Below are 72,089 nucleotides of genomic sequence, written 5' to 3'. Positions count from 1 at the left end.
AGAGGACCATGCAGAGATAATCACAGGCAGGAGAAGAAGGTTCATAAGGAGGTTTATTAGTGGGGCCATGGTTCCCACGAGAGAGGGAGGTACATGGCATCTGCACCTTATCCAGGTGGCAGCTTCTCTCTCTGGGGGTAAAGGGGAAGTAGTTAGGTAGTGAGTAGGGGTGGCTCATTAGGTATGGGTGGATCTGGGGGCTAGTGGGAGGAGCTGAGGACCTGAGGCTAGGGAAATGCTAACATTCCTCCATTTGTTGTTTATTAATAACAGAGGAGGGGTACCAGGCCGGAAGTATGGGCAGAAGTTGTTTCTTCTGGAGCTACTTCCTGCTGTAAAGGGGCAAAGTAGTCCCTGATTCGTCATTTGGCCTGGTAACATCCAGTTTGGTTGGTAAAAGTCCTCACATTTCCACGAGAATGGTTAATAGGGCCAATGGGTGTCATGGTCTCCTCTGGCTACCTCCTGCAGCTTGGGCACATCAAGGAGTCCCTGGGCCTGGGGGTCTTCAGGTTCCAGATCTGTGCTGGGCACAGCAGTGTAGTAAGCCTTGAACTGCAAGTTCCCAGGTGGTGACCTAAGTGAGGGATGTTGTCCTGTTAAAAGAGACTTTGGAAAAGGTCAGGCAAAAGGCTGACAAGTTCACAGGACCAGTTAACATGAACAACATGGGAGAACACACTGGGCACAAGCCAGAAAAGTTCCGTTTGGAACATAAACCCAATTGTGGCCCATTACAAGGAAGGAGGAATAACTGGACTGAGGGCAGGAAGGAAGTATTTAGGGATAGTGGATTGGTTGGGAGTAACCAGTCAGAGGCTCATATATATATATATATATATATGTACAAATAGCAAGTAACAGAGGCAAGAATGCAAGTTTCTGTCCAGATTGAAAAGGACAGGTATGGACATTAGGTGGGTAAACAACTATTCCTCTTGATCTCCCAGCTCTGATTAATTTTGAAAGGGCAAGTTTAAATTGACTCCATTTAAGATGAGACTTCATCTCCTCTTACTCCTCTCCATGGTTCCTCGTTGTCAGGATTGACCTCGTCCTGGAGGGCTAGGTGCTCATTGCTCAGATAGCTGGTCCCAGTTGGCATTCACAGAGTTTGAGCTCAAGGCCTGGGCACTGTGTCTGAGCATTTCTGCTCAAGGCCTAGTGCTCTACCACTTGAGCCACAGTGCCAGTTTCAATATTTGGTTCTCTTGAGCCAAGCTTCCAGTCTGGCGCTTTGCTGGTTAGTTGGGAGATGGAGTTTTAGAGGGATTTTTTTTTTCTCTGCCCGGGCTGGCTTCGAACTGCAATCCAAGGAGTCTTAGCCATAAAAGCCCTTTATAGTTCCAATTAAAGCAACAGGAGAACAATTGGAGTAGAGCTTACCTGTAACTTGTTGAGAATTGACCAATACTTGCCAGAGTTCTGCTGTAACACTTAGAGAACAGCAGACTGAATGAGATCCATGTGCCAGCAAATCAAATCATCATTTAACCTTACTGGCAGGTGGAAGAGAGCACACATGAATAATAATTAAGAAGGCAAAGGGTCGGGACAATGTAAAAGTCTCAGCTTCAGCAGATCCGAAGTGGCTGTGTCTTCCATCCTGGATCAGCAGGCTTCATTAGTCATGTGTGATGGAGTCAGGCAGGAGAGATGGGTTGGATCTGGGCAAGGCTGCAGTGGCATCTCTCTGAATCTGGATAGATTGTCACACCTCCTGCTGGATTGCCTGCAAAATTTCTACACAGACTGGTTAAAGACATTTGAAATCTCCCAGTATTCCCTGGTTGCTTACTCTGAGTACTATGGCTTTTGTAGGCTGGTACTGGTTTTAGCAGGGGGACAACTTTAGAAGGCTTGGGCCTTTAACCATCTTCCTAGTCACAAAATCCACACAGACCAAAGGCCAACCAAGTCAGCAGTCTGCAGCAGCCATGACAGTGTCTGAGACATGGAGGGGGAAGACACCAATGCTACCCCAATGCAATTCTGTGGCCACCAAACACAACTCTGATGTTTTTAACCTTGGAGTCAGAAAAGTTGAGGTTAGCAGCCACGCTCATTCCAAAATGACTCTGGTCCCTTGATCTTAAAGAGTTTATGAGAGCATAGGAGAGAAAAAATGGAGAAGCAAAATCTTAGTCTATACCAAAGAATTGTACTTGACTCAGTATAGATGGACTTAAGGAGTAACACACTGGTTTTACATCATTGTACTTATATCACATGCTGTATATTCGAACATTTTGGAATTTTTCTTACACCCAAACATGATCAGTTTGGGTTTAAAACCTGGTGTGTTTTGTTTTTTTTCTTTTGGCTTGGAGTCTGGTGATAAGAGTCAGGATTGCCTCCAGGATGTTCACTGTGACTCCACCCACAGGCTGCAAAGACCAGTTTAACACAAGAATTAAAGTAAGTTAAAATAGTAGTCAAAAGCAAGTAATTTTGAAACCATGATGCCAGATTTTACATGTTTTACCAACACAGACAGACAGACAGACAGACACTTGTGCACAAGCTTTGAGGAGCACTTAGAATTTTTTTTTTAAATTGGCCATGTAGTTTTCTGGAATTCCAGTGGCAAAATTATATTATTTTGCCCATATTTTAGAACCATGTGGTCAGTTAGAAAACAAACTTTTCCTAGGAAACAAAAATTTTCAGATTATCTGGTGAGGAAATGAAGAAGACACATTTTGAGAAACCAGTTTAGCATTTGAATTGCAAGGCACATTTGAATTGCAAGGCCACAGTTACCAAATTTAGGGTGGGGGGGCAGGGTTACCAGGAGCTTGAGTTTCCCAAATCCCCACCCTGCCTGGAGTAATACGAGGAATTTTGCATGCCCATTACCTGGGGGATGGGTGGGACTCCACCTCCACAAGTTTTTGGAACTTTGGTGGAACCAAGATGGCGCTTGCTAAAATTAATTCTGTAGTCCACGTGGTCAATGATAGAGAAAACAGGATTTAGCCCACAAGCAGAACTTAACCGAATCTCCAAGCTTAACAAACATCAATCAAAGCAGATGTTAAACAGTTATTGGTATCTTTGGAAGCTGGTACCAGTCCATCACAGGCAGGCAGGCAGAGCTTAGAGAGAGAGAGAAAGAGAGAGAGAGAGAGAGAGAACTCCATCTGCCCGAGCGCTCACTGAAGTTATGTAAGTCTAAATTTGTAAGATTGTGAGCAACTTTCCACTGTTCCCCACTTGATGAGTAGTGACCAGCAGAGCTGAACTAGAGAACATCCAAGCTCCCAGCTAATGGTCTCTCACCCTTGAGTTTCAAATCTGTTGTGGTGGATGATTGTGCCCCTCCCATGGTAAGTGATTAACGGAGCTGAGGAGTTAATACCAAGCGTCCTCGGCATTACTCTGGTCAGCTGAAATGTGAGAGACAATCAGCGATGGAATCGTCACCCCAATCACTGTGTCTCAGACTGAGGGCAGAGTGTGGCCCTGTGGTCCTATGCTATGGTCATTGAGTGGGGCTTGGAACTTGGCGCCAAGATTTTTGGTGTGGCCCAGAAGCCACAGCCCTGTGGCCCTACAGTAAATCGGAAAATCGAATCCGAGCCCTCTGTTAGATTATCACTTACCCTGGGTGTGAGGGCAAATTTGTAGATTGTCGTGGTGGATGAAAGTAGAGTGCTCAGTCAGGAGAAGTTACCTCGGTGGTCATCTGGGTGGGCTTAGGACAGCAGAATAGGTCCCGGAGGCAGCTTGGACCCCCCCAGAAATGGGGGAGCAAATCCACCGGGGAACCTATCCCGGGTTTCGGCACCAATGAAAGCATAGGTATCAGCCATCTCAGAGGACCATGTGGAGATAATCACAGGCAGGAGAAGAAGGTTCATAGGAGGTTTATTAGTGGGGCCATAGTTCCTACGGGAGAGGGAGCTACATGGCGTCTGCACCTTATCCAGGTGGCAGCTTCTCTCTCTGGGGGTAAAGGGGAAGTAGTTAGGTAGTGAGTAGGAGTGGCTCATTAGGTATGGGTGGATCTGGGGCAGGTGGGAGGAGCTGAGGACCTGAGGCTAGGGAAATGCTAACATATATGTCAGGAGCCAAACTTGCAGCTAAATTCTTCCTGACCTCTGGCTGTGTTTTCAAGGACATGCAAGGACATGGCTTAATGGAAAATCAGAAATGCTTTACTATGTCTGCCATGAGTCCATTCTTAGCTAACTTCAAGCATTTTGTGTCTGGAATTTTAAGCCTATGCTTTTACCTGGTTTTCAAACTGCATTTATCCTGGAAGTTAAGAATAAACCTGGTTACAGTCTTGAGTTACAATCTAGAGATGAAGACCTCCCATACCCCATCTTTGCCTCTTGTCTTTTTTCTCTTGTCTTGTATTTTTCCTTATCTTTAATCCTCATACCCCTCATTCAGGATTTCCTTTTCGCTGTCGGCTGGCTCCGCAGATTTCTATACTTATATATTGTCATTTTTAACTCAAATTCATCTGCATATTATTATTTTAAGTCTCACCAAGTGAGACATGCAAGACAGAGACTTATTGTTTATGTACTATGACTAAGAAAATTTTGGGAACATGTCCTCCATTTTCATATACTATAATTGTCCTAACATAATGAAATTGAAAAAAAGAAAAATAGTGTCTGGAAAAAAAATTCAATCGAAATCAAAGGAAATGAAATCATTTCATTATGTCAGAAGAAGACAGCCTTTCAATCAGGCTTTAAATGGCAGCAAAAGCTGTGCACGGTGTGAAGTGGGCACAATGTGAAGTACTGAGAAGGGTATTAAGACAGGGAGGAGGGAATCCGCATGCTGTGTTCCAGGAATGTCGGGTACATCAGATTGCTGGCGTCATTTTACATAAATTGAGAAACAGTGTGAAAAAAGTCTAGAATATACAGTTCAAGAAGAATCTCTGAGTAATTGGATCAAAATTTGAACGTAATAGGCTATAATATAGTTGTCAAGAGTTTCTCAATACAAAGTTCGATGATCATGTCTTTGAGGTAGGACTGTGAATTAACAGTTCTGGATGCAAGAAATTGGATGAAGAGTTTAATCTAAGTCAAAGAGTTTACAAAAAGTACAATGTGAGAGGTATGATGACCTAATTCAAAGTTTTGAAATAAAAAAATTTTAACTTTAAACTGAAATGACATTGGAATGGAAACTTGTTCTCTACAATAACAACAAAAAATATTAAGTTAGTTTCCACAGCTTTAATATTCTCTCGGAGGCAGCAAAAAAGACAGAAGGTGCATTTTAACAATGACAAATATCTTAGAGGTTGAAGAAAGCCATAAGTAAGTAAGCAAAAGTGGATGTACAAATCGCAGGAGAAATTGGTAAGAAGCAAATTTATTTCTCCACATGTTTCCTTTTCTACTGAGAGTATAAGAGACTTCTATTCCAGAAGTGGTAGAGATTAACGATGGGGGAGTCTTGCTTCCTAAATTACCACAAGGAGGGTTACCGCCTAAAACCTTGAACATGAAGGAACAATTTATATTATTGTGCCTCTAAAATTTGAGGTTTTTTTCCACTTAGCCTTATCTAATCCCTTATAATTGTATCTACATACAAATGATAGTATTATTTTTCATTATCCAATAAAAGTATTCAGAGGACCTGCAGACAAATGTCAACTATTGTGCTGGCATCTTGTTTACAAGAAATAAAGGAAGTACTGAACTCAGTTGCTTTCTCTAACATACATAAAATATAGCAAAGAAACACAAGAGACAATTAAAAGAGCTTCCAAGAGCCCAAGTAATGGTATGAGCAATAAAGTCTGAATCATAAATTAAATATAAATGTTCATGAGCTTAAGTGAATATAAACCAATGATTGAATAAATAGAAAACCCACTAAAAATGAGACAGGGTATAACAACCAAGAGATGATATGCCCTATGTAACAATTGTATTCAGTGTCTGCATTATCTGTAATCTTAGAAGATCTGGAATCTTAGAAGCGAACAGCCTTAAGTAAAAACCAATTAAAACTTTTTAAAAGGCATCTCATGTAATAATAGTGTATGATATTTATGTAATACTGTTGACACCTATTAAACTAGGTATAAACAATAAGAAAAATTGACGTTAATGTATGGAACCCCCTCTACTGAATTCATAAATTTTCTGTAAACTTAAAATTGTTCAAAATAATTATAGAAATAATGATTATGGAACCACCACCTTGAAAGATATCAAAGATTATAAAGACACAAGTGAGTTTTTTCCCATTTCTGAATAAACAACTGATTAATATGTTCACTCTATCACCATGACAAAGATATTTTAAGAGACAACACTCTAGGGGTGCATCATGTTTCCATACATCTTGTGCATGAGACAATAACTTCTTGCTCTAAAATATCTTTACAAGTCTGAACAGCACATACTGAATGTCACATATTTTAAACAACCGTTGTGAAAGATAAAATTTCAAGTAGGTTCTTTTACTCTTTGCTACAAAAGTTAAAGATTTTGCCAGCATGTGTGTTCTCTAAGTAAGACCTTTCATTGTGAAGATAAACTGAGTGTTCATACAGACAACTTTGACTCAGAGAAAACATTCAAAATTCTGATACTCCAACTGTTGCTATTCCTCTAAATATTAACCTTATATGTGAACTTGCACACTATAGTGCCCAATGCCATATATAATATGGAGTTAGTTTTATCATGTAAGTCTTCAAGGAATATGTACATTGAGATCTCACATATGGTATATGCTCCAAGCTTTTCTCCTCTTAGTAACAATAGCAACACTGAAAATAAATATATTTTCTTACCTATAGTCAGACTTTCTTTACGTGCACTACAATAGATTTTTTAGTTTCTTTCTTTCTTTTTTTTTATTTTTGCCAGTCCTGGGGCTTGGACTTAAGACCTGAGCATGATCCCTGGTTTATTTTTGCTCAAGGCTAGCACTCTGCCACTTGAGCCACAGTGCCACTTCTGGCCATTTTCTGTATATGTGGTGCTGGGGAATTGAACCCAGGGCTTCAAGTGTAAGAGACAAGCACTCTTGCCACTAGGCCATATACCCAGCCCAGTTTTTTGAATTTCTGATGTAGTTGTGAGACCAAAAATTTGTTTCTAACCTCTTTGGATACAGGCATAACTATGGAAAAAAATAGATATGATGTCATCAATATTTTTCTACATAATGAATGAATAAAAATGGTACACAAGACTTCTTTGCTCTTCCTAGTCTATTATTGAAATATAATATTGAAAAGAATAGACCTGTCTGTTGCAGCTTTGAAGATGACTCTAATGAAGTAATGCTAACGTTAAATTTCCATTACTTTAAAAGTGATTGATCCTTGGGTAAGCAATTTCCCAATTCTGGCCAATAAGATAATGTAATGTAGAAAATTAGGGTTACATACAATAAATGTTTTCAAAATTTAAACATATTGTAATATTTTTGTCATCATGACAACAATTTCTTGTTCAAGAAGAAACTAGGAATTGAAGTTAAAATTAGGAAGAGCTTGTAATTGCTTAGTGATGTTACATATTGTTATTTTAGGAGAATCCAATTATGGTTATTTAAATTAAATTAAGTAAAATTATATTAGGTTACTGATATTATTAATTGAGAGGTTTGGATCAGGTCTCATATAAAATCTAGTTCTAAATTTGTTAAACACCCACAAATATTCCTTGATCATTTAGTAAAGGGAAATATAATACATTTGGAAATAGACAAAAGAAAAACCCATATGGTTATTGTAAAATAGAAAAATGAATCAGACCAAACCTTAAGCTCAATGATTTTGCTTACTGTAGTAAACTAGGCAGATCTTTATATTTTATCCAGAAATAAGTACTATGCTTTCAAACTCATCATAAACCATAACGAAGTTCACAGGATAAAAACATAAGTAACCTTTTCTATGACATGGAAAATTGATGACTGTGATATCCTATATTTATAATGCCTTATTCCTCTACAAGCAGGAGCAGAAAAATGTAAAATTATCAGGTTCATGTTTTAGAAAATTACAAATTCACTTGTTCACAAAATTCCATCTTTTCTCTCATTTTGACTAATCCTAAGCTGTTGATACAAAACCTATAACTTTTATTTTTGAAAAAGGAGGGTAATTCTACTCATTAGAAGAATTCATGAACTTACGTGGATCAAATAATATTGATACACAAGTATTGATACACAATGAATATAGAAATATAGGATATAGAGAATATATAAACTATAAGACAATGAGAACTAACTAGAACCATTGGTTAGATATTGAATTCCTAATATTCACTGTTGATATTTCATATTTGTTTGACCTTATTGTTGTTTCCTTTGTGCTTATGTTGGCTCTACCTGTGTATTTCAGGAATATCTTCCCCTTTCAGCATCTTAATCCCATCAGCAAATACCCTATTTGCATGTGAGAACAATAATCACAACTTCTGGAAATCATGTGACATACATTATGGGATTAATTAATCCCTTAAAAATAATATGAAATAGAAGAAAGGAAACTTTATATAAATTATTTTTGCCCAGTTTCATAGGGTTCAGTCCACAGTTGCTTCTCTTCATACACAACACATATTGGTGTGCATGCTTAGATAACTGTGTATCTGATGAAGGACAGGAAGTAGAAAAGTAGAAAGAAGAGACTGGGATAAAATATAGCCTCTGAAACTGAAGAATATATCTTTAGGTCTTACTTTGTCCAGTGTGAGCCTACATCCTTGAGTTGGAGTACTTAACTCTCACATAAATAGTGATAACTACTAGGGACCAAGTCTTCAGCACATGAGCTGAGGAAGGAATTTCATATAAAACGATAACAATTTGCGTTGTGCAACTTATGAAATAAATGTCACCATGGGTATATACAAACAGACAAATGATACACAGTATACTAAGACTGGGTATTATCTATGAATGCAACCATTTACTGCAGTTCTTGAAACACATTCCCTGTCTATAAGGGGAGGTACAAAACTATATTCATAAGCACTTAGAAATATGAAATCCTCACATTTTATATTCCAGGATTTGTTTCAAAACCCTTCCTGTAAATATCCATATGTATATATGGATATGGATATATTATAATTTATTATACATATATACATATGTAATATATATGATACATATATTAAAAGTACATAATAAATTTACATATATGCTATATAATATATGTGTATATTTGTATGTGTATATATAATATAATATAATAATATATAATATAATATAATATAATAATAACACATATATAATTATATGTGTATATATAATATTTTGAAAAGAAAACATGCTGGAAAAAATATTTTCTTTCATAAGTACCTGTAATTACTTTTAATTTCTTTGATTTTTGTAGGAATGTTAGAAATTGTGGCTTTTATTTTACCAAAGATTAAACTTTTGAATAGAGCTTTGTAATACATATTAGATACTATTTTGAGTTTGAACTTCACTTTGTAAAACACTGAGCTGGAGGAAAATCCTGTGCCTTCTAAATAATGTGAATATAATTTATTGACATTTTTTACTTGCACTCACACTCTAGGAAAGGAATTTGATAAAGGGAGTGTCCTTTGTTTGTTTGGTTTTGTTTTTGTTGCCAGACCTGGGGCTTGAACTCAGGGCCTTAGCACTGTCCCTGGCTTCTTTTTGCTCAAGGCTAGCACTCTGCCACTTGAGCCACAGTGCCTTTTCCAGCTTTTTCTACATATATGTGGTGCTGAGGAATCGAATCCAGGGCTTCATGTATTTGAGGCAAGCACTTTACCACTAGGCCATATTCCCAGCCCCAAGGGAGTGTCCTTTGATCTACTGATATGCAAAGGGTATAATAATCTAAGAAAGAATGTAATCAAATTTAAAAAATACATATTCTCTGTGATTTTTTTTACCTGTGTTCTCACAAGTGAACAGCATAAGAAATCATTTGCTATGCTTACTAGGTAATGCTGAAGGGCATAGTGTCAAATATATTATGAACTCTTACATAGATTTCTCAGATAAATAATAAAGGTACTTTGCTTATTTTCCTTCATTCTTATAAAAATTTCATTATATTTAAATACACCCAGAAGAGTGGGTGCAGAAGCTTACAAGAGCATGTCCTTGTTACATGTATAGCTTAATAGTGAGCAGGATTGAATATAAACATGGAAAATAAACACTTTTAATTATGAAAAGAACTGAGTTATGGATTTTTAGTTTTAAAATTATGATGAACTAAATCACATATTTCTTTTGAGAAAAATTACCTATACATGTATATATATCTAAGCCACTACTGGTCCAACTAATTATCATATTTTGTTCTACAGTATTTACCATATTTATTGGATTTTCAAAGAAAGATAAATTAAGCTGTTCTCTTTTTCTAAATACCTTCAGGACTCAAAAAAAATCTCTATTCTATGAGATTACAAAATAAACTAGTATGTTTTCTCTCACCGAGTAACAAATGAATCAGTAAGCATTTCTGTAGCCATGGATTTTTAAAATATTTTATTTTACTTAAGTATACAAAGGAATTGCCCTTCACCAAAGCAGTTATGGATACATTGTATCTTGTTAAATGTGATGCCTCTCAACATTCTCATGCACATCTCCCCACCCACCCCACTCAGTCCTCTCCTCACATTCCTTAATTTACTAGGATAATTACTGGTTTCTTTTTGGCCACTTGAGGAAGCAATTTTATATATGCAATGCATATTGATGGTGTCATCCCTTCAATCAAACTTTGATCCACCTTTTCTCATTTTTCTTAATTCTGTGGTACATGCAATAAATTCTTGATGAAATTCTCACCCTTTACACTATTTGTTCCCTGTGAAACTGCCATTTCGTGGCAATTCCTTGGTTGAGCTTTGACTTGGTCTTTCTAAAGAATTCATTTGTAACCATCTGCATACCACCCAGTTTGCTTACTTGTAGATTTATAGGCACATTCTATCTCTCCCAAATGGGAAAAACCATGCAATCTGTTTCCTTGGGTCTGGCTAACTTCACTTAATTTTATTTCCCCCGTATTTTCATTTCTTTATGAATGGTACAATATCATTCTTTCTAATGGATGAGTAGAATTCTATTTGGTATATTGACCACATTTTCTTGAGAAGCATCTGGTTGATTCCATTTCTTAACTATGATAAATAATGCTCCCAGGAATATGAATATGCTGGTGATTTTACTTAGCCTTGTTTGTGATCTATTGGATAAATGCTCAGGAATGGAATTGCTGGGTTATACAGTAATTCTATAACAGAAATGCAAATCAAAACAACTTTGAGATTCTACTTCATTCCAGTTAAAATACTTCCAAGAAAACTAACAATAACAAATGCTGATGAGGATTTGGCCAAAAGAGAGCCCTAATACATTGTTGTTGCAAAACATCGGGAATGCCTTGTCCAGCTGCAGCCCGGAGAAAGGCTGGGAGCAAAGCAACAATGGAGACCGGACCATGGAATTGGTTTCCGGGGTACCAGGGGACCTGCTGCCTCTCTCCTGCAACAGATGCTCATGGTCCCATGGACAGGGCTTTTATTTATTATTAGACAAGAGAGTACATGCAGGAAGGTTGCTACATGAAAGAGACTACTTCAATAAGGGCAGAAAGGTGGCTACATCAAAGAGACTACATCAAAGAGATAAGGGTGTCAGTTGAGGGTGGGGGGAGGAACAATACTAGGATTGGCAACTCCCAGTAAACAAGAAAACAACCGATTTGCATAGGCCACATACCAGCTCCAAGGTCCTGTGATGTTAGGGATTAACAGGAGGGTGGAAAATGTGGCCTTTGTAATGCTAAGCACAGCAGGTCCTGACAGGGCCACTCTCACCACTCTGAGGGACAGAGAAGGCTTTCCAATTCTCTAAGACATACCTTATGGCTCTGCGTTTATCGTTTCCCACACACTATTGGTAGGAATGTAAATTCGTTCAACCACCTGGAAAGCAGTATGTAGGTTTCTTAAAAAGTTACAGGTTTCAAAGTCACACAAAAGATATGCGTGGGAATAGAGATGGAGAACAAATGAATTTAAACAACCCCACACAGACAAAACTCTTGGGTAAAACTCTTAAGACAGTGTGTGCCAACTTGAGGAAAAGCACATAGAAAGATAATTCGAAGTGAAAGGACATGTTTGGATGTCCACTGAGATAGAATCACTGATATAAAAACATGACATGTGGTAAAGGTAAAAAGCATTGCATCACATATAGAGAACAAAAAAACACAGTAAATCATTGACAGATATATATATATATATATATATATATATATATATATATATATATATATATATATATATATATATATATCCCTGGAGAATGGCCCAAATCCATCAATGCTGAGACAGGGTCGTGGATGAAATAACCATTTTAAATGCCTAAGTGAGGGCTGGGAATATGGCTCGGTGGCAAGAGTTCTTGTCTCGTATACATGAAGCCCTGGGTTCGATTCCGCAGCCCCACGTATGTAGAAAAGGCCAGAAGTGGTGCACTGTGGCTCAAGAGGTAGAGTGTTAGCCTTGAGCAAAAAGAAGCCAGGGTCAGTGCTCAGGCCCTGACTCCAAGGCTCAGGACTGGCAAAAAAAAAAAAAGACTGAAATGCCTAAGTGAGTTAATTTAATAAAATACTTATTAATTGTTAAATAATTTAGTTGTTCTTAAAAATCAAAATATCAATGTATTTATTTGCTACTGAAATAATGCTAGATTTTGTATATTATATATAATAATACAACACCAATTTTCATAATTTTTATAACTACATTGGATAAATTTATATAACTCTCTGGAATCTAACTGAGAAAACTTCACTATTAAAGAAGAGGTTATTTTAAACTGAAAAGAAGATAGTTATCTTTTCCTGCCCATCTCCCCTCTAAAAAAGGAGCTGCATAGAGAAACTAACTCTATTTTTTTTTTCTTTTGGCTTTTCTAAGTTAAGCTTTATGTTTGATAATTATATCATCCTACATATGAAATGCAGTGACAGAAGATATCACATCAAAACATTTTACTCTTAATCCTGAACACCACAAAGAGAACTGTAAGGAAGGAAATAAGCTTTGACATCTTTGTCAAGTCAAAATTGTAGGTAATTATTTTAAAGTGGGTCTTCTTTTTCATTTTAAAATTGAACTAAGAAAGTGGCCATAATTATTCTGTAATATAAATGCAAAAAATAGCACCATCCATAATTTGTGAAGTTACAAAATTTGTTCTTTGATGCAGCAGAAAACAAGTAAATATAAATGTAGGTGAAAAATGTACTTTAATAGAATGAGGTAACTCCAATTCAAGTTATACATAATATTCAAACAATAGTTGCTACTTTAAAAACTTTGCATTATTTAATGTCCTGTCAGAAATATTAAAATTTAAAGAAATGTATGAATAAAATTGGCAGCTAATATACTTAGAGTTTCATAGTTTTCAAACCTAGGAGCTGGAGGTGTGACAGTAGTAAATGAATTCAGTAGTTGGTGAAGGGCCCAAAGTTTAAAGTCCAGTATAGCTAAAAAAAAAATAAAGTAAACTAAACTAATATAATCCTGTACTTAATAAAATCCTAATATAGTTCTGAAGGTGTCAAATCACTATTAAGCCATCTGTGTATATCTACCCTACCACACAATAACATACTTTTTACTTTGTTGCTAATTAGTGGCTATTGCAGAAAATAAGAAAACTTTCCTAATCAGCTACATGTTTGTTTGTTTTTTCCATCTCATGTTACATGATGTAAGAAAAACTATCTGAAGTATTTTGAAAGATGTTAGAAAAGTCTCTGAGGATGTCTGAAAAAAATGTCAGTGAAGATACATACAGAAATTGGTTGTTTAAATCTTAAGGGAAAAAGTTCTTAGAAATAATAGCAGGAATAACTTTAATGATAGGATTTGTTTTCTTTTATTAAAAAGAATGGGCAAACCATTTCATATATGCTTAGTCTGTTAACATTTTTAAAAAAGAAACACCTAACACCATAAAATTATTATACCTGAATTGATATTTACCTTTGGATGTATTTACTGATGAAAACAAAGTGATATATAAAGTAAAATGCAGCCAAAAGGGAAACAGCTGATTTATTTTATTGAGATTAACCGTTAAATAATGGCAAACACGTGATAATATGCAAATATGACACAAGTATGTGTGAGGTTCTCCCTAGGAGGGCTCTATGCCTGTTTAAGTCTCTGCCAAGTTACTCTCATGGAAACCTGCCAGAGAAATACCTTAAAGTGTGCATAATAAATTAGTATTGAAATAAATAGGTTTAATCTCTAGATTTAATTTCATTGAAAATCATAATGAATTTACTGGCTCAGTAGCCTCATGGCTAATATTTCTTCTAGATTTACTGTCCACTGAAGTCTGGTAATATTACCTATCTACCTTTCTATCTGTCTATCTATCTATCTATCTATCTATCTATCCCATTATTGAAACCACTAAAAATAAAAAAGCATTAATTTGTTGACTAATTTAATACATTTGATATATAATTATATTATAGTAATATAATGTGATGATATTGATGAAACACAATTATTATATCCCGAGGGGATACTAGACTAATGAAGGTTGTTCATTAGCATGGAAGGCCAATCCTACTGTCAGTCCTCTTACATTGCAAAATTCTGTGGCATCTTTCTTGACATCCCCAATTACCAGTAATTATTATTTTATTCATTGGGGTTATTATTTTGGATATATCACCTTCATATCTCTCTATAACAATATTTTATCAAAAGTGACTTACATAGAAGTAGATAAAATGTCTTCTATAAGTTTTCCCTTACCCACTGCACATATCTAAGTTAACTCTCTAAAAGTAAGCACCATTCAAAAGAGAACATATAGTCTTCAAAAAATAACAAAATATTGTCAAACAGTTAGTACACAAGCATATCAAACTTACCAGTAATTACAGAGATAGAAAGTGAAATTAGTTTAAATAAATTATCTTTAACCCATTGGGAGATAACTAGCCAGTGGAATATTGATGTTCACAGTTGTTTGAATAGGACATCAATTTACAATTCCATTGAACACACATGTACACATAGACATGATTTGAAAGAAGTGCAACTGGTTATGAGGTCAATCTTTTCTCTCAATATAGTTACCTAAGTGCTACCTATTCACTACTTTATTCGGAAAATATCGTTTATAGTGTTTCTAAAGAGATGATGGGTAAAGGTCCATTATTCACTTGTAAATTGTAAAGATCATGTGACTGTTAACTTAGGTGTCAACCTGACCATGTATGGATACTCAGATAAATTTATTAACTATTATTTCTGAATGTGTATGAAAGCATTTTTGGACTATCATTAGAATAGCTGGTTTGAATACAACTAATGTCTTTCTCCAGTGTGAATGAACATCATTGCTTTCACAGATAAACTAAATAGAAGAAAGGGTTACTTTTTCTAGGACTGACAGCACCAACAAGAGCATCTATTTTCTCTTCCCCTCTGTGTCCCGCTTCTCCGGCCTGTAGATCCAGCCTGACACAGACATTATCTGCTGATCAACACTCCAGGCCTCCAGCCTACAGACAGGCTTTCTTGGGTCTTCAGCTTTTGCAAAGAAAATTGTAGGACATTTTGACCTCCTAATTATGATTACATACTTGAAAATTCATCTTTTTGTATATTACACTTACAATGTCAATATGTTATCAATATTTTAATATACTATTTTCATATACTATTATATAAGACAGCTGTACAATTATGTAAAAATAAGGTTAGTTATGAGTATGCCTATAAAATGTACAAACATGATTTTCCACATATCCATAATCCTCACATAAAAGATAAGGGGGAAATAGATAATCCTCTTGTTTTGCTTTTATTTTTTGAGTGTAAAGTGTTTTGTGTAGAGAAACGTAAAGACTTAATCTCTCATTAATAGATATAGTATAAAATAATTCTTCATGAAAACATACTATAGACAATTTAAAACATTTTCTGGCATAATGTTGCATAGGTATAAGAATTTTTGTGTGTTATAATGCTTATTTGCCCGTGAACTACTTTATGAAACACCCAAGTAGAGTCCTGAAGAGTCCTGTTCTTTATCATATTAGGCCTTAATCTAATTTTTTGGTCACTAATAATTTGGCAAGGTACTAGTAATAATGACATCTAACATTGATGAAAACACTTACTTCATTAAGTCCATTGTTATTTCAGTGTTACTCCAGTTTATTTTTTTCAAATATATATAAGCATTATTTGAAAGTGTTTGAATTCAGGCTTTAACACAATGGCAGCTATTCACAATTTAGATTATGCATCAGAATCTCTTTTTCTATTATTTGCTGTTATATTTAGCTTCCATAAAAGTCAGCTCTCTGTGATTTTTTGAAATGTACTTATTATTCAAAATCCAACTGAACTGATATATCAAAATTTGATATTTTTCCATCAAAGGTTTATGAATATTTACAAAGTTAATCAAGAATTGATATAATAATTTGGGAAAAATCCGGCATGCATTTATTTATTTTTTTGCTTTGAATAATCAAGATTTTTGCTACCATTCATCAAATTCAAAAGCTAATCACCGAACTATTTATTTCTCACAGTAGAATGAGAAACTTGAAAATTTAGTAAGCCATTTGAGAAAATTCCAGAATGATAGACATATATGACTTTTCTACAGTGAGGAATGTGGCCTCTTTTACAAGATGTCCTCTGAAGAAAACATCATCAGCATTTACCCTGGTTAGACAGGGTGAGAGACAGCAGTAATAGCAAAATGGTTTCAGGTATCCCTCCTCTGTGGAAGTAGGCAAGCCTCTACACAAACTAACATAGTACTAAAACAGGTCTGGTAGTTCTGAAAAGTAATGTAAAGATTCAAAGAGAAAAACAAAACAAAACAAAACAACAACAACAAAAAACAACCAAAAGAAAACGGATAAGTATCTCAGTTTTAGAGTAAGATCAAGCTGATTTCTAATGTAAGTACCTGGAATATGTTTAAGAAAAATATTTCTTATTTTAAAAGAAAAGTTTTATCCAAGTCAAAAGAGTCAGAAACTTAATATTTGTCATAGATTGGTTTCAAAACCTAACTCTGTTTCCAGTCACACATCAAAGATAACAGTGAGTTAGAGATATGCTCTACATATTTCTTCCCAGTTGTACATTTTCTATACATGGTGGAAGTTATTTATCTCCTTTCCTTTTTTTTAAGATTTAATTTTGTTGTCAAAGTGATGTACAAAAGGGTTATATTTACATGTAAGTTAGTGAGTACATTTCTTGTCAAACTTGTTACCTCCTCCTTCATTTTCCTCCCACCTTCCCTCCTCCCCAACTCCATCAAATTGTAAAGTTAGTTGGTAACATATTGTCTCATAAGTATTGCTGTTGCATTGCAAAACTCATATTTTTAAGGGAGAATAATCAGGGCTAAAATAATACTGCAAAACCCTGTCTGATTCTTTGTTTTCTAATAGTTTGTTATCATATGCATACAATGCATTGAAGTCAAATAACTGCAATCACATTCTTTTTCCTTATAATTGCTTCTTACCCTCCAACAAATAATATAAGAAATTTGTTTGGTTTTATTCCCGTCTAGATAAAATAAAAATTCTGCCTCAAAATTGGATTTAGCCTATGACACAGACTCCATTTACAATCCTTCCCTATAATAGTAGAAGGAGATGGTAATTTTTCTGCATAAAATATGAAAGTTTATTCTTATTTTACAGACTGTCTTCTAAGGGGTGGCAAATGGCCCAATGGTGGCTTAATTGGAACACAGATCCACCTGGACTTGAGGAACATAAAATAATTTGAAAGTGTATGCTGTTTTAACACTTCTTGTTGTATCAGTATTCATCTTATATTGTTCACAAACTTATTTTATTGGTACTTTGGGGGTGAGGGAGAAAAAGGAGCTATTCTTAGGAATGAGAGGAGTGACAAGTATTTCAACATCTGGCTGTACATGCAGAGAAGGAAATGGAGAGACACAGAGGAGGTAGCAGAAACTTCACCAACCAGGTGAAATAGGAGCGCTTTTGTGTTTTTTCAAGGCACATAAGGAAGAAGGATGATTTCTTACTAAAGTTTATGAGATAAGGACAGGAAAGAGGGCCAATTTAAACTCAATTTTAAATGTCCCTTAGAAGCTAGACATCTATGGAATCGAATATCTAAGATAATTCTTTCCCTGTCTCTTTCTGTTTCTTTGTCTCTGTCTCTCTCTCTCACGCACACATATACACACACACATAAACACACATACAAATGAAAATTATACATTTAAAATCCAACTGTATCTTTCTCTTGCTATTTTCAAATCTGCTTATTTATTTAGCAAGGCTTTAAACTTGCAAATTATAAAATGCTTCCAAATTATAACATTTATTAGGTATATCCCTGTGCAGTGATTTTAAAAGAAAATTTTGTTGAATATTCTGTAGATACTTTAGTACATTCACCATATATTCACCATTTAACTTGTTTTTTTCATATATTATACAAAGCTATTGTTTCTGTTTATACATTTTCATTTGATTTTACATTTTTCTCAGAAAAATCGGCTTTCCTATAATTATAAAATTTCATATAGTTAAGCCCTGGTATGATTTAAATATATTCTGTAAATAACATATGTATCATACTATATTTTAACAGTCATTGGTGATATTTTACTTTATTTATGATTTTCCAGGGTAAAACACAATGGATGCAGATGGGCAATAGTCATTTAATATCTATTAAACATTAAGGTAATTGGAATCACATACAATAAAATTACTTACTATTAACAGGAGTTACCTTTGTATTTTTCCTGAGAACTGCATACGTGTTTCTGCATTTATTAAGACTTTTATCATACTTGAGTCCTTTTAGCATTGAACTTAACAATTTTGTAACATAAAAGGCTTTGCTATTTTTTGATATCAAAATTCAGAATAATAAAGTAGTATTATGCAGACTATATTTTGAGATTCGTTGCCATAGATCTTTAAGCTAATTTAGTTTCCTAAATTTTCCAGCTGACTGCTTTCTCCACGTTTTTACTGTATGTGTGTCTAGAAATCTGTGTAACTTTTGTTTGGGGAAATTAAGTCTCCAGAAAGCAAAATCGGCACAGTTGCCCCGTGAAAATCATTTAGCATAGATATGATTACCAAGTGACAGAGCAGAAAGACATCACTAATCCTACAGTGAGGAGAACTCGAGAAAATTGCTATTGTGAAGATGACACATTTTCAAATCAATGCACAGAAAAGAAAACTTGTGTCCATCCGATAAGACCTTGGAAGGGTTGGTGATCGTTCTATAATTCTATTTTTTTAATATTTTCCAAATAATCCACAAAAAATTGTGTCATCTTGGATTCAATCACAACCCTGTAGTTAATATGATAATGAGCTGAAGAAGTTCATGCCTTGTGATTTTCCTGTGCTTTTATGCAATGTCTTAGATACAAAGAAGTCTTCTAATGAGAAGTTTATACTGGATGTCTTAGGCCCACAAAGCCTGTGATGGTGGTAGATACGAGTAGTTTATGGTGTTCTACTGGATTTCAGATTGATCATATGTGAGATTGGCCTGTGGAGCCAAATAAATCAGCTAATATTTTATGAGACAAACAATGGGAATTTGGATTGTGGAAGATGGTTTGTGTCCATGGCTTAGGTAAACACAAGGAGGCACTGGGAGATCATCAAATCCTATGAAGAAGGCTCTTATAATAGCTGCTTCCCAGAAACAGAAGGGGAGGGAAGGCAGGGAGATGTGCTATTGCTGTTTTCCAAGAGCACGGGATTCAGGTAAAGTTCAACAGTGTCAGTCATCATTGCTTTTATTTTAATTTCTCAAATGTCACTGAAACACTCAAAGGGAATTTGAGATATGTGAATTGTGGAGTGCCAAAGACCTTCGGATGGAAAATGAATATTCAGAGGAGCAGAGCTTTTTCCAATCTTGTGATCATAATTGAATGGCTCCCTCTAGGGACGAGGATGGAGGATGGCTTCATTTATTCCAAAGCGAGAGAGAAATTTCAACCCTTCAAGATACATGCGTATTAAATATCAACAGAAATGCGGATATGACAAATAACTTTATTTAAGTCTACTTTAGTTTTGTCCCGAAGCACTAAGGATCCTTTTATTCAGAGCACGTGTAAAATAGCAATGGTGCCTCTTTTATGTAAAGATACAAGTTCAAGTTTTGCCATAAATCGGGATTTAAGGTTGAAAGAAATAGCCTGGAGAATACATATGAGTAATTGAATGTAGCAAAGGTTGTAGACATGATTTAAACAATAACAGATGAATATGAGTGTCCACGCAGGAAAGTGATGTCATTACTAATGGGTAAGATGAGATTCTTTTAAATTAAAGGAAAATTGCAAAATGTAATCCCGGTTGAAATATGTGTAAGGAAAACAATAGTTACAAATGCAAGAGAATTAGCATCTGTGAGTAAATAATAAAATACAAATGAAAACAATGATGCAATAAATATTTTACCCTTGGTAACAAAATATTGAATCTAAATTTTAGAAAATAGGATGATATTCTTGAAAATGGAAGGCTAAGTCTTTGGAAATCTTATAATGGCAAATTATTTCATTGTATCGCAATAATATTTAAAAGCTATAACATTATAAAACATTTTATGTATTAGATACATAAGATCATATTTAACTTTTTATTTTTCTAACTTCATATCATTGTACCAAATTAAACACACATGTACACATACACATATACACATGTAGATACTACATTTTATTTTTGTGTTGGAGAAGATAAAAATTTATGTTAAGTAAATATTAATGGCCTTCCCTGCCCTGGCTGACTTTGAACTGCAGTCCTTGGATCTCAGCTAGGATTAAAACCTGAGCCAACAACACCTGGCTTCACAGCAATAATTTTTATTCCATAAAAGTTCAAGTAAATACAGAGAAACATGTCCAATGCAGAGCCTTCATTGTGTTGTAGGAGGAGATGCACAATTATTACTTCTAAAAAGTTCTCATCACTTAAACTGTCATAAATTTGGATGAATCTAGCTGTTTATTTCTTTCTCTAAATAATAGCCTTCCCTTTAAAATTCTGCAGTTTCTATTACTTGAATTTTTCTTATAATCCTTTACATGTACAAATTGTTCATTCAGCAAATGTGAGTTATGGTTGTGTAGATGTGTGTGTACCTTGATTGTTCATGGAAACCCTATTCTCTTCATTTTGGCCAGGTTAATTTTCATAAGCACCATTTTTGTATATTTTTATGGTCAATAAATTTCTATTTCCCCTGGAGAGAAGTATGAGCTCCTCTGGGTTCTGTTTTTAGCCTATCTTTCCATCTTTGTCAGTAGCAGCCATATTTAAAATACACTCAGATTTAATTCAACCAATAGTTATTTATTTTACCTATCTTACATATTCCTTTTGTTATATTTGTGTCACCCTAATTTCTTCTTTTCCTCCTTTTCACAATGGTCTCTCTTATTACTCCGTCAGCCCTACACCTGCTTGATCAACACAGAGCAAGAATATCTGACTTATGTCAAGATAGTCAGTTTCCTTGAAAAAAAAGTTAGAAATAGCAAAGCTTGGCCAGTTTTGGTTGCCATATTGAGGTCTGGTTGTCCTCGCATTTTATTGCTATCTCTTTGTAATACATTTCCCAGTGATGTCTTTGCCCACAACATCTATAAAAACTGTGGAAGGAAACAAATTCTGCCAACCAGAAGTAAATGAGATTTCTGACAGTATGATGGCTTCTACAAAGGAAGGTCACAAATACTTCACACATTTAGTAATTATCTGACTCTTCCCCCACCTAATCAACAAAAAGAGCACATAAATCGAATTTCATTCAGCTCTTCCAGTAAGAGCTTGAGGGGCTGTTCTGAGAGATAGAAACTGTTTTTTGCTTTTCATTGACCATTGAGTGAATTTTACTCTTTCTCCAAGGACCTCTCAAGGGCCCTGCTGTACATATTGGCTTTGGTCTGGAAAGTAAAAGGTCTAGTTAAACAATAGAGATATTTATTTCAATGAAAGCTGGACAATATTGTTTTCTCCAAAGATATCCTTACCATTATTTTCCTTTGTCAAAGAAAAAAATATGTTGTTTTCTGAATTCTATCTCAAAATAATATCTTTTCTGATATTTTGCAAGGTAGATGCTTTAATAATAACCTATCTCCCTTTCTTATCCTAAGGATTATATTCACAAATGCCTTAAACCACTTGTCATATTTGCTTTTGAGTTAAATTTTTACTATCCATGTATATTTTTGTATGAAGGAGGAGATCCTACTTGATATTTATTTATATTATTTTTAGTCACTAATTACAGATAAAAGATATTGCCCTCCCAAAAAATGACACATAAAAGTAGGAAAAGGTAAATATATATTAAATAAATAAAATCATTAACTGCAATCTAGTCTCTCCAAACTATTCCAAAAGTGATATGTCAAGTTACTAAGGACAAAACTATATTTTAATTCTGCCAACATTCCCTTTCTGTACAGAGAACAGATTGAATTTGGCTCTGCTTCAATAGACCACTTGCTTATGCAGATGTACAGCCCAAATATCATTGCGAAGTAAACAGCTCAACTGCTCTGCATGATAATGTAGAATACTGCCTTCACCGAGACCTGAATTTCAAGAAGAGCTGGGGTTTATGAGGTAAAACAGCAAAACAAGAGAGACACTGTTCACTTTTTGGAAATCAAGAGGTAGGAATTAATGAATGAGGCAGTACAACATTTACCACTTCAGAGCTGACCACCCTCTCAGCCTGGTTATGAAAATGTAACATTTTCAAGGTGGTGGATATTTTGCCCCATTCTCATTAACCACTTCTGTCCTCAGCTCCACAAATACCTTGTCCAGTTTGCCACAGATTCACGCATCTGCTTCTCCAACTTTCAGTTCTCTATAAGCCTTCTGCTGAGAAGGGATTGTATTAAAAAAAAAAAAAACCCAAAGTATGACGTGGTTATCATCAATATGGTTCTGAAAACAGATCACTTAACAGCCAATCTGTACACTTAGATATTGAAGATCTACTGCTCAGTATCATACTGTCCTATACTAACTTCATCATTCATTACTCATCCAACAACTTACTTCCTATCTAATGTAATTATCAGAAGTTTTTTGTTTTGTCTGGGGAAAAATGATCTGGACTCTGATATTTATCTGCTGGAAAAATCTTGATTTTAACTTGATTGGATAAAGGAACCCTGGGAGATTACTCAAGTACAGTCTGGGTGGGTGAATCTCTGAAGATACTCCCAAAGATCCTTAACTAGACAGAGGGAAACTTGCTCTGCATGTGGGCACATCATTCCTGAGAGAACTTTGGGATGGAACAAAAGGGGACAAGCAGAGAGACTAATATAAGCAATCTCTCTGTTTCCTGGCTACTATGAGATGTGTGGCTCTGCGCTACCATGCTTTTCCTGTCAGAAAGAAAGAGAATTTCCATGAATTGAACTCAAATAAATCACCTCATTCCTTTCTCTGCGATGCATGCAGTTGTTTGAACCTTGTGAAATTGTATTCTAGGCAAACTATACAGGTGAAATAGTTTTTTGCTGTAAAATACTTACATAATTTGATAATACACTTAGATATTCATTATCGTGAAAGTTATACATTGTGCAATGTGGTAATTACATGCATGGGTCAGGGTTAATCCACCAGACCAAATGTTATTTGTCCTATTAATGTTACTATAAGGATTGTATAATTGGTATTTATCACATTTATTTCTGATATATTGATTCACATCAAATTTTATAAAAGTATAGTAAACATATTTTTGTGTGTATGGATGCTTGAACTCAAGGTATGAGTACTGTCCCTGAACTTTTTCCTAAAACCTGTCACTCTATCATTTGAGTCATAGCTCTACTTATTTGGTCTTTGTTTTCTTTGGTTTTGTTTTTGATGTGGAGTTTGGACTTAGAGCTCCATGGTGGTTAGGTAAATGCTGTATTGCTTGAGCCATGCTTCAGCACTTTTTTTGTTGTTTTTCTGGTTTGTTTTTACATAGGGTCTTGTTTTTTGTCCAATCTGGCTTGCACTATCATCCTCCTATTTTACACATCCTACCATAACAGGAATGATAGACATGTGCCACCTAGCCAGGATATCATAGTGGATGAGGTGTCATGAATGTTTCTACTGGCTGATCCTGAAGTATAATTTTATCAAATTCAACCTTTCAGAGTCAATAGGATTATAAGTCTGAGCTTAGGCACCTGGCTAAAATTCTTATTCAGAAAATAAGATCAACCTAGAATGTACTGAGAAGAAAAAATTCCTTTCTTCTCCCTATATTGAATTTAAAAAAAAAAAAAAAAAAACATTGTATTTAAATGAACAGTTAAAACACTTATATGCAAGATGTATGTTATATGAATAAGTTGAAATATTTAAGTATAACTAAAAAGGTAACCAATTTATTGTTACACATATGTAAATATGAAATGAAGATATTTTATATAAAGTTTACATATATACAATCATGTATATGCATATTTTATTTGATTGCATTTATTTTTGTATTGAAAAAAATAAGTACATGATATTTCACAGAAATTTTTTTGTTATTTTTCAAATAAGGTCTCAGATGTATCTACAAAATAGCCTGGACTGTGATTTGTCTATTTACTAATTTACATTACTACAATAACAGCCAATCAATATCATATCTATGTCGAACTATTTGAGGTAGGGTATTTCCCTTCATTCCATGCTGGTATCAATGTGGAATCATCAGGTTTTCTGAGATTACAGGTTTAAGCTACAGGTACCTGGCATCCTGCTTTGTTTTGTTTTTGTTGGTATGGCAACTAAAGCATCTTAAATTATAGAGTTGACCTATATATTTTATTGGATAATATTCTTTTAAGGGTCGTTTACTGATCAGTTGATGTGAGAGCCTGTGGATTTTCCTCTTTTTATTGTCAAAGTGTGGGACCGAGGGGTTACAGATTCATATGTAAGGCAGTGAATACATTTCTTGTTCAACTTGTTGTATCAAGTATGTGTCTCTGGAGTTTGAAATTCATAGTTAAAGGCTGCTATGGAGCAAGAGTTGTTAGCCATTATGAGAGAAATAAAAAAAAAACTCAATGTGCAAACAAAGTCCAGAAATTATTCCCAGTGCCATAGAGAATCATGGACTGAGGGGAAATAAGATTTACCTCTAAGGATTTCATAATTTAACAAACCATGAATGAGTTCAAAGAGACCAAAAGATTACTAGGAAACCATGATTGTTTTTAAACCAATCCTAGGTAATAAAAATTCTAAAGAAACACGGGGTCAATAAGAATGGTTTTGAATGGAACTGCAGTAAGTAGCAGACAAAGAACACAGATATAATTATTAGAAACAACTGCTTAAATCCTATTCAGTAAAAGTTTGAACATCTCAAGAGAAGTAATTTAGGATAAATTGTGCTTGTGTACATAGACACAACAAACTGTCAACACTTAAATGCTTTAGAATAGAGAATACATTAGAACTTGGTCGGGTGAGTATTCATCCATTGCAGGCTTGCCTTAAACTTAATATTCTCATACCCAAGTCTTCTAAGTGCTACATTACAGTTGTGTGATGTCATACCTGCCTACAACTCAATATAGACTATTCACAAAATGGGTAATATTATTTCCAAATAACTTGCATAAGGATGAGAATAATACAGTATCAGATTCACACAATAGTGTTTAAATTATGGTTTCCTATTTAATACATTTCAATTTTGTCTTGATTCGTTTGATTATATGCTTAGAAATAGAACCTAAAAGACACTTGAGAACTTTTAAATTGAAACGGCTCATAAAGAAGAGTAAGTGGTTTGTGTTTATCAACACCAGGATGACAGATAGTGTCGGTTGAGTACCAAGATTTTCCTAGGCAATATCCTTCAACTCTAGACTGAGCGGACTCATTGTTTGATATTTTAATACACAAAATATGTAGTTTTTAGATTCATTCTTGAGTGGCACAGCTAATAATTATTTTGTTGACCATCAGTGGTGTGTGTGTGTGTGTGTGTGTGTGTGTGTGTGTGTGTGTGTGTGTGTGTGTATGAGAAAGAAAACATTCTCTGTATGAATTTCCTTTACTGTAGTATTCTAATTAAAGCCTGGAAGAGCTGTGTGAGGTTCATGGTTTGTGGGAAGGACAAAATTGTGCTTAGGTGTCACCTATGCTCATTCAAAGTGTGGAGATATTTTTGAAGCACAAGTAGTTGCCAAGTAATGATGTGTTATTTATATTTATCTAATTTATCTATTTTACATAGCTGCCTGGTATGGAAGATATAAATCTCCCAATATTATCCTTGGAAGAGAGAAGAAAGACTGACAAATCAAAGTAGATAAGTTTGCCCTTGACAGAATACTAGAATTAAAGAACTTGGTATTTTCAGAACCACAATAGAAGAAAGCATCTTTCTTACTAGTTACTGTATCCACATCATTATTCATACTATTTTCAAATATCTCCCAAGATCTCACACACTAGCTTGTAAAAGCAACAGTGGCTGCTGAGACTTTATTGTGGGATTTTATGTCTCTGAAGATTTCTGCAGGAAGGATAAAGTGTCTGAAGAGCCGTAAAATTCTAATTGACTTGGAGAGTAGCTCTTGAAGAGAAAAGTTAAACAGTGATAAGCTAGAAGTGAGAGATCCTAGGGGGATAAACACTACAACCAGACAAGGAGGGAGAAATAATTACTTTTTAGATTCCTCATTTTATGAGAAAAGATCCAGGAGAAGATTTCATTTCATCATCTACAAGTTTAATTATCTCACGATAATAAACTCATCAGACTATCAGTATTTGAACATGACTTAAAATGGTATTTCCCCAAGATACTTATTATAAACTGTGTCAGGATGGCTTGAAATAAATGGATTTTACCCTTTGGAGTGTATCACAGATTCCCTGTTTCCAGTTATTATAAAATGTCAATGGCATTTTTGATGAATTGACACTTCTAAAGGAGGTGATGTAATAACATAAACCCCATATTTCCTTTGGTTACTTCTCGCTTCTTTTTCATAATGATTTTTAAACAATATGCAATAGAAACTCCTAAGCTGTATGAGGGCAGGAAAATTTTTGTTGAGTCATTTATAAAAGGCCCCAGTGACTTTCTTGATCAGAAAAAGTAGAAAACCAATTGATATTTTGGATAGTGTCCTCTAGAATGTGTAAATCCATCCATTTTTTAACATAATGGCAAGGCCATTCCTTTATTCTGCTTTCTCCCATAGTTTTTGCAAAGTAGATGCTGATAGTAATCTGTTTTCAATGTATCACTAAAATTTTTCTATAGACTCACTGTTAGAACATGAAGCCAGAAAGTTACCCAAAGAAAACGAAATACTTAACTGTGATAAAGTAACCTTGTTGGCTTGTCAAGCTTATTCATTTTAGCTTATAAATTCTACATACCTTCTTACAATCACTTACTGTTCTTATTTTTGTTTTTTAATATCAGAATAGCTTTGGAATTGAATATTGTCTAAAGTAGATGTTATATTGATTTTCAGGATTAGTTACAGCATGCAATATAGCAAAGATGATAGTATTGAAGATAAAAAAAACAGTCAAAATACACTGAATAATTTATTTCAGTTTATTACTACTGCTATATCCCAGACATTAGACTAAGTCATCATGTAAGAGTAAATAAATCATAGTCCACTAACACTATCAGAAGAATGCATGCGGAAATATGCACTTCAATTATATATTCTGGTGAAAAACATGTCAGTATTCATTCACTGCAATACTTTAGAATAGCATATATCATTACGATTATTTATGTGGCTGGTTTACATTTTTATCTGGCCTGTAATCTCATCTCTCTCTCTAATTCCAAATCTGACTATTCTCATTTAACTCCTGAAGTCCTCTTACCAGACTATTCCTTTTGTTTTGGATTTATGTTTTCGAGCATAAAGACAGGAAATTATAATAGGTGTATTATTATTTAGTTGTGCAAAGATTATAAAATACCATAAGTCAGGTTATGAGAACAAAGCTATTGGTCAATGTTACTCCTTTACTCTCCACCATTTTTTTCTCTTCTGTCTCTACCATAAAATGACTCATTTAAAAAAATGTACATTGATTAAAATGACAACCTTTGCCCACTCTTCTTCTTTCCATTCCTGAGGCCCTCTTTGCCCACCCCCAAAACCTGTTTCCACTTCCTGATGTTTGCTTTAATATAACCAGACAATGTCTTACATTGTTGTTAATTTAAAATAACCCTATTTAATATGCATATTTCTCAATTTGAGTTTGTAATTTGCAGGTACTCAGTTCTTACCATAAAATTACACACATTACATATCATCTATTTCTCTCTGTGTTTTGTCACCAAATGATGCTTTCACAAATGGGTTCAGTATGAGTAACATTCATTTAAAAAAATCATAGTTGTAAGCACACGGTCTCTTCTCTGATGCCTGTGTGGGAATCACACCACCTTGAAGTCACTGGGCTTCCAGTCCAGAGTCTTACTCTTCTATTGCTGACTCTCTTTTTCACATGGATCTAAAACTCTCTTGATGTCTACCACTAGGTTTTGGTTGATATTTGTGAAAATTCCAGTATCCTGAAGATTGAGAAAAAAGTAATTATTTTTTTCACACCTGAAAACTGTCATCTGAATGCTGTATCTCCTTTTACAAGATATAATTTGATGTTGTACATAACCATTTCTTCAAAAGTGTTCTACTTGGGCTGGGGATATAGCCTAGTGGCAAGAGTGCCTGCCTCGGATACACGAGGCCCTAGGTTCGATTCCCCAGCACCACATATACAGAAAATGGCCAGAAGCGGCGCTGTGGCTCAAGTGGCAGAGTGCTAGCCTTGAGCGGGAAGAAGCCAGGGACAGTGCTCAGGCCCTGAGTCCAAGGCCCAGGACTGGCCAAAAAAAAAAAAAAAAAAAAGTGTTCTATATATACAGTTGATGAATAAAATAATATAAAATATTTTAATCTTTAAGGAAACTTTCTCACTCTCTCACATGTACACACACTTGCAATGAGTCTAATTTAGAAAGTAAATAGTGTCTGATAGTTATTATGACAAAAGAAAAATATCAAAAAATAATTATTTCAAACAAGTGGTTTGAAGACCCTGGAAGAAAATACTTAAACTCTGAATTCCAATATGGGAACAGATTGTAAATTAGCCCTATATATAGCATTTGAAAATATTTCCATAGCATAAAGTAGGATTTATATGACTTATAAACTAATATTTAATAAAATTTTTAATTCATACTATCTTTATGTCTGTCTTTTTTTTACATTAATTGTAACTTTTGAAGAGAAAGTGAAATACTATCTTGTAGAACCAAATTAGGTTGGTCGTTATTAGATACATCATATTTTTACATTTCAAATAATAGAAGCATCTGAATTATCTGTGAATAATATGATTAACACAACCTTGTATTCGCTCTACAGTTTCCTATGTGTATTTTTTACTACCTACCACTGTGGTTTTCTTGCCAGTTCTAAATGAGAAGTTTCACTCTCTCTATGGAGATGTTAAATTCTAACTGCTTTTTCTGCTTTTGTTTCTTCTTACATTGATATGATTTGTAAATGAATTTGGGAAATAAAGAAGTCCTCCAAAATTGCATCCTTTATTTACATACAATGATTTATAATTCTATCTTCATCAGACATTGTTCTATTCTTTCTTCAAAGCTGAGTATTTAAACAAATAGTGTTTAATAATACTTAATACATTTCTGACAAAAATATGGCTTTCCACCCCATAGTGTACTCTGAATTTGTTTGTAAAAATACCTAACTAGCATAGCTATCTCATGTACATTGCTCAAAACCTGCCTTTATGCAGAAAAATACTATGTGTCTTTGGGTCTGGCTCACTTTACTTAGTATAATTTTTTCCAAGATCTTCTATTTCCTTACGAATAGTGCAATGTCATTCTTTCTAATAGAGACATAAAATTCCATTGTGTATATGTACCACATTTTCCCTATCCATTCCTTTACTGAGCGGCATCTGGGTTGGTTCCATATTTTAGCTATGACAAATTGTGCTGTGATGAACATTGTTGTGCTGGTGGCTTTAGTGTGTTCTTGTTTGTGGTCTTTTGGGTAGATGCCCAAAAGTGGGGCTGCTGGGTCATAGGGGAGCTCTATTTTTAGCCTTCTGCCCGCATAAGGAATAATTAGCACAGGTTTAGGCCAGTCACAGCAGAGGATCACAAGAGCCTAATAGCTATGCCCCTATGAATACATAAGATGATGCTAAGTGAAATGAACTCCATGCTATGGAAATGAGTGTTATGTCACTATTGTAATTACTTTCAACATGCCATGTGAAACCGTAGCTTCTTTTGCTGATGATCCTTTTGTATCCCCTTCCTGTGGTTGTCCCTGCGCTATCACTGTTTCTCTTCTGAGTACCTTGGATATTGTATATACTGGTATAGGGAAGTGAAAGGGAATATCAAAATGGAGAGAGAAAGTATAAAAAGACAAATGACTCCAAAGCAATACTAGCAAAACCATTTGGTGTAAACCAACTAAATAACTCATGGGGGGAGAGGAAAAGGGGGAAGGAGGACACGGGAATGAGGGAGGAGGTAACAAACATTACAAGAAATGTACCGAAGGCCTAACATATGAAACTGTAACCCCTCTGTACATCAATTTGACAATAAAATAAAATTAAAAAAAGAAAAATAATGTGCATCTTCTAAAATAAGTTTCCTTGTGTTCTAATGGTCTCCCTAAATATGTGTTAAACTAAATACAGATATATGTTTCTCTACCAGTTCCTTGTATTCTAAAGAGCATGGACAATAGAACACTGTTATATGCCTAGATTTTTACAGTCAGTAATCAATTTTGTTAAACACTATGTATTAACCCATAGGACTATTGCTGGTTTTTCAATAGATATTAGTTATCCCCATTATAGCTATGTATTATAACTCATTTATTCAGGTTCCAGTTGGTAGGCATCTGTGTAGTTTCCATTATTTTCCAATAATTACAAACAATGATACACTGAGTAGACTCCATGTACAACTTTCTAAACGTGTTCATCTCTTATTTTATAAAATTCTTAGACTGAATTGTGCTACAAAAATAATAATTAAATTTTAATATCATGAATTTTATCATGAATAAATTAACATTCACAAAATTTCCAACAATTAAAAATATCATTATTAATGAAACCCAATTTCTATTTGTTAATCTGGTAAATTAAAGCAAAACAAAACAAAACATGACTTTATTTTTCTTTCATTTTTTTAAAGGAGAACAATGATTTCTTTTGTCAAATATTGGTGACTTCCTATTTATTTTCGCACTGTTGACAACTTACTTGTCTTATTTCTTTAATTAATTTATTTGAAAATTTCCTCCACTCAGCAGATCAGCTTTTTATTTGATATGCATTGTAAAGGTTTTTCAGTTTGTTATGACCCTTAAATTTGTTTTGTGAACGTTCATTCTGTACACATTTATCTTAAATTGTAAGGAGTTGTATTATTTGAATAAAAATTAGAAAGCTTTTATATTCAGAAATTGTTGAATATAATGGTTTATATTATTTAATTTGTTTTGGTTATCATTTTAGATTTAATTTTTGCAGCCTTTGAAATTTATACTAATGTGATGTACAGATTGGTTATTAGTAATCCCAAATAATTAGTTGTTATTGTAGACTCACAAAAGTAAAATTATTAAAATACCAAATATATTTAATATTTGTTTACCCTTGGATTTCTATTTGGATCTTACTTGTTCATTTGATTGTTAGATACCAATATTTAATTACCTTTATTATTATGATATTAAAGCATATGCTGTGTCTGATAAAATAATTCTCCATCAATTTTCAGTGGTTTCTGGTTGTTTTTAATGTACAGTTCTTTCAAAGATGGTGCTCATATCTACAAACTCTGAAATTGAAGGTTAGTCTTTATAGATTTAGTGGCTTCAACAAGTACTTTCATGATCTGAAAAATAATACTAAGTATATATTTAAAATATTCATAAATATTGAGCCAATGTTATGCAGGTAATTAATAACTCCTTTCATCCATATATGCATATACCAATAGTGTATTATCAAAATACTTATCTAGATAATAGGTTAGCACTGTATTTTAGGTACTATATGTAGTAAGATAGGTAGACAGATGTACAGATTCCTAAAATAATATTGAAATATTTTTCATGTTAAATTGTACTCTGTTATAACTGGAGATTATTTTCATATTTTAAGACATTTCTTGTTTTTTTTCTGAAGCTATTATTTGCTATATTCTGTATCCTTACTGTGTACTTAAAATCCATTATTATTTAAAATAGCCTTGCAGTTTATTCACTTAACTTGTTTAGGAATACAATCACAGCATCTGTAAATAGCAATAAATTTACTTCTTCCTTTTAATTTTATATTCATACTTTGACTTTTGAATTGCATTGCTTCTTTGTGCCAATACTTTGTTTTAAACATTTGCATTAATATTAATAAATATTTTAGTATTTTGTGACTACTTTAATCCTTTAGCAGTTCACTTTCTTTTTATTAATAATTAATATATTTTCTTTTAAATAATTTGAATAGAATTAGTATGATTTGTTCATAAGACCACAGTATAATTATCTTCTAAAATTACGAAGATATTTTGAATTCTGTACATTTGAAGAATATAAAATGAAAAAATAAGCCTCAGTAATACTTTGCATATCTATAGATTATATTTGACTTTATAAAATAACAGGAATAGCTCATGTTTATATTATTTTTGCAATAATAGACCACTGAATTATTAATTATTGTTAAAAATTGCTTATAGGTGTACTTGTTGATTGTGGAGTTATGCCTCCCTGACTTGGTTCAGTTTAACATACTCCTATATCTTCACTCAATTTAGCATTTCCGGGGCTGTGGATATGGCCTAGAGGCAAGAGTGCTTGCCTTGTATACATGAAGCCTTGGGTTCAATTCCCCAGCACCCCACATATACAGAAAACGGCCGGAAGTGGCGCTGTGGCTCAAGTGGCAGAGTGCTAGCCTTGAGCAAAAAAAAAAAAAAAAAGAAGAAGAAGAAGCCAGGGACAGTGCTCTAGCCCTGAGTCCAAGCCCCAGGACTGGCCAAAAAAAAAAAAAAAAAAAAAAGTCAATTTAGCTTTTCCTCTCACTTCGTGAGGTTTTCTCATTTACCCAGTGGTTCTATTTCTTGGGACATTGGGTTGGCTGCTCTCTCTACTTTCTTCTTTCTCATCTTCTAGGCTGCTAGCCCAGACTTCAACTAAGATGACAGATGGCAGAGAAGGAGCAGAAATGTGTGAGGGTTCTTGAGTGAAGTCTCAGAAGAAACACAATATCACTCTTCCCCTCATTTTCAGTAAAAGACACTATAACACCTTCGATACAAAGTCTAATGATATAAACCTAAAGCCCTCAGTAAGGGTAGTTTGAATGTTACATTTCAATGGAGCACAAAATAATTGGGATTCTTTTGGTAATTAATTCAACCAGTATTCCAAAAGCCTACTCTGCCTTAAGTATCCAACTAAATACCTAGGAACCAGTTTAAAAATTAAAGAATAAGTATAATTTATCTGCCAGATGGAAGAAAACATCATGATCATAACCAACTGGCCAATTAAGTACTTAACAGATAGTTTTGACAGAATGTAGAATACTTCTCACTTTGAAGATATGATTTAAGATTATTTGTGGGCTGGGGATATGGCCTAGTGGCAAGAGTGCTTGCCTCATATACATGAGGCCCTGGGTTCAATTCCCCAGCACCACATATACAGAAAACGGCCAGAAGCGGCTCTGTGGCTCAAGTGGCAGAGTGCTAGCCTTGAGCAAAAAGAAGCCAGGGATAGTGCTCAGGCCCTGAGTCCAAGCCCCAGGACTGGCAAAAAAATATATATATATATTATTTGTGCATCAAGTAAGTGTGCATTCACGTATGCAGAGTAAAATTGTGTAAGCATATGCATTTTGCTAGTCACATATGTCCTATATCTGATTATTGACACAAAAGGGTTTGTTACTCTTTCGTGAGTCTATTAGATAATTTTGTTTCCTTATAAGCTTGTTTTCTCTTCTTCTTTATACCTTCCTCAGTCATTCAGAGAAAATAATATTTACCTTACAATTATATTTCACCAGTTTACTTGGCATTAAAAAGAGGTGATATCAATCAAGATGCATGTCCTTATAAACTGGTTTCCTGAATGATAACCCTTTTATAAAACTACTTAAAGATAATGAAAATATAATTTAAAAGTAGAAGTAAAAATATTCATCTGAATGACTCTCTAAACTGAGTAGTGATTCTTTTATGTATTTGATAATTATTGTATGATATACATATTGTTACTTTTAAAAAACTAAATGAATACTATTTACTAATTTATCCAGTCTGTTTCCCCTGTAAATTTTCTTCTCATTTTCATAATGTAAAGCTGAAGATTCACAGAAACTAGGCCAATGATCTGTCAACCTACTTCAGAAAGAACATAGGCTTTTTAAAAAATCATCTTTGTCCACAAAAGCATAAGGCACTATGCAATGACATTTATTGTGTTGATTTTTACAGTCACTTCCCAGAACAAGTTTATTTTAAATCAGACTCAAATGGCTTTAATGTAATATGACTGAAATATAAAATGCAAAAATGTTTTTAATGAATGATGGAAGAATAATGAGATATTAAATAAAATTGACTATAGAAAAGCAAAATAACGGGGCTGGGGATATGGCCTAGTGGCAAGAGTGCCTGCCTCGGATACACGAGGCCCTAGGTTCGATTCCCCAGCACCACATATACAGAAAACCGCCAGAAGCGGTGCTGTGGCTCAAGCGGCAGAGTGCTAGCCTTGAGCGGGAAGAATCCAGGGACAGTGCTCAGGCCCTGAGTCCAAGGCCCAGGACTGGCAAAAAAAAAGAAAAAGAAAAGCAAAATAACTATAGATCTATAATGAATACTATTGAAAATGAAAAAGTTCTGACAAATAAAACATTGCTTCAAAATGCTTCCTAATGTCTAGAAATAAAAAAATAATGCACAATGTATTTTCATTTCAATTTTCTATGTGAACAAAGAAGAAATTAATATGGTTTGTGTAGCTTATTGTAATTATTTAGAAATGATTTGTATTGATATTATCAGTTTTAAGATGTAAGTAATTGATCAGCACATGACAGAGACTGAAATACACTTAACTATAAATTCTGAACCACACGTATTTCCTAATAAGATTCCACTATCTGGTGATTCACTTTTTACATGATCACGATGCATTTTTCTCAGCTGCAGTGTTTCATCATTAAAAACTGCCCCATAGTTACCCTATATCAAGACTAAAAGTAAATCTTGGCAGTAGGCAACTGATGGATAGAATAAAATCTGTTACTGCATAAAGAAAAACACCAAAATCTGCGAAAGAATTTCTAATTGGTAATGCTTGGCATTTAGTTAAAATTTATCAAAATGAATCTCAGTAGAGAAAAATCAGTAAGCAGACACTAAAAATGATAAGAATGAAGAAATGAGCAGAAAAGTGTATTAATGTACATTTGAAGCAAAAATATTAGTACATGAGATTCCTAGAAATTTCAGTATTTACAATTTAACAAAAAATGATATTTGAAAACAGTTATTCAGGTGGGACAAAATAGTTAAAATAAGGGGCTCAAATTATGGCTTGCTTGGGACTGGCAAAAAATAAAATAAAATAAGACAAAACAGAAACCACTAAAAAATGCACAATTATGAAAAAAACAAAAATAAACACATCAGGTTATTTAATGTGACTAAGCAGTGACTAAATTTGTATTTGTAATGTGTGTCTAAATTTAAAAAAAACAGAAGAGCATAAAAATAGCTTTGAAGGAAAATGTTTCTAAAACATCCTTATATTTGATTAAAACAAACAAAAAAACCTGTTTCAAAAATCTAAAAAAAGATAATCTGAATCAGCTGAAAGAGAAATTTAGCAGAAAAAAATATCTTAATTAATATTCTAAAACAAGCAAACAAGAAAAAATATTTAAACTAGTATAAAAATATAGACAGTGTACTATTCAGGGAATTCAAAGTATGGAGGAATGACAGAGCTCTTACTTGAAACAATGCAACTTAAATAATAAAGGAAAAACAATCTCCAAAATACTGCAGGAAAAAAATGCTAATATAGAATAAGTTCTCTACCTGTCAGAAATTAAACTAAACATTATTTTTCTTACAAACAAAAGCTGAGAGAGTTTATTTCCCAAATCTTTGCAGTATGATGAAAATTAAGAACCAAGTACATTAGGCTGAAGGTAATAACACTATATAAAGGTTCAGGTCTTCACAAAGCAATGCAAAGCTCTCAAAATGGCAAACATGTAAGTGAATGTAAATTTTAGCAATTTTTTTAAATTTTGATGCTGGGGAATAAGTGCAGAACCTTGAGAATTTAAACAAGGTCTTCAAATAATTCTTCCTTGTATGAAGCAAAATTTAAAAAATACCATGGACTTGATGATATTTTAAATATAGAATTCATGATGACATGAATACGGGTGGGACAGGAGAATACAAGGGTAGAGGTTAGTGTATAGGAATGACAAATATACGAAGAAATGGATATGTTTGGATCATTTAGTGATTCCATCCACACAAGTGTGTCCTTAAATTTACTTAAATAAGATCTTTCTACAGAAGAAAGTAATTAAATAACAAATTTGTATACAAAGTAATTAAAAACAAATTGAGGATGAATAAAAGCAGAAGTAAAATACATATTTGAAAACAGAATATGAAACTCATTGAAATGTTTACTTTAAGGAGGGAAAGGAAGAAGTAACAGATATAGAGACAGTGTGAAGGATTGGATTATATAGTTAAATTGAGCAAAAATGTCACAATGAATTCCTCATGCTGCACAACTGAAATTTACTAATAAGTATTAAAAGATATAAATATTATGTCGAATGAATAAAATATGTCATTTCTGAAACATTTTGAATTGCTTAAATTGTATGACTGTCCACTAGTCATTATTACAAGTTCTCATGGTCCTTAACTTCTTTTTGGTCCATAAACAAGTATATATTGAGGAAAAATTTTAAAAAATATAATAATTTATTATAACAAAATTATAAACAAAATTATATGGAACTGAAGGTGGGAGTCAATTGCTAGAGCATTGGCTTTGCACAAAAAGCTCAGAGTTTGAGCTTCATGATTGGTGCATAAAAAATTAGAAGTTAAAAAATGTCTTTATTTCAGAGCTAAATTAATCCAGAGTGCTTTCAGGCAATCAAGATTGAAAAAAGAACCGAGAATAATTTAATATAACTGTTTGTAAATACAGTAGAAAATACAAGTAGCTAATAAATCTCGCAGTCATACATTAAAAGTAGTTGTCATTAAGTTCTAATCACTCAGAAATGTGTAACACAGATTGGCAATAGCTTCTATCAAAATATATTGATATTGTCTTCTCAGGAGTTAAGAAGAAGAAGCAACCATATTTGTTTTTAGAAGGAAATATTTAAAAATTGAAATTTTAAGTTATGTCCTGGATAACATTAAAATGAAATTTAAAGATGAACAAGAACTTTTCTTGATCACAGGTTAAATAACAATAGTCATGGAGATGATCCTACCAGATAGAAATACCTGAATGCTCTGAGAATTCCCCAAAAGGCAACCTTAATAGCAATGTCAAGTAAAGTAGGCTTTAGTCATTGCATATCTACAGCGCAAGTTGATAAATACTAAGCAATGAAAAAAGTTCACAAAAGTTTGTGTAGACTATGAATATTTCTGCTTACCTATAGTATCAGTGAGTGAATGTGAATAGTAAAAATAGCCTGGGATCACATTATAGAATAATCTTCATGTTCTCTATCAGTCACTGGTGCATTATTTTGTAAAGCAGAAATAACTGAAAATGGACAGAAGAAACAGATAAATTTATTACCAAATCTGCTTACATTTCCTTTTACATTTTTCTTTGCATGCCTCCATAAAATATAAAAAGAAAGTAAATATCATGACTTGAAAACAAACCATTTAGCCTGCTATACAGATTATGTACAGTGATCATCAGATTAGAGTCAAAGTTCACAACAATTAAGTCATCTATACAAATGTGGTATAAATAGTGATCAGCTCAATATGTTTTTCTTCTAAACTGGTTGGTACTAAATAAAAATCAACTAGAAATATATCAGAGGAAGACTAATGATTTTGAGATGGGTTCCTTGTGTATTACCATTTAAAAATTCCTCCTGAAAATAAGTAACAGCTACAAGTATAACTGTATGGAATTATTAATTGTTGGGGAAAGAATAATTATCAAAATCTTCTATTACATAGACTAAGAAATCATAAAATATACCAATTATCAGGTTAAAAATTTGTGAAGGTAAATTATAATTTTGATTTAAGAAAGCTTTGATACAGATTACTTCTAATGATAATAATAGAAATTCCTTTAATACCACAGAATTGCCTTATTTATGTTTTATTATTGTATTTTATTTCATTTTGGGTGGTCGTGGGGCTTGAATTCTGGGGTTGGGCACTACCCCTGAGCTTTTTAGATTAAAGACACAGCCCTACTTCCAGTTTTCTGGTTAATTGGAGTAAGAGTCTCACAGACTTCCCTAACCATGCTGGCTCTCAACTGTGATCCTCAGATCTCAGCATCTTGAGTAGTAAGGATTACAGGTGTGAGCTACAGGTGCCCGTCTATTTTATTACTTTAAAAAAGGTTTTAATGTTAAAGTTCAAAAGTAGTTCTATAAAATTTCAAAGAAGGCAGGTACTGGCAGCTCATGCCTGAGAGCACCTCACTTACTTATGTATGAAGATGATGGTTTGAAGTGAGCCCAGAAATTAAAGCCCATGAGACTCTCCAATTAACAACCAAAAAGCTGGAAGTGGAGCTGTGGCCCAAATGGTAGCACAGTAGACTTGAGTAAAACAGCTAAGAAACAGCACCCAAGGGCTGAGTTCAAGCCTTTCAAGATTGGCACACAAAAATTAAAAGTAGGGGAGACTGTGTGTCATCATTAATTTCACACAATTCTGAGCCTCAGAAGTTACCTTGACTTGATTATTGTAAATCTATGGTTATGTAAACACATCTGTAATGGTTCATGGTTATCAACCATTATGATATACATATTAAAGTTAAATGAAAAGAATACCATCAATTCAAAAATGTAAGTTAACATGGTATGTAATATATCTGAAGATGGAGAACCAAAGACAAACATGAACTACTTCACAAAGTAATTTGGAAAATTCTTTCTTTGGGAATACATTTATTATTGAAGCCTTTTGAACTTTGTATAAATCTTTGACACAGAGACACTCAAGAATATAAATTCTTGCTAAGACATCTTATCGTTAGAATAATAAACCTCCATTTATTATCTCTGCTCAGAAGCTTCCAGCTCATCAGCATATGTACTATATTTTATTTGATATTCATAATGTCCTTAAGGACTAGTTACATTCATTGTTCCCATTTGTTATATGGGAAGTGAAATCTCAGGAGTTAGGTGATTTACTCAGACGATGCATGTTTTTGTACTGGACAAGTATCTATCTTTAGAGCCTGAAAATGTCATCACTAATATGAATCTACAACACAAAGGTGACAAATGGCCTCCTAGAGAATACTTTTGAAAAAGGAATTGCTTCTTCTTTTGTTCCTGGATTTCTGGACACTGATATTCATCACAATTCTCCAGGCTAAGTTTAAACTCCGTCTTCTACATTAAGGAATAACCAGTTTTTTTTTTTATTATGATTGATATTCAGATTCTTGTCTCAAAATCCAGCTGGAAGTATTGTTGGAGTGTTCTTTTTTGTTAAATAAAGACTGCTACTCATAGATAGATAGATGTGTGTATTTATGTATATGCGGAATTCTGAAGTCCAGGATTAAAGTGTAAGCCAGTTGTCTTTCCTCAGAGAGCCTCACGACTTGGTTTGCACATTGTCACATTTTTTCTGTATCCTTTATGTTATTTGTAGTCTCATCCAATCTAGAAGGACACCATAAGGAGACCACTCACAGGTTTTGACATATCTCAATAACCTCATGTAACATATCACCTTGAAAAACTTACTTCCAAATGCAGCTACATTCTGAGTTTGTGGGAGTTGGCATTTTAACATATGAAATTTTGAATTACATAATCTCAGCCCATAATATATGCAAATGATAAAGTAAAGAAGAAATATATTCTGGATGTTAACCAGTCTGGCAAAGATTCTGTCTTCACTCTTTTTCTGCTGTAAAAGTAAACATTTAATTATAAACTGACAGAAGGATGAATCATGAGTAAACTATAGTGAATGTGAACTCTTTCTCTAGAATCCAGAAATTCAGAGATTGAATAACTGTATGAAGAGCCATAAAGATGATTTTCGCTTAAGGCAAACAAATGTTGTACCTTAAGTCTTACAGTGAGAATATGTAAGTACAGTTCTTTAGACACTCGAGTGAAGATTCTCGTGGCTTTGTCAATGAAGAAACAGAGTCTCTCTAACATTTTACTAAAGTTCTCCAAGGTCTACTACAAACATAAAATTGTTATTGCATAACACAAACTGCTGCACTTTATCTATAATTCTTAAGATACATTGTATTTCAGTCCTCTCAAACGCTTTCTCTATGGAATATTATTCTCCAACAAGCCTAGAAAATTTTAGTTTGCATTCCCTCCAGGTACAATGACATTCATCTGTTAAGTTGCGATTCAATCATTTTTGTCATGATTCTTGCAGCTGAAATTATGGTCAAACAACAATTCACTGGTTATACTACATCATTTGCAATACAATTTTTTTGTGTATATACCTTCTCTACTTTCAAATTATACATTTCTCAGGGTAAGAATAATGGAATCTCAGCACCACAAAATAAAGATTGATTTTACATACACCCTTCAGTACTATAACATGAAAATATCTTTGTAATTAGTAAAGATTTTATTTGAGGTTATTCAAAGACTCTTAAGTTTAAAATGAGCTAAAATTTTATTTAATTTTATTGTCAAGCTGATATACAGTGTGGTTACAGTTACATATGTAAGGTATTGAGTACATTTCTTGTCAAACTTGTTAATGCTACCTCATTTTTCTACAACCTTCCTTCCCTCTCTACCTCCCCAACAGAGTTGTACAGTTAATTTCCCACATATTGTCATGTAACTATTGCTGTTGCATTGGTCTACCCTTTAACCTTCATCTCACAATTTTGATCTTCCCTTTCCCTTCCCTAATTCAGATAAATGTATGTACAAAACTGAGGATAGCAAAATCAAATACAGTGGCAATAGAGAATAAACCATAGGAACAACAAAAAGAAAGAAATAAATTCTCACAGTACATTAGAAATAACAACAATGAAAAACCACTTGTCTCCATGTCTTGGAGTTCATTTCACTTAGCATCATTTTAAATGATCAAATGTACGTAGCTATTGGGCTATTATGACCATCTGCTAGGACTATTCTCGACATATAGTAAGTATTACCAGTGAGGGAAACCATGGAATCTATGTTTCTTAGCATCTGGCTCACTTCATTTAATATGATTTTCTCCAAGTCTTTCCATTTCCTTATAAATGGGGCAATGTCATTATTTCTGATGGAAGCACAGAATTTCCATATATATACCATATTGTCTTGATCCATTCATCTACTGAGGGGCATCTCAGTTGGTTCCATATGTTAGCTATGGTAAGCAATGTTGCAATTAACATGGTTGTGCTGGTGGCTTTAGTATGGCCTTGTTTGTGATTCTTTGGGTAAGTGCCCAGAAGTTGGTTTGCTGAATCATAGGAGAGCTCTATGTTTCGTCTTTTGAGGAACTTCTATGCTATAAGCTAATTTTTAAAAAGCATAAATACCTCAGAAGTTTCATAAGTGTGAAAAGCATCAATACTTAAGTAATCATAGCATTAGTCGTATTTGTATTGCTCTGACTTACTAAGTATTCTAGGCTTTGTTCTCAAGTTGTAAATATTTTGACATATTTAGTATCCAAAACATGATTAAGTGGAAATAGTCATATTACTATAATCACTTTTGGTTTTTGGTAGTGGGGCTTCAACTCTGGAACTGCTGTCCTTGAGGTCTTCAGCTCAAGGAGAGTGGTCTGCCACTTGAGCCACAATGCCACTTCCAGTTTTCTGGTGGTTAATTGGAGATAAGAGTCTCAAGAACTTTCCTTCCCAGACTGGCTTTGAACCTCGATCCTCAGGTCTAAGCCTTCTTAGTAGCTAGGATTACAGGCATGAGCCACTATTCCCTAGCTATAACCACTTTTGCTGTGGAGAAAACCTCCATACAAAGAAGCTAATTCTTGCATCAAATAACCTAGCTATAAAATTTTAGTGCCCAGAAAGACGTCAAGCAATCAGATATTGGGTATTTTCATCTTTATGATATTCTTCAATTTTCTAACTATGTAAATGCAAGAGCAAGTAGGGAATTGTAAGTGTAAAAGCTTCATATGGGCTCTTGATTAACTATACATTGTTCAATGGTTCTTTGATGACTGATTTAGCAATGACTCAAAGTAGAATTAAAAATAAGGTTGTATCTTAAAATGAGAACTTCGGCCCATGTTTCTTTGGAAAAGAAGATAACACCATAACTATAGATGGTTGTGTATGTAGAAGACAACAGTCCCTATAAATTAATGTTATTAGTGTCCAAAAGTCAGCTTGCCTTTCACTTTCTATTTGCTCTTGCATAGTGTTTTCTCTACAATTGTTTTCACAGCAATTTAAAAAGGGGGGGTGGGTTGTTTCTCAGTTTCTAAGAAATATAAGTGCCTGGAATAGTTCCACATGTGTTTCCCCAAGGTGTATTTCAGTATTTTCTTTTCACCGCAATAGGCAATTTGGCATAATTACAGGAATTGTTTCTATGGGCATTCTCTTCACGAGATAGAGGGACTTTATTCATTTAACTTTACTATTTCTAGGAAAAATGTATGCTTGTTGCTTTCCAAGGTATGATATGTGACAATATTTTAAAAATGACTGTATATAGACCTGCTGAGTGGTGACTTACTTATGTACTCTATAAACAATTAATTCAATAATACTCATGGAATAATAATTTAAGACAGTCCACTCTATAACAGCACATTTCTATTCATTTTACAAGGAACAGTATAAAGAAAAGGTACCCTTGGGCTAGTTGGACAATTGATAAATTAACAATAATATTAAGTGGAATAAAATTAATTAATTAATTAATTAAAAATAAAATAAAATCCTGACTTTTTGATTTTTTCATTTTTTGCCTGTATTAACTTCCACATTAACAGGTTCACGATTCAAATATGAAATCTGTCAGGATGGAGAAGGAAGGAAATGAGCGCTGTTGAATATTGTTACCATTTCAAGAAAGTCTGAGTGTACACCAGAACAGTACATAGGAAAAATATTGTCTCAATTGAGTATCCAAGGTAAGTGCTAATAGAATTAACATAACAAAGCAAATGAAAAGACAACAGGATCTAAACAATACACCATCAAATGATAAGATAAATCAGGAGAACATTAATAAAGCCAACAGCAAGGAGAATAGGTATTCCTAATACTCATGTCACATGAAGAATATCTGGCCAGATCGGAGGTGGGGCTGAGGTCATAGAGCACCTGCCAATGTGTAAAAGCAAATGTCAGATATCTAATTCAAATCCCAGTTTAGGAAGGGAAAACAAAACAATGTCTACAAGTATAACTGTAATAGGGAGGTCAGATCGGGCCAGTGCCATCATTAACTGTGGAGGGACTTCAGGTTGACTCCAGCTCAAGTAAGAGCAGATGCCAACTCCATCTGCCTTCCCCCACCCTATTCAGGAAAGCTCCCCTTTATTATGAAAACTTATGTAGATTGAGTACCTGAGGCCTGGGAGCTTCAAGGGAACCTGTGCCCTCTTCTTTATTATGATAAGCTATGTAGATTGACCACCTGAGGCCTGGGAGCTTCAAGAGAACCTGTGAGTAGGCTTATCCACCTGCATCATGTGAAGCCCGCCAAATCCATGCTTCAATTCTAACTAGAATGATAGGTTAGTTCAAATAGATATTATGAGACAGACTGTAACTCTATTGGCCACCTGCGTGTGGCCTAGCATGCTCTGTAAGTGTTGTATCTTCATTGGTCACCTGCGTGTGGCAAGTTTGTCTGTGATGTTTGCCTTATAACCAGGCTGGAAGGCCACACGTGCGGTTCCAGCTCCGGAGCCTGGGCTCTGATCCTGCATACATGGTCGGCAGTTTTGGCTCCCAAGTCTGGGTTGCGACCAAAGCCGGTTGGTTCACTTTTTGTTCACTTTTTACATTCCCAATAAATCTGTCTTTTTGTCATCTTGTAGCTGGAGACTGTGTGGTGGACTCTTGGGGGAACCAGGAATCCCCTGCCTTGGGGGGGACCCCGTTTCAGTGTAGCGAACCTACTTCAATAACAAATGTGATCACAGAGAATAACATACAGTCAGGGTTCATTCAAAAATAGAAAGCCATGCAAGTAAATAAATATTGAGACAATTTTAGTAAGGCAGGCATCTCAAGTGTCCAGCAGCACTGTGTTTTACACAGGAAGGAGTAAGGTGAATATTCTGCTGTTTTATCTTGGTGTTGTCGGTTTTAGTTTTGATTTTTGGTCTCACGGTAAGCTCATCTCAGACTCATGATGTAGGTCTGAATAGTCTTGAACTCAGCATCCTTTTGCCTCAGCTTCCCCAATCCTGGGATTGTAGGCATGTGGTAAGACACATGGCTAAATGAATGGTATCAAGGCTAAATTGATGAAATTAGGAATCAATGGATGATCTGCCTTTTTCATTTAGTACTCTGCATTGGACGGCTTTGTTTGTGGCTCTGGCTCTGAGTTTGGTGGTGGTAATGTTGTAAGAATAAAGGCTTTTTTGTCAGTCATCTAACCCTGAATTTTGTTATACTGTGGATTCATCATTTTACTTCATAAGCTTCCCTTTTAGAAGTTGGACTTCCTCATTTTAAACCCAGCATTGTTTTGTCCAGTCAGATAAAATGGTTTCCCACTTCCTAACAACTTAAGCTTAATTATTAGATCATCTGCTTACCTATTATCTGATGTTAGAAAGTTCCTCAGTAGTACTGTGCCTCAGCTCTCCTATTTGTAGAATATGTAATAATAATGTCATATACATTTATTGAAAAGTTTTAAGCAACTTATTCATGTAAATGACAATGTTTAGAATCTTGTAAGCACTTAAAACATACTACTACATAGTAAGATATTATCAGTAGTATGTTTTTAAAATAGGAGATATAAGTATCTAAGTAACCAATAACTCAGCATAGACTATAACCCAAATATCTCTCCAAACTTGGCTTCCTGATAAACATCATTACTAAATTTTCCAGCAGACTATTTAATGATAAACATTGGATAGTATGTAGACAAAAATGGGAACCTAGGAATTATGAATTATACTACTTCTATTTCTCAACTGAAAGATATGATTAAATTTTTAACTGGAACCCCTGACACTATTATAGAGAAAGGAATATGCATGATAATACATTGAAGTGATCTTATTAATAATCAAAAAATAGTTGGTATTGTAGCCAAAAACTCAAAGCCTTGCATTTTATACAGAAACACAGAGGAAATTCCAGAATAGGTCATTTTATCATATTTTTGAAGGAAAAATCCAACAACATAATGAATAATATAAAGTGGTACCGGCTTAAGGGAAGAATAAATGGCATGTTATCTAGTGTTAATAATAAATGCATGTGTATTTATATGTCTCTACTCATTATGTTATATGGCATCAATTTGTATATATCCTTTGTATATTATTCAATATTTATGGGTGACATAAATATTTTGCATAAAAAGGCCCATGCATGAACCATTGTTTCATCATTAATCAGTGTAGTGAGTGATCCTTATATCTTAAGCAGTAGAAGAAGTAAAAGGCTAGATTTTCAGTCATCTCACTTTAAAAGCAAGCACACAGAGAATAAAACAAGTAATGCAAACTTGCATTTAGTCACAGGCACGGCCAAGTCATAATAACAGTTAATACAGCTAACTTTCACGCCATGATAGAGTAAAATTCAAAGCCATTTATTCCACAATATTTATTGAGTAATTAGAATAGGCAAGTTCCTATAGTCTGGACTTACAAATTTTAATTAGTCAGAGTCTTCCTTCATGGATGCCATGGTATAACAAGAAAAATAAGCATATTACATATATATATATACATATATAATATACTATATATATATACAATGTAATGTGAAACTTGACATGATAGTTGAAGTATTTCAAGGAATGCTGGGTAATAGCCTAAAACTTTCAGAAAGTGCTTCATCTAGGAAAGAAAATATACTTTCATCTTGGAAAGTGCACATGCTATTCTTAAATCATGAGTAGGCACTTACCACATATCATTCCAAGAAGAATTTAGAATGAGTCTGCAGGCTATTTAGGAATCTGCTGTGCTGGCTTGCTAACTGTTTGAGGAAGTGTTTAGATACTGACAAAGGAAGAGGGCATTTAGAATTTGGTGATGAATTCTGGGGGCTGGTGAGGTCAGGCACAAAGAGTGGAAAAATTGCAAGCCTAGGATATCAGCTTAATAAGTTGCTGTGAAGCTCTACTAACTTTACTTTGAATTGAAAATCACTTCTCATTCCCACACCAAGGTCAGCGAACTAAAGCATCATCAGAACAATGTTTTACCACATTCATCTCCTTCAAACTCAAAGGCTGACCTGCTTTATATCTCACTTAGAATGCCCAGTGATGTCTGAATTGCCTATTACACCACAAGAAGAAGATGTTCTCACTTAGAAATAATATAGAGCCATGCTTTGATGGCTATTTTCAGGATTTGTTATCTTAGGGAACATGACAACCTAACAAAAATTTAGGTGACCAGATAGGAAAAGCAAAGGGGGAAAAAAATCATCCAAACACTTCAGAATATTGGCATGAAAACAAGCACAGTAAATCCTTATAATTTGTTTACTATTGATTATCTTAGTGACATTAGCACGTACAACACAGTATTCAGGTACTGAACCAGTTAAGAATTAAGAACTCTAATTAGAAGTACCGTTGAGTCAGCAGTGAACACACAAGGCCAAGGTAAGCTAATAACGAGAACATTTTATTAAGGCATAAGTCACACATTGACCTGCTTCCAACTATACCCAAAGCTAAATGATGCAGCAGGTAAAATCCTGACAAAGCAAGTCAAAGGATTATTGTATAGTTCTAAGCAGAGCTAATTCTGAAACAAAGCACTTAGCAAAAGAGCAATGTACAATTTTCTTTGCAGAAATCTTGAAGAAATCTTATCATAGGCAATCTCTATTTAAAAATAAAGGGGGCACCATATGAAAAAGCCACAAAATAAAAGAGAATTATGAAGGAATTAGATGTTGTTGACTGTAAGATAATGCAAGGAGAATCGATAAGAGAGTAGAAAACTGAAAAGAAACCTGAGGCAAAATATGAAACTTCTAGGTAATGAGATTGACGAGCTCTGAGTTTGGGCTGCTAATAAGTCATACATGTTTTGTTTAGAATTTTACCTTTGTTATCTCATTGATATCTAAAGTAAGTTTAGTGTAAATGAGAAAAATCATTTAAGCAACACTTTTTCTGTTTTGTCTCAACATTCTTCTTTCTTTCATTCTTTCTTTTGTTCTTTTCTATTTTGAAATCATATTGATAGAAGAAAGCTTGCTTACACAGGAGAGCTTTATTCTATATTCATCTATTTTAAATGAAACTTGGATCAGTCTGCAAGTTTTTGAATATTGTCTGACTTCATATTGGTATGGGAAAACTAATTTGAAAGTAAAACTGAATTTGCTGAGTTTTAAGTTACATTCATCATTAGTTTCAAGGTATACCAAAAAAAAGACTTACATTTGCAAGCCTTAACCATGTGTGTTTGTGTGTGTGTTTGTATGCTTATTAAAGGTCTATTTCTAAATTCATATATGTGCTTGTTTGTATGCTTATTGTTTGCTTATTGTATGCTTATTAAAGGTCTATTTCTAAATTCATATATTGCTTATTTTATCTAATTATAAAAACACTTTTTCATTATATAATAAGAAACATGGTTAAACTTCAAGACAGGAGAGATGGACATTTAAAAAGCATAATAAGAATGAAGTTTCCTTTGTCTGATGAAGTCCCTGATCAGTAACATAATAGAAAGATGCTAGACAAAAAATACCTAGATCTATTCTAGGCTATCGTAAATGGCATCTTCTTTGTTATTGATGTCAGGGGTACACTGAGTACAATTTATATGAAATAAGGAAGTTTTGCCTTGCTTCCTATCTGTGTTCCTTTCTGGATTTTCCTAACTCTGGTCTTTCTGATACTAAACTTGGTGTGATTTTGGGAATTACATTTTGAAGGCCATACATCAATTTTTGCACATAAGATTTAGCATTATTTTTAATTTATAGACTAGCTGGTCAAAGATTGTCAAATGTCTTTTTGCTTGTATAAGAGACCTATAGCCACTATCATATGCCTGGATTGTACTTTCCAGAAAACATCATAGAAGAAGATCTGCCAGTATTGGTGAAGAAAGATGATAGAAAGCCAATGTCTTTCAATGCTAAAAAGGAACAAGTATTTCTCTGTTAGACAAAATGTATCTGGAGAAAAATCACTCAAAGACATTCAAAATCTTATACAGTGAGTTGGTTACATGCAATTACTGTGCATACAATCAGTCTATTCAGAGAACTGAGTAATTTTCTACATGGGAGCGGGAGGTTTTTCTTTATTTTTTATATTCATCTTCCTCGTGAGTCAAAACACAGCACAAGATAAAAGGTGAACTAATGCAGTCATTTATTCACAGACAACGGGGCCCAATTAAGCTGCAGTTTTGCCAAACTGAAAAAAATGGTAACCCAAGATGAGAGAAGAAAGAAGAAAATGAATGGCATAAAGTGATTTCATGCTAACCTAATACCAGTACATGGAGAGCCATTGTCTTAGCTTCCTATTTGTCACACCTCCCAAAAGTTCTTTTTGTTGATCCTACTATGCCAAATGGCTGACTCTTTATGCTGGTATTTCTAAGTACAGTTTTCAGTTAAGTACAAGTGTTTGAAGACACATTTGACTTGAATATTTCCACAAGGAACTTTATTCTAAAATCACACTTCAGAATTACTCCCAAGGACCTTAAACATACTCAAGATCAAATTAAGCTTTATTTTCTTCACCTGGACAAAGCATGAAATCTTAGGATCCATTTATTATGTCCTATGATGGTTAACTTTCTTCTGTCATTCTGAGATGCCACCTGGCATCTCTGAGATGCCAGGTGGCTAGTGAAATATATTTTATATTATGCTTCTAGGTTTATTTTTTTGAAGAAGTAGCACTTGAAATGGTAGATAAAGAAGATTTGTCCTCAGCAATGTAGGTGGTCAACTTCCAATCTACTGAGAACTAAATATAAGCAGAGGTATTCACAGTCTGAATTTCCTCTCTGCCTGACTGAAGAACTTACAAGACAGAGAATCTGACCCTATCAACCCTAGGATTTCATATTTTCAGATTGGAATTCACATCAGATTTCTTACACTCACTTATTCAAACGAAACCACTAGTTTTCCTAAGTCTCTCAGAGGATAAGGTATCGTGGAAATTCTCAGTGTTCAATGTTACCTGAGCCAGATTCCTTATAATTGTAGAAACTCTATGAACATACTTATATGTATATTCAAATATGTACCCCTGTACATGTGTCATATGCCTCTATTTTATGTCCCCAAACATTTTAGCACATACTTCTTTATACAGTAGACTATATGTGACTTTATTTGTACAAAATTGTTGCCATTCAACAAAGTAGTTTATGAATATAATGCATCTTGATCAATGTCACCTATTTCAACATTCTCTTCCACCCATCCCCTACAACTTTTTCCCTCAATTTTCTTATAGTAAAGATATACATATACACATACATATATAAATATAAATATATTTAAAGCAAAAGATGTATGCATGTATATAGAGAGAAATATGCATAGAAATCAGAAACAGAGACTGAGAGAATACTTGACCAGCTACTAAGCATCCCATGATTTCATGAGTTCTAGAAAGAACTCTGACCAAAATTCATAGACTTTGACTCATCAAATAATAAAGGCCTATTCTCAGTATATTTTGTACTAGAATAATAAATTACCCTTTCTTCAAATACATTAGAAATTGCCATTACACACTTTACGCTTCTAAATCATAAAAGTAGAACACCCATGGAGAAATATGTTCATGCTTTCAAATAGGACCCCTGTATACAATTTTTGTCAGTCCTGTAGCTTGAACTCAGAGCCTGGGCTGTGTCCCTGTGATCTTTTGTTTAGGCTAGCATTCTACCACTTTGAGTACCACCTTTAGTTTTCTGGTCATTTTTTGGCGATAAAAATTGCACGAACTTCCTGCCTGGGCTGGCTTTGAACTGTGGTCCTCAGATCTCCTTGTCATCTAGGATTACAAGGTTGAGCCACTAGTGCCCAGACAACAAAACTCTTAAAATGACTCAAAACTTTAAGAATAAAATTGCAATATTTTACTTTAGTTAAATACTGTAAAATTCAATGAATCACCTCCTTAATATGAAAATCACAATGATAAATATTTATGCAAACATGCTGCTTAAAAAATGAGAAGAAAGAAGCCACTAGTTAAACAGGAGAAAGAAGTCAATGTAGAGCATTACTAGACTCCAATATATAAAGAACCTATAACTAGAAAATTTTATGAAACTGTTGAGTTTTGAATTCTGTGGCCTTGTCTAAAAGCTTCCACTTTCACTTGACTTTATATCTTAATACTTATACTTTATTCCTTTGCATTACAACAAAACTATGGTGTTCAAGCATATGAACTATGGTGTTCAAGTAATATGAAAATTAAGACATTTTAGATAGAGATATATTTCATAGTAAATTCTTTACCTCAAGGTGATCTATGTCCTTAGCAGTAGTAGGTAAGAGATAAAAAGAGACATGTTGGCCATGTTTAGTTTGCTGATCTCTCATCATTTTACTTTCTCCATGCAATCCCTTTTTGCATTTCTTGCTGTGGAACTCTGGTTTGAGTTCAGTCTCTTGTTTTCTAGGCAAGTATTCAAGCCACATCCCTAACCCTTTATGTTTTCAGTTTATTTTTTTCTGATGGAGGCTCACATTCTTCTCCAGAACCAGATACAGGCTACTATTCCCCTGATTCTATTCCACAGAATTCCAAGCATCCACAGCCGTGTCTGCCCTAGGTGTTCTTTATTGCACAGGTTCTAGGAGTTTTTCCTAGTTCCTTTAATAGGGATCACCAAATACAAGGACTTAATTGATTCCTTCTAGATGTTGATGATCCTCTTGTATCCCTTCCTGTGGTTGTACTCGTGCTATCATTGTATCTCATCTGAATACACTGGATACTGTATATACTGGTATTAGAACTAAGGAAGTAAAAGGTAATATCAAAATCGAGAGACAAAGGATAAAAAGACAAACGACTCCGAAAGCAATACTTGCTCATGTTTTATTTAAACTCCAATACACTGACATCAACCCAAGACTCTTTCACTCCAGCAGGAGACAATCTACATTTGGCAAAATCTATGCTTAAACTCTGTTCAAAATGGGGATGTCAAAACTACATTGAGTGCAGAGTAAAACATGGAAGATTTATGCAATATGTTTAACAGCAATTTATAACAATTTTTCTGGGATTTTTTTCCCCAGGGATGATATGTAGGCTCTAGGTGTTTATTACAATTGTTAGGTATAAGTGGACACATCCAAGAGTTCATAGCCAAAGCTTGTAAAGAGAATTTTCTACACTTCCCAATAATTCAACTATACAATGGATGATTTATAACCTAGTTATAAATATTTTTAATACTTATTTATTGTCCAAGTGATGTAAGGAGAGGTTACAGTTTCATATGTTAAGCCTTGGGTACATTCTAATGCAATGTTATTTTAGCTTACATGTGGAGAGGGGCAGATTCATTTGCCTAGTTCAAGTTCTTCAATATAATTTTAAATTGCAATAAAATTTTTTGCTAAAGTAGATATCTTTATTGTTAAAGATTTAAACAGTTACGCTGTTTGGGGTTTTTTTCTTTCTTTTTTCCTCTCTCTCTCTCTCTCTCTCTCTCTCTCTCTCTCTCTCTCTCTCTGTGTGTGTGTGTGTGTGTGTGTGTGTGTGTCCTAACTCAGGGTCTAGAGTTGTCCCTCAGTTTCTTCTTGCTCAATCCTAGCACACTACCACTTTAGTCACATCTTCACTTCTGGCTTTGGGGTGGTAAATTGGAGATGAATTTCTCAGACTTCCTGTCCATGTTGGCCTCAAACTTCAATATTCAGTCATCAGCTTCCTAAGTATCTAGGATTATAAGCATGAGCCATCAGAGATTAGCCCAAAGTCCATTTGCCTGTGTTTCTTTTAAATAAAAAACGTGACTCTGTCAGATTTTACAATCTTGTTCCTTGTTTAATACCTACATGTATTTATTTTAAATTTCTCAGCAACTACATGTAAATAGTTTGCTACACATTTTGATTCATTTGTTGTTTTGGCAGTAGTTACTTGATTATCTTTAGATAACTTCAACCTAATTATTTTCATCCTTTTCAATTAAATAGCACAAGTTGGATTCAATGACTATTTGGAAATAATCCATTAACTTATTGGAAAACATAAATGAGTTTCAATTTCTGTGCATCTTCTTAATTTGGATTTTTCTATCTCTAAATACATTTCAAATTTATCTAGTGGTCTAATCTGTTAAAAGATCAAGAAAGTTATGACACTTTTATATTATTTTCCCCACGTGCGTTATAATTATCCATTTAATTTCTCAGGTTTCCAAACCTGGAAATTGGACACAATAGATTCACAATATTTTTATTCTCCATCTTTAATTTCAGAGTATGATAATGGAGAAAATGGAAGAATGTAAGGCACATAATTCTGCTTAAAATTTAGGAAAACGTGTTAATTGGCTAAACATTTTCTGTTTGTAAAGGGAGTTGAACAATGAAGAAAATGAAGGATATTTAACACAGAGAAATTATAAATGTATGAAAGCAAAGAAAAATCTTACAGCATAGAAATGTAGGGGAATATTCCATAGAAAGAAAATCTACATTATTTCCTCATAGGGTAGAAACCAATTGTGTAGTGAATGTACCAAGCCTGGTTTTATGCATCTGTAATCTTTGCTTTGGGGAAGTTGAGATAGGAACATTGTACATTTGAAGCCCATTTGTTAAAAAAAAAATAAGAAGCTTCATCATAATGTACCTAGATATCAGAGTATTTGATAGAAAACAAAGATTCTACATGTATACGTCAGTACAATATAGTGGGTGAATAGATACGCATATGTGAGTGCTTACATGATTACATGATTGTCTAGTAAATAAATAAGATTTGCCTTATTTTTTCTTTAAAAGGTGTATATTTTGTTTGTATATGTAAAACAATTTAAGAAGAGAGGATTCTGACAATTTAAACTTAAATAATATGTAAATAAAATTTCCCATTTTTTTGGATTTATATATAAGATCTTTCTTTTCAATTGATCTACAGGATTCCAATTTTTGTTGATTTCTACTTTTCACCCTTCCATTATTTGCTATACCACCAAAGGAATAATAGGCCTTACTCCATAGTTTTTATTTTCCTTTCATGATAGGAGAGTTTGGTGTTGAAAGGTCCACCATTTTTTTCAAGTATCATTTCACAAGCTTAACAATTTGAGATTTCTTGAGAGCTTGTTTGGAGGTTCTAGCTGTGGAGCGCAGCTACTGGTATACTCTTGAGTGAAGAGCAGTCCTCCTCTAACAGGGATGGTCGTCCTCTTCCACCAAGCCGAAAGCGCAGCTTCGGGAGGGATGCACAAGGAGCTGTGAGGGAGGAAGGGGACACCAGCCTAGCCAGGCAGATCAGCCGAATCAACCCTAGCGAACTGGATGAAACAGTGCATAAATAGTGTTTATACACTACAAAATCTTCTAATGCTACACTTCCAACAACTACAAGATAAAAGACAGTATTACCTCTGCCTCACAAATTATACACTATTTTGACCATTATATCTCCATCTGAGAAGAGAATTCTGATAAGATATTTTAATGTAGTGAACCTAACATATTACCATATTCAAGCATAGCTTCGATGTTGCATTAGTAAAATATTCATTTTTATTGATGGTTCTGAGGTTTGAATTCAGCGATTCATGCTTACTAGGAAGACACCTTACCACTGTGTTATAACAAGCCCTTTTGTGCATTCCTTTTTTTCGAGTTTCCGATGGTATTTTTCGGGGCCAGCCTTGAACACTGATTCTCCAGTTTACAAAGGGAGATTGCAGATGTGCACCAATTGGCCAAACTTTAATTTTTTTCTCTAATTTAAAGTTTACTCTAAAGGTGATGTATAGAGAGGTTATTGCTACATAAGTACTTTTCTTTTCAAACAGTATTAGCCCTTCCCTCATGTTCTCCCACTTTTTCCCTTCCCAATACCCCTCCCCTCCAAGGTGTATATTTCAATCCCATCATAGAGTCCAATGAGTATCACTAGTATCTAGTGAGTATCACTGCTCAGTTGTTTCACCATTTGTCCCACTGTTTCTGTGACTCTTTCCAATCCCCCAAATCAGATAACTTATATACAAAATAAAGTGTATAGAAATCAAAACCACTGAGAAAGGGGAATAAACCAAAGGAGAAAAAAAGAAACAAAAAAAATGTGTTTTTTGTAAACTTTTGTTATTTTATTAAACTGAGGTTAAAATGACTGGAACCTCTCTGTAGTTCAGTTTGATAATAAAAACTTTTTTAAATGACTGGAATTTGTTCTAATAGTAAATAAGATACTGAAATCATCTTTGTCTTTTAACATTTAGCCAATACTCTCTTATTATATATATATTTTTTAATCACACCTTAGTGGCACTTGAATTTCTTTGAAAAAATGTGGCCAAAGAATACTAGCTGTAAACAGTCAACCTCAGGAGCCATTTCAACATGGGCCTATCCTTGTATGTTTTTTTTTGGTAAGGCTTACTTCATTTTATATAATTTTTAAGTCTTTCCATTTCCTTACTAATGGGGCAATATCATTTCTTCTGATGATGGAAGCATAGAATTCTATTGGGTATATATACCACATTTTCTTGATTCATTAATCCACTAAGGGGTATCTGGATTGATTCTTATCTTGGCTACGGTAAATAATGCTGCATGAACATGTTTATGCTGGGGCTTTGGTGTAGGCTTTTGGATAAATGTCCAGAAGTGGTGCTGCTACATCACAGGGAGCTCTATGTTTATCCATTTGAGAAAGCGCCATACTACTTTCCAGAGTTTACATTCCCACCAAGAGTGTAGTAGTGTTCCCTTTTGGCCACATACTCACCAGAATCTATTATTGTTAGTTTTGACAAGCTCCTAATTAATACTCTTCACCATGGAACATGGCAGGCTATTATCTGCTTCCTTCAAGAAGAATAAGAACAGTATACTGTCACCCATCATTGTGTTCTTAATGTCTACAGCACTTAAAATTATCCTTTTTATGCTAATAAGAAAATGACATTTATGTAGTAGGCAACCTACACATCTCACCCAAAACAATAAATTTACATCAGTTGCGCAATGTGTATCTTATTTGTTTGTTGTTAAATATTTTGTTTACTTTTACTGTAGAGAAGAATTCATGTATAAACTGGTAACAATAAACCCATCTTTTCAGTTTAACTAACATCAGTACATCTTCAAAACAGAACTGCAAAAAATCATATTCTCCATTCATTTATTCCAATTTGAATTCAAGATAGTAACATCATCATTTATTCAACAATTAAGAGAATAAAAGAAATTAATTTATGTATCTTGGTCACAGGATGATTATTATCATATTGTTTCCTTTAAAACTGCTAAAGTTGTGGTTATTCTTGGTCACACTATTTATATTTACTTGCAGGAAAAGCTATGTTCATCTGCTTAATTAAATGCATTCATATACAAGGAGGTTATATAATTTAATTAATCCTTAATTAATTTTTTTTTTTTTTTTGCCAGTCCTGGAACCTGGGCTCAGGGCCTGAGCACGGTCCCTGGCTTCTTTTTGCTCAAGGCTAACACTCTGCCACATGAGCCACAGCGCCCCTTCTGGCCATTTTCTGTATATGTGGTGCTGGGGAATTGAACCCATGGCCTCATGTATACGAGGCAAGCACTCTTGCCACTAGGCCATATCCCCAGCCCCCTTAATTAATTTTTAATATTATGACCGTATTTATTTTATTTTCCTACATATTCAATTGGTGTTCAGTTTCTTTGTCCATTTCCAGTTGCCATAATTGTTAAAATTTACTGTTAACAATTTTTTATAAAAGTACTTGTGCAAGACAAACATTTTAATTCACAGAATATTTTATTCATGTTTCTTTTTAATATGCTTTGTGTTTTCAACTTTTAATACATTATTCCTGTGTTCATGTCTCCAATTTTACTGAACAGTGCTACATAGTAAAACATAATTTACACATTCTATATTGAAGTTAAATCAGTTAATATTTTTGTTAAGTATTAATACAACGGTATTATTTCAAACTGGTTGTATGATTCATGAAGATGTTTAAAACTGAATAAACATTTAGAATCATAGAATCTCAGTATATCAATAATGCATCCAGATATTTGTTTTAAAAATTCCCTTTATCAATGAACTTTTATTATACAAATGCTCTATGCAGATGAACAAACATAAGAACAAGGAACAGGATTAGCAAGATTAACAATTCAAAGTATATGATAAAAAGCAGTTTATACACAGTCTTATAGTTATGAATAGGATGGGTTGAAACAGTTTGTTTTTCCCATCCTTCTCATTTCTTTGAGTCAATGTAACTATGCGCAGTAAAAATATTCAAAGACTGAAGCCTCCAACTGAAGGCATAGCTCAATGGGACAGCAATTACCTACCAAGTGTGAGACACTGAGTTCAAATTTTTGTACCATAAAAAATAAAATATATAAAATATTTACATTTTAAAATTAATTTATTAAAAAATACAAGAGATTTCATGATAGCCCAGCTTTCATGTTATTTTTTTCTATTTTGTCAGTCTAAGCCTGTTAATTGAACATAAACTATTTACTGTTAGAAAAGGACTTAAATTGGCATTTTATTATTTCTAGTGACCTATTGCTATTGTATAGCGATACTATAATAGATGATAACATAATGACAATTTCATGAAAATTTTATGCATCATATTTAGATTGTAATAATTTTTTTGTTTGTCGGCAAAACCATCATACCTTTGAGATCAGTACCACCTATTTATATATTTGTTTAAGTTACAGATTTATATATTGAATGACTGGTAGCATGTCTTGAAAGTCCTTTCATTAATTTTGTTTTATATTGTATGAAATATAGAGGAAAAGAATTGCAAAATAAATATATATTGATACTAACATTCAAAAGTCTCATGTACATCCTTATATTACAGATGGTTATTTATTATAGATTTTAAAGTCACTGTTTCTCATTCATTCATTCCAACTAGAATGATATGCTTTATGGTAGATATGACTTCTGAATACAGAAAATAAACACTCATGGATTCAGGCATGAAATTGTTATTTGGGATTAAATGATGAACCAAATGATAATAAAGTAAAGAGAACTTTATCTTGTTTTAGAAAAATAAGTTACAATTGAATAGATAGCCCCTATCTAAGTCATGGATTTTGGAACATGACTCTATGAATAAGAAAGAAATATAAATTGAGAAAAACTTAGATGTGGAGTAAATTTTAATGGCTTGATCTTTAAAACATGTATCTCAATATGAAGGTCTTCCTGATTCATTCACTGAATAACAACATGTTCTCAAATTTTATTCTCCAAGGATGAGATAAATTTCACATGTGAGTAAGATTAGAAAACACAATGGTAAATACATACTTACTATGAAAGGCATTTATTTGTCATAAAAGTTGCTTGTTTTCACATTGAATACATCTTGGTAAATTAGTATCTGATTTTACACTGAACCTTGTATTCAAGTTTGAATCTTATTTTCATAAAGAATTATTAGATTGAGAAGCAACTATGTGTTCTGTTTATCAGTTTCCTTGAAATACTCAACTTTTAATTCAAAGGAAAACCAACGTTTAATTTTTGATTCAGGTTACCAGAATAGATGCTACAGTATATTTAACTATGACAATCTGTGAGTATAGATTGCTGAAATTTGAATGCATGGGACCATTTTGTCCTTGCATATTTGAGTTCTTCTAAACATCATACTTTGAAATCCAATCCAAAAAATCTACACTACTCAACTCATATATTAAGTAGGTTGTGATTATTAAACATACAAAATTCATTTGTCTATTTTCTTTCCAACTCTCAGTAAAGGGATATTCATTCTTTTGTTGCTTAAAACCCATTCAGAATAGGAGGCTCAGGATTATTTTTAATCTCTTTCATGATTTAAGTAGTACTCCTAGATGGAGCCTAATCCCTTTTAATTGACAAACAGCTACCTCCATGACTATTTTGGACTATTTTGCTATGTCAACATAAACTAACCTCAGGAATGACTGTAGCATTAGATGCTTAGTCAATAACCAAATTCAAAAAGACAAAGATTATATAGCGACAATTTAAGGTCATTGCAGATATATATCTATGATATCAGTCAACAATTGTGATCTTTAATATTTTAAGTGAAAATTAACAGAAATTAACATTTCAAAATAATAGTAAGAGATACCAGTGATAGATAATAGAGAACTAGACAGACAGAAATAGATAGAGAGATGACAGATATAAATGTACACAAATATATATACATACATACATACATACATACATAAGTGGATATATAAATAGATATAGTGACATAAGGGAACATTTAAGAAATGACCAGCATTCTTTTTTTTTTTGGCCAGTCCTGGGGCTTGGACTCAGGGCCTTAGCACTGTCCCTGGCTTCTTTTTGCTCAAGGCTAGCACTCTACCACTTGAGTCACAGTGCCACTTCTGGCCATTTTCTATTTATGTGGTGCTGGGGAATTGAACCCAGGGCCTCATGTATATGAGGCAAGCATTCTTGCCACTAGGCCATATCCCCAGGCCCCATGACCAGCATTCTTATAATATCAGTAGAATTTTATTTTTAAAGTCCAGAACTAAATAGTTATGGTTTTATTGTGTCCATTTTTGTCTGATATAACCTTGAACATGCTCTTTCCATTACTCAAGTGGTTAATCAACTTTCCCTTACTGAGACAAAGTACCAGAGATAATGAACTTGACAAGGATGCCTTTTTTTTTTTTTTTGCCTCACAATATTGGAGATTTCAGTAGTTCAGTCCTCAGTTTGCCTATTGCTTTGGAGAACATCATGCATAATGCAGAACATCATGGGGGAAGCATATGGGAAAGGAAGCTGCTCACCTCAAGGTTGTTTGGGAAATAAGGAAGAAGACCCATTAACAGGAAATTTAATAATAACAAATGCTGGAGAGGATGTGGCCAAAAGCGAATCTTACTATATTGTTGATAGGAATACAAACTTGTTTAACCACTTTGGAAAGCAGTGTGGAGGTTCCTGAGAAGGCTAAACACAGAGCTCCGCTATGACCCAATAGCCCCATTTTGGGGCATCTACCCAAAAGATTATAAGCAAGACCACACAAAAGCTACCAGTACAGCTATGCTCATCACAGCACAATTTGTCATTGCTAAAATATGAAACCAACCCAGATGCCCCTCAGTAGCCAAGTGGAGGATCAGGAAAATGTAGTACATATACACAATAGAATTCTATGCCTCTATCAGAAAGAACAACACTGCTCCATTCATAAGGAAATGGAAGGACTTAGAAACAAATCATACTAAGTGAAGTGAGCTAGACTCAAATGAACTCCATGTTAAGGAAATACGTGGTATATCATTGCTGTAGTTAATTTCAACGTCCCTACTGAAACTGTAACTTTTGCTCTCTCAAATTCCCTTCCTGTGGTTTTACTCCTGCTGTTACTGTAACTGATCTTAGCACCCCAGATAATGTACAGACATGTATTGGGACGAAGGAAAGGGAATGCCAAAAATGAGAGACAAAGGATAAAAAGACAAACCATTGAAGAAGTGGTACTAACAACACCAACTGGTGTAAACTGGTGTACAACTCATGGGCGAGGTAACTTGGGAGTGGGGAGATGGGGGGAAATGAGAGAGGAGATAACAACTTGGATAAGTAATGTACTTGTCTTACATGTGAAACTGTAACCCCTCTGTACTTCACTTTGACAATAAAGAAGGAGAAGGAGGAGGAGGAGGAGGAGGAGGAGGAGGAGGAGGAGGAGGAGGAGGAGGAGGAGGAGGGAGGAGGGAGGAGGGAGGAGGGAGGAGGGAGGAGGGAGGAGGGAGGAGGGAGGAGGGAGGAGGGAGGAGGGAGGAGGGAGGAGGGAGGAGGGAGGAGAAGGAGCAGAGCAAGAAGACTGGCTAATATCTTTGTCTCCTCTATGGGCAGTCCGCACTGACAAAATTGCCTTTCCGAAGCTTACCTCCTATCATCGCCATCCCTCTCCAAAACTATACCATGAGAGGAAAAACACTTTCAGCATAGGTTTTGGTGGGTCACTCATGACATGAACTACAGCACCCAGAAATCTTCCTCAGAAAATGTCTATATAGTTTCTCACTGTATTGTGTTATCTGTTTTTGTTTCCTCCTCAAAAATATTCCTCCTTATCTTTTCATAATACTTGCTTCATTAAATCTATTCCACATCACTTAGTTCTATAAAAACGCATGTTATTTAGGTATTAAATAATTAAATAAATAATCATTTATTTGTTTCTTAAACTTTCATTTTGGAAGTCATTCTATGTACTATAATTTTCAGACACCCATAGCATAGAAACATTGTCTGCAAATAACAGACATAATAATAATTTCAGTGTTGCTTTCTAATCTGTAAGAATTATTTTCTTTCTTGATATGGTAAATGATTGTATTAAACTTTTCAAAAAAAAGTAGTGAGATTTTTACGGCATTAAAACTAAAGTAAAAAGCAAAATTTTTATATTATTTATGTATATATTATTTCATTACTGGGGAAAAATGAGGGAAAGAGTGTCACTGTTCAAAGAAAATAGAATCATTACCCAATATTTAACTGTGACCCCTTTGTACATCACCTTTACAATGACAATGGAAAAAAGTAAAGCAGTAAGTTGAAATTTTTTGAACTACAAAATAATTTTAGACTACTTAAGATTAAAATAATTATGATTTTCACAATATGTAACATTTATGATCATACAATTACTTTAACTGTTTATGTTTACAAAACAAAAATGTTACATATTTGTTTTGCATTATTAAGCTCTAATGTTTAAACTATTAATTTACAATATTAATCAAAAATTTTATATTAATACTTTTATGTAAGTTTTGGAAATACTATAGTAGTAAATTGATCCTACATTTATAATTGTGGAATTTCATTATAAATACTTAAATGTTCATACATATTTACTGATTATTTGATATCTTACCTTTGTTTCTACAGTCTGGTTTTATGAAAACAAAATGTATTACTTTTTACCTCTTTGATCATTACAATTAATTATTTAGATTGACCTACATCAAAGCTTTAATTTTTTTCTTTATTGTATCTGTCAAATGGCTTATGAGAAGCCTTAATATTTTATAGTCTGTTTCTTCTTTTAGAATTTCTCTATTAATGTTATTTTTGGAAAGTCTTTCAAATAGCAGTTGTTTTATATTTTATTGAATTTTCCCTTGATTTTATATTCAAATTTATCATCATCATATTTTGTCATGTGTCCTCCTCCACATTTTACCATGAATTGTATTCAGTAAATCTCTCATCTGTAGTGATTCTCCTGCTAAGAACGTTATAAAGTATTTTCAGAAACAAATGTCCATCATTGTTCTCGTTAGAGCAAGTTAAATTAGTACCACTCAATGGTTTCTACAAAGTCTTACTTATTTTTAATACAGATTAAATCATTTATATGTGATATATATGAAATATTTGTGCATATGTATATGCACATATACTTATATATGTTTAAGGATATTTGAAAGGGTTAGAGGGTGAAAAATACTGAAATACATTGCACCAGTGAATGAAGATAGCAAAACAAAACTCCATGAAAGTGATTGCATTATTGGGGGAGCAGGATGAAAGGGAAGAATCCAATCTAATTAAAGTACTGTGTACTCATGTGAAATGCCATGGCGATATACTCTTGAAAATCAATCACATACTGAAAAAAAATGATAGGGATGTAAACAGGTCCTGTTCTGGTAGTTTACTTAAAAGTCTGAGAAATAAAAATGAATATGTTAAGAATTAACATAAGGAAAAACATTTGAGTAAGAAACATTCAATAAGAAGCTACTACAGGCAGAGTACAAAGTAAGTTTTGAGGAGCCCACTATACATGAGAGGTGCTTCTTGTTGATAAATACTTATGGAGTTGAATATTAATTATGAGCATGATGTATAATTAGATACCAAAAATTGACAGAAGCATGATGTAAGGATAGTGCTTTTGAGGAAATGCTATTTTATTTCGGGTAGACCTAATGTCTACCCGAGAGAAAGTGAAGGATGACCCATGAGAAGAGGTGATTTAACACCAAAGTCATGGCAAGTTTATGAAAATGAACCTACAGGGAATGGAGAGAAGTGAGGGGAGTGAAATGGGAGATGGAAACCAAGGAAAGAAAAGCATGAAGAGAGAGAGGTTTGGCTTGTTCGGGTTTAAGCCAAGGGCAGTATGTCATTGGAGGCTTTTGAGCAAGTGAGGCAAGGCCCAATCAGATTTACTTTTGGAGTTTGTCTTCCACATGAAAAAAAGTAAGGATATGTAGGACACCAGTGGCTCATACCTGTAATTCTAGGTACTCAGGAACTGAGATCTGAGGATAGGGGACAGAAGCCAGCCTGGGCAGGAGAGTCCATGAGACTCTTATCTCCAATTAAACACTAAAAAGCACTGAAAGTAGAGCTGTGTTTCAAGTGGTGAAGAGCTAGCTTTGAGCAAAAAGTTCAGGAACACTGCTTAGGCCCTGAGTTCAAGCCCCATTACTGTCATAAAAAATAAACAAATTAATAAATAAATAAAACAAAAATGTTAGGATAAACATACTCTATATACCTTTTATTAAAAGCAACCAAACAAGCTATAATACTTTTAATTATGTTGTAGCACTATTGTAGAAACAATATTTTAATTTACATAAATTAGGTTTCAGGGCCAAAACAACTGAGAAATGAATTGCAACTTTGTCTCTGCCCACTTTTGTCAACCCAAGGATGCTATCTGAATTAAAACATACTCTAGCTAAAAAATTAAGTTAATAATTATCATCTGGGTTGTTTCTATATGCATTAAAGCCACACATATTTTCTAATCCAGAGCAAAGCATTGATAAACATTGATTTTGAGTATTATGGATGGCTACCAATGTAGAAAGTTAAAAAAAGTGAGAATAAATTATAAATTTTATTTTATAGACTTATTTAAAAATACTAATAATTTTATATTTCTTATTTCTAAATTGTTTTTAATGTAGAAGTATATAATGAACAGTAAAAAATGCAGGATGCATATTAACAGAGAATAGAGGGCTTTAAGATAAAGTAATAAAATCAACCAGTACTGGCAACTCATGGCTAATTCCTGTCTAACAAGGGGTTGAGAACTGAAAAAAAAGTCACAGTTTGAAGCCTACATGTGCAGTCAAATCTGTAAGTCCTGTAGTCTCTATACATACAGCAAAAAACTGGAAGTAGAAGCACATATTGTGGTAAAGTGCTAGCCATGACTGAACAAAACTAAAGCCCAGAGTTCAAACCCTAGTACTGGCAAATACAAATAAATAAATATAAAAGTAATAAGACAAATGCATGATTATGAGTCCATAAAATTCTTATTTGCCCATCCCTTCTCATATTTGAATGAAATTAGTCCTTTCACTTCCAGGAGATAATAAAGGAGTCCTTCAGAAATGATAAAATTACTCCTCCCAATGTTGCAAGAGATCCATGATTAATTTTATCAGATTATCTAAGATAATTAAAGTACAAATTCCTTTCAAATAAAATAACATCTTGAGAAAAAAATTTTGGTTTTACTTCAATTGCCTAGTAAATTCTTTTATTTTTCATTTTACTTTTCATGTGTTGACATCAACTCAGACATGTGTTACATAATTTAGTTTCTTTTGTTCTTTGTGTACAAATTGGCAGATATAACCACATACCACTGTAACTTCTTTCTTTTCCATGTCATTGGTTTTTCCCTGTGGATCTATTCAAGCATAAACTTGCATATTTTCAATTGTTTTCTGTTTGTCACAAGTAATCCTGATGATATAGTCTTGTTTTTGAGAATAGAATATTTACTGGGTAGTTATTGTAATAGAAGCATGCAATGAAACAGTCATAGCAAAGCTATGAAGGTAGGTTAAGAGGAAGGAGTGGGGAGAAAAATAGCAAGAGTGAGAGAGGAAAAAGGAAGGAAGGAAAATAAAGGCAGGTAGGAGAGAGTGAGAGAGAAAGGAAAGGAGGGAGAAAGGAAGAAGGGAGGAGTTGGAGGGAAGGAGGAAAAAAGGCTAGAACAAGAAAAAATGGAGAAATAGATGGAACTGAAGCCAAAGGGAAAGCAGAGGGCGAGGAGAAACTTCCAATTAGTACACAATATCATTTCAGCAGTGGACAAGCTAGTAAAATTTTGTCAATAAACCTTTACTAAAATATTGCATAGACAAATAAGTGTTCATAGAAAAGAAAACAAACAAGATAAGTAATAACAAATTTAGAATGTGAATTAACTGTCTCTGAATACAGTGCATTAGGGAAAGATCATAGTTGCTAGATAATTTCTAAATTTCATTCAAACTCACCCTGTGTAACGAATGCTAAATATCAATAATAATAGCTTTTGACAAAGCTATTTTTCAAAATTTCTCATAAGGTTTTTGTATTGTGGATTTCTGATGTTTTGACATCTAGGGTCATTACCAGCCCTAGAGAGACTGCGGATTCCAGGATTAACCAAATCAACTCCTGGAGACAGAAAATGACAAAGCAAACACTTAAAAATTATCTTGCTATATGTATGTGTGTGTATAATTCATAAAGAAGAAAATTTCAAAATGTATATGTCATGGTGATTTGACATAGAGAAATGAATTCTTAATGTAAGGTTTATTGTTTGTAAAGTGGTTTGACATTGAGAAGCAAATACTTGATTGCATGGTCCATTATATTTACAAAATGAAAATAGGTTTCAGATAGGTATTTCTTAATGTATGTGTTATGTAATTCTTCTTCTTTAAAGTGCCTCAAAAAACTGTCATGTTATCAAATACTGTTGAAAATTATATGTCCCTTTATTTGCCTTCACCTTTATTTGCACATAAGTTGTATAGATGTTTGCAAAGATTATGAGGTTTAACTCTTCTGAAATTTATTTTGCATAGATAAAAGAAGGCCAATTTAAAGAAGTGCAAGGCAGTGGACAGAAATTTTTAAAAACTCTACTTTTATTGTAAAGATTATATACAGAGAAGTTAGGGTTACATGGTTCAGGTAAATGAGGGTATTTCCTTTTGAACAATGTCATTCATTCCCTCATCCTCTCCCAGAATTTCCTCTCCCGACACGCGTTCCCCCAAAATTGTATAGTTTGTTTCCAACATAGCGTCACCCTTTATCCCACCATTTCTGTGCCTTCCCCTTTTCCTTCCCAAATCAAATAAACTTATATAGAAGACAAAGGGTACAGAAATAAAATCCAGAGATAGAAGGGAATAAACTAAAGATATGAGGAAAGAAGTAAAGAAAAAGGAATCGTAAAGATTATAATAAAATAAAAAAAAACACCTTTCCATTTTAGGGGAGTTAATTTTGACAAACATTATACATGATCATATACACATACTTATTATATACACATACTTATTGAGCCCTTGTGATCCTCTCCTAAGGATATCCTTATTTATTCTCATTGTATGAATGTTCAGATTAATGTTTGATTAACCACATCCAGCTATAATTATTTGTCTTTACTGACCATTGGGTTTAAAAAAGTCTACTCTTAAAGATCTCTATTGGCCTTCCTGAATTAGACAACATACACCTGGAGAAGACAATGAGGTCCACCATGCCAGGCCACCAAGTATTGTAAGGAACAAGAAAGCAGCAGAGAGAATACTTCTGAGGAACACAGTACAGGAAATTTCCCATCCATACCTTCTGTGGTTGATTGGGCCTCTGTTAATTAGTTTCTTGATTCTTCTACTTATTTTGAAAATGAGGCAATTGTCATGTTCAGTTGGATTAGTTGCATCTAGCATGAGTATATTCAATGTACTGCTTTAGAAAACACTATTTGGCATGTTTTCTAGTATAATGATTCATCTTCCTTATTTGGACCATCATGATAAGAACTGCAAATCTCTCCATAAATCTGAGGTTGTCAGGCAGAGAGGACTAAGGAGACTAAAAAGCCACAATTAGACATGCTGTGGCCCGCTGGATTTCCACCTTCAAAAGCAGAGAAAGTGCATGGTTGCCTTCATAACAGCCGCTGAAGCAACCTCTTGTTTTTTTTGTTTTTTTTTTTGGCCAGTCCTGGGCCTTGGACTCAGGGCCTGAGCACTGTCCCTGGCTTCTTCCCGCTCAAGGCTAGCACTCTGCCACTTGAGCCACAGCGCTTCTGGCCATTTTCTGTATATGTGGTGCTGGGGAATCGAACCTAGGGCCTCGTGTATCTGAGGCAGGCACTCTTGCCACTAGGCTATATCCCCAGCCCACTGAAGCAACCTCTTGATGAGGATAGTCTCCTCCCTGCCCCCACAGAGAGACTTACATAACACAAACACCCTCATCTCTACCTCATGCTCATGCTGGTGGAGACAGCACAGGAAACAAGAGCTGAAGGTGTCATATCCTCAACTACCAGGTTTCTTGTATCTTTGTTAGGTATATGTGCTGTTTTAAATTTAGGGGACAGGCTATTATAAATTTGGAAGACACAGAAAGCTTTCATTTTTTTCAGCTCACTTTATACAATTTTGTATTTGTGTACATACATACAGCTACAGGCATACATTCTTTGCTTATTTTTCCAAATGTAATTTTTAATAAGGACCATTATTTATCTCGTATAATATTCTCAAACTTGACAATATAGTATATAAAAATGCTAATGAAACTGGTTATTTTTCCTTAACTTTGTAATATTTCAAATATCTTTGGATAGGATGTATGTGACTTGTTGATAGAATTTAAGCAATAGCACAGTTATACTTAACTTTGGGAAATCATGTATTATTTCCTTATTGGCTCCACATATGTGGCATGTTAATAAGAAATGGAAACTTTAATGGAGTTTACATAGGGATATGCCTTCTTCCTTTGACCCTTCCTCTCTGGAGTTATGCTTTCATCCAGAACAGTTTACCAGAAAGGCCTGGGCTCCCCACAGAAAAGAAACTTTGAGAATTACAGGAAAGAAAACCCAGTGGCAGAAATGCATGGTCACTATAATTTACTAGTAATTGCCAGGGAAAAGGATATGTGAGTAGTTGACAAGTGATTTCCAACAGTTGCATTTTTCTAAATGTCAAGGATTTCTTTTACTCTTTCAGAATCAATTGGCAGTTTGTCTTTGCTCTCATATTTATACTAAATCACATGTTTTGTTTGACAACACTTGTTTATCAGAGCAGGTTGAATGTTTCTGTAAAACGACTTGCTCTCTAATTGTGTTATTTATTTATGTAAACCTTCCATTTATTTTTCTCAGTACATTTGCTTTTTCTGTAGAATGAGTTGATTTTTAAATTCTTATGTCTTCATGAAATAATCAATGGCTCCTTATATGACATTATTAACTTTTTCACAATAGTTAAAAGAATGTATTATAGTCATGAAACAAAACATCTCTTCTATACTACCATGAAGGCTTGGATTAAGATAGGTGGGATCTACATGGAAAAATGAACTTAAATTTTAACCAAAGGATAAACTTCACAAGATATTTGCCCTTATTCAACACTGGGATATTGCAAGCCCATTTCCAATTTTCTTTTTCCATTAGATGGAGATTTTTAGTTCTACTCTCAACATACAGTTATTTAGAAGTTCATATGTTACGCTAATAAAAACTTGTTGACTTCATCATCAGAGTTGATTCAAGAGAATTAGGATAGAAAAGAAGAAAACATTGTGGGATACACTTGAGTTGATCAGAAACTTGGTTGTCTAGGAACAGGACAAAGTTCAGAACATACACACTTGATAGTAAGAAAATTAATTCTCACTAACAAAGGGAGAAAATAACTTTTAAATTTACATTAATTATATTTCAGCTTTTAGTTTAATTTTGAGTAAAAAAAAAAATTTTTTTTTAACTCTCAACACTCCCTAGGACAAAGCTTTGAAACAATGGTATGACGACATTTAGTGCCATTATGACCAGAATAAACGACAAGATTATTCATTGAAGGCTGTTCATAAACTTACAATGCTATGTCCTAAAGAAACCAAATCATAATGAGTAATTAATTTACAATGAAGCAACACCGTGTGAATACTAATGAGCTGGGAATGTGGCCTAATGTTAAAGTGCTCGCCTAGCATGCATGAAGCCCTGGGTTCAATTCCTCAGTATCACATACACAGAAAAAGTCAGATGTGGCACTATGGCTCAAGTGGTAGAGTACAGGCCCTGATTTCAAGCCCCAGGACTGCCCCCACCCCAAAAAAATCTTAGGATTAGTAGTAAAATGCAAGCAATTCATATATTTGTCATTGTTTGTCAGCTTATAGTCAGTCATGAATGATTCGTTATGGAAGTAGAAATAATATTTCCTTATAGAAGGAAATCTAGCCTAGAGTTAATGTGTGATTTCTCTAGGAAATCTAGCCTAGAGTTAATGTGTGATTTTTCTAATACATTTCTTACTGTGCTCCCAATTTTATTACTGCAAAATAGTGGGAATCAGTTGTTGTGGTTTGTTTATTTAACTCCCAAATATAGGTACTTTTCCTCCACATATGATACTTTTTATTTACTCTGTATTAACTGTTTTATCTATAAATTTTTAATACTTACCATTAAAGAAACAGGATTGTGAAGAAGTAAAGGACAAATACTACTACTTTCCCTTGAAGTGAATAATTTTCTAGCCTTTACATTAATCCACATGTCAATGGATAAAATTATTCTTGATTCCTGTGAACCAGAGTAGCACTATTTTCTATTCTCAGAGTTGATAATATTCTTTACAATCAGGTAAAATCTATAAGAAATATTAAAATCTTAGCAATACAGAAGTGAAGAGAATGCTTCATGGATTTCTTTAAGCAGACACTGATTTTAGTGCTATGAAAAAACGTGTGACATTACTATGGAGCCAGATTTTCTATATTTAGATATGTATATACATATGTTTCAATCCTGAGTTAATTTCCTAAGGAAAGATAATTTTGCATCTTTCTAATATTGTGAGTTCTTAAATTAAAATACATTAATTATTCAAGTTGGTGTTTCATTGTGGCATTTCCATTCACATGCTTCCTGATTGAATTCATCCTCTCGGTTACTCTCCCTTACCCCTTCCTTGCTCCTTATTCTAGGCTAAGATTTCATACTGGCATTTATTTCTGTCTTTATGTTACAAATTTCAATCATCTTGTATCAGATATTCGTATATAATGATAAGTTGAATATTTGTATGGAATTTTATGGCAAACACGTCTAATAAGAAATGTGCATTTCATATTTAAAAGCTCCATAACTCGAGCCATACTTAATCACATTTTACAGATTAGAAAGCAAATATAAAGTGATGAGATTACAGAATTTACTCAGAATTATTTTCTTGGAATTACTCTCAAGTATAAAGCCTCCTCTCTTCTGAACACGGTTACATATTTATTGTCTCTCTTTTCCTGAAGTTTTCTTCCTATGTTAAACATTTATAAGACATTTTATTAGCAAAACATGATCTCCCTACATATGAAATATTTCCCAGATCTCAAAGAGTTATTGCCATCTTAACTACGATACTAACTATAATTGTGAATAGAAAACATATTTAACAGTCTCTGGAGTGTTTTCTAAGCAATATGCAACCACTGTCCATAAATCTTTGTATTTCTAATCTGGTTAAGTTTTCTTTTATGTTAACTTATAGAACACTTATGTAAGAAATATTTAGTACAGGGGCTGGGGATATGGCCTAGTGGCAAGAGAGCTTGCCTCGTATACATGAGGCCCTGGGTTCGATTCCCCAGCACCACATATACAGAAAATGGCCAGAAGTGGTGCTGTGGCTCAAGTGGCAGAGTGTTAGCCTTGAGCAAAAAGAAGCCCGGGACAGTGCTCAGGCCCTGAGTCCAAGGCCCAGGACTGGCCAAAAAAAAAAAAAAAAAGAAATATTTAGTGCAGTTGAATGTTTTTAATCTTCTAATTAGTTAAGTTTAATGTTTCTAAACCAGATTTGTTCCCTAATCATAAAGTTATTAGGTTCATTTGGTTTACTGTAGCATTTTTATTGAAAGATAACCCAAGAAATACAATTTTATTTATATAGGAACTAATAAGCATTAGATATAACATTTGTTCATGTCAGAAGAACTTGGCATGAAGGAAGAAGTATAAGCATGAGATGCGTCAGTACGGCTTTTTACTTTTTTAATAGCCTTATATAAACAGACATGAAATGAATGGGCATATTTCACATAGAGTGATGTTTTCTTATTGTTGTTCCCAGATTTTCAGTATTGTGAGAGGCTTACACTGTCAAATTATACAAATTGTCCTTTGAAATCCATATGGAGATGCCTACTCATATAGCCAAATCAGCAACGATTCTAAGAACTGCAAGTATTGAATACCCACAGCGTGGAAAAAAGTTTTTCATAAGGCTTTCTGTCCTTATTAGGAATAAGAACCATAAGGAGCTAACATTCTTCTCATCTCATACGTGGATATATGATCGCCTGTGCTATGGACTGTAATCCTTGGATTGGAATTCCTAGTCAGTGTTTTAATTGCGCTCAGATTTTCACAAAATTTCATGAATTGATTATGATGTAAATCTTTATGCATTCTATCATTGACACTGAAGGCTAATGCATACACCTATTTCTGAAATGTGGGAGTGCCATAGTTTAACCTATAATACATTTTCAACTACTTGGAATTAAAGTTCAAGTGATGTGGTGTGCCTACATGTTTTTCCAGTGATACTTCAAAGATATCTTTTGTATTTAAATAAATTCAGGACTATAGGCATTTTTGTAAATAGCAAAGACAAAGTTTCAGAAAAACCATGCTCTGTCTCTTTAAGACAGGTTGGTAAATTGATGTATAAATGCACTGTGATCAAGTAAGGTTATAGAGACCTACATTTATACTCACTTTTTCCACATATTGACTGTGGGTTGTGTTAGACTTTATAACTTATCTTTGTTTCATTTTTTTCATCTGTGGAAAGAAATGAGTCCTTATTTTGAAGATTTGCATTAAAAACTAAATAAAGGAACCTCTCCAACTCTTCCTGATATGTTATTTACCATAATCTATGGCCAAAATTCCACTACAATTTGCCTGGTTCATACAAATATAATCATAATCCTAGAGAATATTGATTTTTGTGGGTTCACTTCATACCCTGCTACTTTGCCAGTCTCAGATCAGCTTAAATATATGGGATTCTTAAATGCAGAATCATGTCATGTGCAAAAAGCGTTTTACTCCTTCTTTCCCTATATTTGGATCTCTTCTGGCTTTATTGCTCTGTCTAGGAATTCCAGT

This window comes from Perognathus longimembris, chromosome 16 (genome assembly GCF_023159225.1).
Source record: "Perognathus longimembris pacificus isolate PPM17 chromosome 16, ASM2315922v1, whole genome shotgun sequence".
Taxonomy (NCBI): Eukaryota; Metazoa; Chordata; class Mammalia; order Rodentia; family Heteromyidae; genus Perognathus; species Perognathus longimembris.
Note: the sequence above shows the minus strand (reverse complement) of the source record.